Here is a 72,089-nt window from a genome sequence, read left to right as displayed (position 1 = left end):
TGATTGTACTCTGGCTATGTCAAATCCATTATCAAACTATAAAACACCGAGGCTTACTACTTTCATCTTAATTCAATCCATAATCCATTCTACGATTATCAATTCAATAATACTTCTCTCAATCATAATTCTTCATAAGCAAATAATAAAGAGAACAAAGAGGTAGCACCAAGCTTACCCCGACTTACAACTCTCAGTCTGGCTCTCGTCTTACGATTGTCAATCTGGCCCTCAGCTTACAACTTTCAATCTGGCTCTCATCTTACGACACTCAGTCTGGCCCTTGGATTACGACTCTCAATCTATTTATCCTATGAAAAGATGATCCGTCGACGAGCGGATTCCAAAGGTTATGACCCTTTGAATTCTTAACCATTTATTCTATTAACAACCTACTGTTACCAACTAAACTGCCTAACCATCAATTGAATTCTCAAGGTTGTCAATAACCAACTAGTAACTTACCACAAAGTTTATTTACCTATTCCATAGTTATCATCTTTCATAGATCTTACAACTCTTCATTTTAATTTTGATAGATGATGTCAATAAAAAGTATTGACCTTCTTTGTTGTATTTACAAGATATTTTACTTGCTACCATATATGTTTATTAGTATCATATATGCGCCAATGAACAAGATATTCTAACCTATTTTGACATTGCTTTGAATCTAAATCTTCTTCTATCTCAAATTCTTAATTATTATGTACTTTTATAAGAGGAGGTGGCATTTGTCTTCTTTTTGGGATATTCATTATGTCATATAGCTCAAGTAGAGATACATAGAATATAGGATGTATCTTCATAGATTCTAATAGATTGTCACAGACATATACATTTACTCCAATAGTTACTTATATGATTAGGTAGAAGTAAGTAAATATAGATTAATTTCATAAATTCTTATAAAAAAGCATCCTAAAAGCTTCATAGATGTAATTTTGACTTTAGATGTATTTATAGGTTAGAAACTTGGCTAATAAGCTAACCATATATAATTAGCTAATGGAACAAGCTTACTATGTAGTGCATACATAGATAACTTAACTTGCAAGTTAAGACATGTCGCTAAGAAAGTCAACACATGTTGAAGATCCTATAGGACATCGCCACGTAGCTCTTAGTTAGAGAGTATATATGGAGGCAAGAGTGAAGCCTTCTTCACTCTTGTCAATGCCTTTTTAGTCCTTAGTCTTGTTTCAAGACTTTCTAGTTTTTTTTATTTTTTGCAATAGCCATTCTAGTTTAATATTACATCACCTTTTGAGTGATTTTTTAGTTCTCTTCAATGAAACAAGAGTGCATTGAGGACTTTCTTTTTTTGAGATTCATGTCCTTGATAGTTTGAGAAGAGTGCTAACATATTATTTTTGTCTTGTTTAGAAGTGAGTGGATTATTCCACTTCTATTGTTGTGTTTTGAAGGTTGCGGATTATCCACCTTTAAACAAAAAATCTTATTTTCTAATATTAATCTTTTCCTTGGAAGAGAGTAGATTATCTTTTTTTTTGAAATTTTTTTATTAGAGGTTGCAGTTTACTCTCTTTTAATTTAACTTTTGAATTTATTTGAGTTGTTTATAGAAGAAAAGATTATCAATGCTACTCTCAGTGGAAGTGAAAATAAATTTGCAACTATTGCAGATCTTTATGAGCTTGTGAACACTCTAAGAGTAAAAATCTCACGTATTTCTCATATGAATCATGGAAGTACTCTGCCTACACCTATGGAAGAAGTTCAGAGTCTGCTGTAAAAAGTTATTCAATTGAAGGAAGCAAGTAGATTGACCTCACAACCAAATCTAGAGAGTTTTGCTTCTACAAGTATGATGGAGATAAGGATGAGTATACCTGAGAAGTTTAATGGAACAAGATTAAAATTTCAAGGATTTTTGCAACAAGTCAAGCTCTATCTAAGGTTGCACCTTTTCTATTACCATGATGGATTTACTCAAGTCGGATTTATAAGCGCATTGCTATTAGAAAGTGCTCTTTCTTAGTTTGTACCTTTAATGGAAAAAGATTTGTAACTCTATTATGATTTGAATTCATTCTTAGAATTATTTATGGCCACATTCGGAGAAAGTGATCGAGAAAGAGTAGCAAAGATCAATCTTTTATCTTTATGGTGTTGTGATGTAAATACATTCATATATAGAAACCTTGCTTGATTTACTTTTTTTTGAACTTTTATTAAGTTTTGTTTTGTTTTTTTGTTTGTTTTGTTTGTTTTATTTTTTTTTCTTTTTTTTATTTTCTTTTTTCTTTTTTCTTCTTACCGATTTAGTTTTTTTATAGTTTGAAAAAAAATTCTACTTTCTTCTTTTTTCTTTCTAAAATTTTGGCTAAATTTTATTTTTATCTTTTACCTTAACTTTATCTTTGGATGAGCCTTGAAAACTTCTTTTATTCTTTTTACTTTCTTTCTAATCTTTGGATTTAATAGATTCAAAGTTATATTTATAGATGTGTGAAATTTTTTTGACTTTGAGGTTGTATTTAGGTTTTTTTATTAAAGATAAATGGGAGTTTGGATAGCATTAGTTGGGTGCCATTAATGGTGCTGACTTAGAGGATTAGATTTAGTATTTGTTTAACTTTAAACTATTAGTTTTTGACTTGTAGTTTGAAGACCTTGGCTATGACTTCTTTGACAAGCTTGGTAGCAAAAGGACAAGTTTTTTTTGTAAGTAGAGAGGAGGTATTCAAAAAGAAGAGCTTCTTGGCATGAGTTTAGGTGGAAAAAATGCTTGAATTGGAGGTCGAATGAGAGATCTTTGCTTGTTTTAAACTTAGGCTACTAATTTGATATCTATTGTCACCTCTTTGTGTATTTTAGGATTTTAAAGATACTAGAAAGAAATCGAGGAGTCGAGTTAAAATCTAGACTTCAAGTTGGACATTTATGTGTAAAAATTGATAGAAGTGAGTTTAGAATGAATGAATTATGGCTAGTTAAAACCAGCAAACTAATACTAGGATTTTGAAGAAATTAGAGAAATAGAGGAATTTGGCTTTTAGCTAGTACTTGAGCTTTAAGATGAATTTGAAGCCCATTTTTTGTGTAAATGTTATTTATGATATGAAGAACCTACGTCTAAAATCTCATATCAATTGAGACTCTAATTTGAGAGAAATTATAAAATTTGTTCTCATGTGTCTAGGATTTTGACTTTCAAAAGTACTTGATAAGATTTTGGTGATACTAGTCCATTGGCAATGAATTTGCAGTTGAAAAATTGTGTAATGATGATCAAAGGTATAAGTTTTGTACTTTCAAATTTTGAACTTATTTGAATGGCTAGATCTTGGGCTATGAATTTTCAAGTTTTTGGTTTGATTTTGACTTTCAAAAGTATTTGATAAGATTTTGTTGATATCTAAGAATTAGTAATATATTTGTGGCTAAAAATTTATATAAAGATATTCAAAGATGTAAGTTCTATACTCCCAAATTTTGAGATTTTTTTGAATGGCCGGATCTTAGATTATGAATTTCCAAGTTTTTGGTTTGGTTTTGACATTCAAAGGTACTTAAAAAGGGTTTGGTGATATCAGATGATTGATAAAAAATTTGCAGCTGAAAATTTGTGTAATAATGTTCAAAGGAGTAAATATTGTACTCCCAAATTTTGAGCTTATTTGAATGATTAGATCTTGGAATATGAATTTTTAAGTTTCCACTTTGGTTTTGACTTTCAAAAGAACTTGTCAAGGATTTGGTGATAACAAATGATTAGTAACAAATTTGTGACTGAAAATTTGTGTCATAATGTTCAAAAGTGTAAGTTCCATACTTCTAAATTTTAAGCCTATTTGGATGGCTAGAACTTGAGATATGAATTTTTAAAACTTCAAGTTTGTTGGTTAATTATAAAAATAGTTTTCTAAATACTCAAAGGAAATTTAAGAAGGTTTTGTGCATATTGGATCCAATTTAAATGCAAAGAGGGACCTTGCATCTACTCAAAGTGGACTCTTGCTATGACAATGGCAAAGATCACAATCAGCCACCATATGTACTGTTGAATTTCAAAACCTTGCTTGCAATGTGGACTGGAACGACAAAGCATTTATCAATCAATTTTAATATGAATTGAAGGAGAGCGTGAAAGACTTATTTTTAACAATGCCAAAAGTAGAATCTTTAAAATAATTTATTACCAAAGCCATTGTATGTGACAATTGATTTTTTGAAAGGCGTCAAGAACAAAGATTTGATTGGAGAGGAACAAGTCAAATAATAGCGGCAACTCTCAAGTTTGAACTTATCAAATAAAGGCCAGAACAAGTGCAAATTGATATACTACATTTTAAACCTCTAATAAAGCAAAAAAAGACTTGATGTTGCCAAGAGGGTTTGTATTTATATTGTGGAGAAGCTAATCATACTACTTAACATTATCTAAAGAAGAATCGTAATTACAAAATATGGAGCACAATTACCAAAGAAGATAATATGTCAAAAAATAAGTTTTTTCAACTATAATAGGGATTATGCAGTTGGAATCATGTACAATATCTAATAAAAGTCTTATTCTTTGTTCAAATCCTTCACCTTGTTTTACAATAGATGTGTATTTAGGATTAAAAATTACAAAGTCTTTTCTTTATTAGATTCAAGAGCCTCAACCTGTTTTAGAAATGAAGATTTTGTCAAAAATCAATAAATACCTTTAGTCAAGAAAGCTAAATCTGTACATGTAGAAGTCATAGATGGTCGTTCATTGTCTTTTAGAAATGTTACTTATGAGACTGATCCTTTAAATATAGCAATTATAGATTATAACAATGTAGTAGTATTTAATGTAATAAGATCTCCCTCCAATGTAGTTATTTTAGGATTATTGTGGCTAGAAAAATATAACCGTCAAATAGATTAGATTTCTTGTAACCTTAACTTTTTTGATAGTGTAATCTAAGATCGAGTTAGTGAAATAGAAGTACAAAATTTTAGTACTTCCAAACTTTTATTGCTAGGTGCAAGAGCTTTCATACATGCTGCAAAAGAATGATCATCTTTTGCTATATATACTATGCCTATTTCTAATGGTAAAAAAAATATCAAGTGGTATTCTTAGCCAATATCAAGAATTCTAAAATGGTTTTTTTTTTTTTTAAAAGCACATATTCTTTCAAAGCATTGACCTTATGATTGTACAATTGATCTGTAAGAAGGAGCTTAAGTACTATTTAGACTAATCTGTAGCTTATTGCAAAATGAATTGGCTGCATTAAAGGAGCACATTGATGAAAACTTGGCAAAGAACTTCATATGTTATTTTAAATCTCTAGTTAGGACTCCTATCTTATTTATAAAGAAGAAAGATGGATCTCTATAAATGTGTGTAAATTATCGAGGATTTAAAAAGATCACCATCAAAAATAGGTATTCTTTGCCTTTAATTTCAAGACTTTTTGACCAACTCAATCAAGCAAAGATCTATACCAAAATAGATTTACAAAGAGCATACAACTTATTTTGTGTCAAAAAAAGAGATGAGTGGAAGACTACTTTTTGAACTAGGTTTAGACATTTTAAATATAATGTCATGTCTTTTGGACTCAAGAATACATCCACCGCTTTTCAATATTTTATGAATGATATTTTTTGTGACTTTCTAGATGAATTCGTTATTTGCTATTTAGACAACATTCTAATCTATTCTAAGAATATAGAAGAACATGAACTTCATGTTTGTCGTGTGCTACAAAAACTTAAAAATACATGATTATATGCTAAGTTGAAAAAGTGTGTATTCCACATTACTCAAGTTGACTTTTTAGCATACATTATTTTTAATAAAGGCCTTATGATGGATCCTAAGAAGGTCCAAACAATCATAGATTGGAAGGTTCCAAGAACAAGACGAGATGTTCAATGCTTTTTGGGCTTTGCTAATTACTACCAAATCTTTATGAAGAACTTTTTTCAAGTTGTAGCTCCACTTACACGTTTGATTTGTAAAGACAAACTTAAGTAGAATAAAGAAGTAAAAGCATCATTTGATGCTTTAAAGAAAGAGTTTATTTTTCCACCAATCTTATATTGCGTTTACTTCTCTAAGGTATTTTTTATGGAAATAGACACATCAGACTTTCCTATGGATGTCATATTGTTACAAATGAGAATAGATGATAAATTCCACCCAATAGCTTTCTACTCCAAAAAAATTTGAGTAGCCGAGATTAATTATGAAATCTATGATTAAGAATTCCTTGCAATTATAGATTCATTTCAAGAATGGCATCATTATCTAAAAAGCACCTGAAGTCTAGTCACCATGTATATGAATCATAAGAATCTTGAGTACTTCATGTCAGCACATATTTTGAATAGTTGTCAAGCTTGTTGGAGCATGTTTTTATCCAAATTAAATTTCAAGATCACTTATCGATCCACAAAATAAGAAGGTTAATCAAATACCCTTTTTAAACATTTTCATCTTGCACTAAAAGAAAGAGATGCATCTTTTGATCAATAAAGAATAATTCTCTTGAAACCCGAGCATTTTCATCTTCAAGCAATAAAATCAACATTGAAAATTGATTCAACCTTTATCAAGCAAATTCAATCAAGTATGTTCTCTGATCCTCTTATTCATGATATCAAGAATACTTCTTCTAAGTCCTATGACACTTCAAAGTTTGAATTCAAGAACAACCTATTATATTTCAAAGATTGCCTATATATTCATTAAGGCGAGGCATGATTATGTTGTCATGTTATAGTTTGACTATCATATAAAAATAATATATTTTTTTTGAGCTAAAGCTTATGGATAAATTCTATATTACTTGTGAATTTGAAAAAAAACTAAACAGTTGAATCAAGAGTTATGAATTTCTAAAGTTTGGAAAGAAAAAATCTTTTATGAGAATATTATATTTTGAATAGATTTTATTATAACTTGAACATTTTATACAAAATAAAGGAGTTTTTTGGGAGCCAAGATTTTATATATATGATGAAAATGTATATTTGAAGCTATGGTTAAATTTTTATATAAAGATGAATTTTTGAGAGCAGATTATGGATTTTCTTTGAAGTTATTGAAAATCTAATCTACTAGCAAATGGTTAGTTATGATTTGATATAGCCAAGAATGTCAAGGAATTTCTAGAGGATTTAGAAATTCTTATGTACAAACCTTTTTAAATACAAAAAGTTTTATTAATACAATATCTTTTTGTTATTGTCGTATTTATTTGTCATCTACTTAAAAGGTTAAATAACTTATTGGAGCTTTGTCAATAAGTTAAAATTAAATTCTCTACAGCTAGGTATCCAATGTATTCCTAGATAGAAAATGACGCAATATGACATTGTGTCCTTCAAGCTTGTCATGATTTTCTAGCAGTTGGACATTTTGGATACAATAAGACTTTGGAACTAATATCAAGAGATTTTTGGTGGCTTCAAATATGGAAGGCAGTCAAAGACTTTGTACAATCATGCGATACTTGTTCAAGATGCAAAAATCCTTGCTATGAACCTTATGGACTTCTTCAATCGCTACCAATTCTAAAACAACCATGGTCTTCTGTTTTTATAGATTTTATCATATATCTTCTGGTCTCAAATGCATACATCTCTATATTTGTAATTATAGGTCACTTCATCAAAATGGCACATTTTGTACCATGTACAAAATATATTTCAAGTGAAAGAACAGGTAAGCTTTTTATTGACAATATCTATCGCTATCATGGATTGCAAAAAGATATTATATTGGATAGGGGGACTCAATTTGTATCAAGATTTTGGAGAATCCTATTCAAGATTCTTGAGGTGGATATAAAGCTCTTTTCAACTTTTCATCTTCAAATTGATGGAAAAATAGAACGAGTGGATCAAATTTTGGAGTAGTATTTGAGGTGTACTATCAACTATCATCAAGATGATTGGGCAATTCTTTTACCATTGGCAAAGTTTACATATAATAATTTGGTACATTCTTCATCTTAACAAATATCTTTCTTTGCCAATTATGGTTATCATCTATATATTGATACTTTTGACTTTTTAAAAGTTGATAATCCTACAGCAAAAGATTTAGGAAATCACTTGTCAGTGTTGTATGCAATAATGAAGATACAATTAAAGGAAGCTCAAGAACGACAAAAAAACAACGCGGATGCTTATTGCGAGGAAAAACCACAATATAATATAGGTAACAAGATATGGTTACTTCATCATAATATTAAGACTACTCATTCGTGTGATAAGTTAGATTATTGTTGGCTGAGATCTTTTTCTATTTGTGAACAAATCAATTATGTTTTTTTATTGATTACATCTACCAAAGTCTATGAAGTTCCTCCCTATATTTCACATGTCTCTTCTTGAGCCATATAAGATAGTAAATATCTTGGAAAGAAGATAAATGCCACTTCTTCGTATAGAAATGAATAATAACCAAGAATTTGAGGTAGAAGAAGTCTTAGACTTAAGGCGGTGCCAAAATAGGTTGAAATATCTTGTTTATTGGCATGGATATGATATTAGTGAATACACGTGGGAGCCATCAAAGAATCTTATAAATATAGCAAAGAAAGTTGAAGTCTTTCATCAACGGCATCCATCAAAATCAAGATGAAGAATAATAAATCTTTGCTATAAAAGAAATAAGATCAAAGGAAGATAACATTCTATCTTCTATCTTTCTTCATAGCTTCTATGTATTTTTGATATTAAGGAGATGGAATACCAACAACTAGCAGATTCAATTCAAGAGCTTTTATTTGCAGATTTATTAGACGAGACATTACAATTGTCACAACCTTCAAGATGACAAAAATCGAAATGAAGATCTTCAAGAGCAACATGTCCTTCCTTGAATAAATGGCAAGCTACAACGTGTTTGGTATCATGACCTTGGAAGAGACTCCTAATATTTAGTGATTTTATTAGAGATAGGAATAACTCTTGACGGTGTTCCAAATGTTTTATTTGAAAGAAATTATGAAGGCCTCAACAGCAATCAAATAATGGGGTGGTCTTTTCACTCTATTATAGATGGCTGAAAGGACCTATCAACCATCTTCAAAGAGAATAAAGTTTGGAGTATGTATCAAATATAATTTGCCGCATCTTGGACTTTTTCAATATATAAAGATTGCTCCTCGTGGAACTTGTCCCTAGAAGGAGAAGTAATGTCACAAATATAAACATTTATTCCAATAGTTACTTATATGATTAGATAGAAGTACGTAAATATATATTAATTTCATAAAGTCTTCTAGACAAGCTTCCTAAAAACTTCATAAATAAAATTTTGACTTTAGATGCATTTGTAGGTTAGAAACTTGGCCAATAAGCTAACCATATATAGGTAGCTTATGGAACAAGTTATCTTCGTGTAATAATTTGTAGAACAAGCTTACTATATGGCACATATATAGATAACTTGCCTTGTAAGTTAAGACATGTCGCTAGAAAAGTCAACACATGTTGGAGATCCTATAGGACATCGCCATGTAGCTCTTAGTTAGAAAGTATATATGGAGGCAAGAGTTAAGCCTTCTTCACTCTTGTTAATGCCTTTTTAGTCCTTAGTCTTGTTTCAAGACTTTCTAGTTTTTTTATTTTTGGCAATAGCCATTCTAGTATAATATTATATCACCTTTTGAGTGATTTTTTAGTTCTCTTCAATGACACAAGAGTGTATTGAGGACTTTCTTTTTTTTAGATTCATGTCCTTGACATAGATATAATCAATAAGTAATAAGATTTATTTTTTTATCAATAAAAAAAGACCAAAGCCTATAATAGTCTAACTTGTCACAGAAACAATTAGTCTTAATATTGCGATAAAATAGCTATATATTCTCATCCATATTAAATTATAGTTGTTCTTTGCAATAAGCATCAGCATTGATCATTTGATATTCTTAAGCTTCTTTTAATTGCACCTTTATTATTACATATAACTCTTACAAATGATTTGGCAAATCTTATATTGCAGGATTATTAATTTTTAAAAATTCAAAAGTATCAAGTTATGGATGATAATCATAATTAGCAAAGAAAGATGTTTTTTGAGTAGAATTATGTATTATATTATTGTACTTAAAATCTATCAATAGTAAAAGAATTATCCAATCATCTTAATGCTAATTGATGGAACACCGCAAATATTATTCAAAAACTTGAATCATCCATTCTGTTTGCCCATTGGTTTGAAGATAGAAAGTAAAAAAAAGCTTTTTATCTACTTATAAAATTATAAAAAAAGTTTTTTAAAATCTAGATATAAATTGAATCCTTTCATTCCATATAATATCTTTGAGCAATTCATAATAGCAATAGATATTGTCAAAAAAAAATTTAGCCATTTTTTCATCTCTAATAGATTAAATATATGATATAAAATATGCCATCTTGATAAAAAGATCTACTATCACAAATATAGAATCATACAAACTTGAGACTGGAAGATTTGTGATAAAATCCATAGAAACATAAGACTATCATTGTTTTAAAATAAACATTAGTTGAAGAAGTTTATAAGATCAATGGCAAGGAATTTTGGATCTTCAACAAATATCACATGATTGTACAAAGTCTTTGACTGACTTCCATATTTGAGACTACTCAAAATCGCTTGATATTAGCTCTAAAGTCTTATTGTATCCAAAATGTCTAACTCCTAAAAAGTCATGTTAAGTTTAATGAATATGTAATTATACCTTACCTTTTAGAATATACAATTGTTCCTAAAAATAAAGTAAGTTGTTCTTGAACTCAAACTTAAAAATATTATGAGACTTAAAAGATGTATTTTTACTATCATGAATAAAAGGATCAAAAGACATACTTGATTAAATTTGCTTGACAAGGTTGAATCAATAGCTAATGTTGATTTTATCACTTAAAGGTAAAAATTCTTTTTCTTCAAGAAAATTATTCTTTATTAATCAAAAGTTGCATCTCTTTCTTTTGGTATAAGATAGGAATGTCTAAAAAGGATGTTTGATAAATCTTATTTTTGGAGTCAATAAGTGATCTTGAAATCAAATCTTGATAAAAACATGCTCCAACGAGCTTGGTGTTAATTAAAAATACATATAGATATGAAGTACTTGAAGTTCTTGTGATATGTATATATAGTGACTAGATGTGAAGAACCTTTTAGATAATGATGCCATTTTAAAAATGAATCTATGATTATAAAAAGTTTTTTATTGTGGAACTTATAATTAATCTTTGTTGTTGAAAATTTATTAGAATAAAAAGCTATTAGATGGAGTTTTTCATCTACTCCTATTTATGATAATATTACATCCAGGACAAAGTCTGATGTATTTATTTCCATAAAAAATTTCTTAAAAAAGTCAACATAATATAAGATTAGTATAGAAGTAAATTCCTTTTTTAAAGCATCAAATAATGCTTTGGCTTCTTTATTCTACTCAAGTTTGTTTTTATAAGTCAAACATATAAGTGTAGCTATAGCTTGAAAAAAATCCGTGATGAAGATTTGGTGAAAATTGACAAAGTCCAAAAAACATTATACATCTTTTACTATTCTTGAAATCTTTCAATCTATGATAGTTTGGACTTTTTTTGGATCCATTATTAGCATTTTGTTGAAAATGATGTATCCTAGGAAGTTAACTTTAGTAATATAGAATATACACTTTTTTAATTTAGCATATAGTCTTGTATATCTTAATTTTTGTAACACATAATAAACATAAACTTCATACTCTTTTGTATTTTTAGAGTAGATTAAGATGTTCTTTAAATAATAAATGACAAAATTATCAAAAAAGTCATAAAAAAACAACATTCATTAGATGTTAAAAAGAAATTGGTATATTTGTGAGTCCAAATGGTGTGATATTATATTTAAAATGTCCATATTTATTTCAAAATATAATTATCTATTCATCTCCTTCTTTAATACATATCAAATTATAAACTCTTTGTAGATCTATTTTTGTGTAGATCTGTGTTTTGTTGAGTTGATCAAAAAGTCATAAAATCTAAAATAGGAGATATCTATTCTTAATAAGGATCTTATTAAGTCCTCAATAGTCTATACGCATTTACAAAGATCCATGTTTTTTCTTCACAAATAAGATAAGAGCTCTTATTGGAGATTTTGAATGATATATGAAGTTTTTAGCCAAATTTTCATCAATGTATTGTTTTAGTACAACTAACTTATTTTGTGATAAGTTGTAGATTGGTTTAAATGGTGGCTGAGCTTCTTCTTACAAATCAATTAAACAATCATAAAGTTGATGCTTTGAAAGAATATATATACATTTTTTTTTTCAAAAACGTCTTGAAAATCTTAATATTGACTATGAATATTACTTATCTTTTTACTATTAAAGATGAGTGTGACATATATAGCAAAAGATGACCCTTCTTTTGTGACATATATGAAAGCTTTTATTCTTACTAATAAGAATTTGGATATACTAGACTTATGTATTTTTACTTAACTAATAGAATTTTGGATTAAACTACCAAAAAAATTAAGGTTATGAAAAATTCAATTTATTTAAGATTATATTTTTTATCTATGGTAATTCTAAAATAATTAGATTACATAGAGATCTTATCATATTAAATATTACTATACTATTATTATCTTTTTTTACTACATCTAAAATAACAATCTTATAGATAATATCTCCAAAAGACAAAAATGACCATCTATGACTTCTACAGATAGGGATTTAATTTCCTTGACTAAACATATATATATATATATATATATATATATATATATATATATAATAAATTATTTATTTATAAAACAAGCTAAGGTTCTTAAATCTAATAATATAAAGACTTTGTGATTTTTATATCCTAAACATACATCTATTATAAAACAAGGTAAGAGATTTGAGGAAAAAATAAGACCTTTACTTGGTATTGTATATGATTTCAACCACATGATTTTTATTGTTATTAGAGAAACTTATTTTTTGATAAATTAGCTTCTTTAGTAATTGCATTTTTTATTTTGTGATTGCATTGCTTCTTTGAATAATATTGAGCAGTGTGCTTAGCTTCTTCATTATAAAAGCATAACTCTTTTTGATGATATTGAATTTTTTCTTACTATATAAGAAATTTAAAATGAACTATATTAATTTTTATTGATTCCAATCTTAGTGAATAAGTTTTTAAAAACTTTAGAAGCTGCCATCAATACTTGAGTTATTTTTCTCGACCCAAGTCTTTGTTCTTAATACTTTTAAATAATCAATTATCACATATAATGGCTTGAGCAATAAATTATTTCAAAGATTATGCTTTTGGCTTTGTTAATAATAAATCTTTGGTGTTATCTTTCAATCCATATAGAAATTAATTGATAAGGGCTTTATCATTCTAATCCACATCGCAAGCGAGGTTTTAAAATTCATCAGTATATATGGTGGCTAGTTTAATTTTTATTATAAAAATAAGAGCTTGATCTTTGTTATTTCTATTTGATCACTTTTTTCAAATATAGCAATATATACTTTTAGAAATGAAATTAAATCATAAAAGAATTATAAATTATTTTTTATTAAAAGTACAAACTAAAAGAGAGCTCTTCTAAATCGAAGTGGGTATATGAACCTAATTTGAATAAATCTATCAACATATTAGAAGAGATGTAATCTTAAATAGAGCTTAACTTCTTGCAAAAATCCTTAAAACTTTATTTTTATTCCATCAAACTTCTTAAGCATATTAATCCTTGTCTCTATCATACTTACAAAAGTAAAAATTTTAAAATTTGGTTATGGAGTTGATCTACTTGCTTCCTTCAACTCCATAATTTCTTGATATAGACTCTGAAATTCTTCCATACATATAAGAATAGTACTTCCATGATTTATATTGGAAATATATGAAATTTTGACTCTTAGAATGCATCATCAATAGTTGCAAATTTATTTTCATTTTTATCGATAATAGCATCTATAAGTTTTTCTTCTATACATAATTCAAATAAATTTAAAAAATTAAATTAAAAGAGAGATAAATCTGTAACATCTACTATTAAATAAAAATTTCTACAAAAAAGAATAATCCACTTTTTTTAAGAAAAAAATGAGTGTTACAAAAGAATATTATTTATTTAAAGTTGGATAGTTTATAATCTTCAAAATAAAATAATAGAACTAGAATGATTTACTTCTAAAATAAGATAAGAATAGTAATCTAATGCTTTTCTTAAACTATCAAGGGCATGAATTTTGAACAAAGAAAACTTCAATATACTTTTGTGTCATTAAAAAGACTAAAAAATCACTTAAAGATAACATAGCATTGAACTAAAATGGCTATTGCCAAAGACAAGAAAAATAGAAAGTTTTGAAATAAGATTAAAGACAAGAAAGGCATTGACAAGAGTAAAAAAAGCTTCATTCTTATCTCCATATATACTCTTAATTAAAAGCTATGTTGTCGTATTACATGAAATCTTGCTTGAGAATGTACTAGGCACTTGGCTATAGAAGGTAGAAGGAAAATTGCAACAATAAGATTCTAACAACTCTAATAGAATCTTAAATAAACTAAAATTAAACTTTAGTAATATCAATCAAGCTTAAATCAAATCCAATAGAAATTTGAAAGATATTACAAAAGAAACATGAAGAAATTCTAAAATATTTCTAAAATAAATATCATAAAAAATCATAAAAAGACTTTAAAGAAATCCTACAAAAATCTAAACGAAATCCATGAGAAATCCTAAAAAATCATTAGAAAAAACTTAAATAAATCTTAAATAAATCTTAAATAAATCTTAAATAAATCTTAACCGAATCCTACTTTTTAATCTCCAAAAGAACCCCGGAGCTGCCATAGGTGTATAATTTTGTGTCTCAAGATTTTATTTTGATCTAAATTGACAACTGATCTTCTTTGGATATCAATATTTCATAATTTGAGGTAATTTTTACTTGAATCTATTGGTAATTCCCTTCTAAACATGTTTATATCAATTACTTATTTCATTTATTTTGATTTGAGATATTTATATTTCTACAAAGTTACAAAATTAAACAGAAAGAGACACAAAAGCCAAAATTCAACAATCAAAATAAGAACAGAATAAAACAAAACATGAAGATATAAAACCCAGTTGTATTAAGAGAAAGGATCTTAAGCCATAGCTAATTAGATGCTTCAAAAGGCCTTGGCGAATCCTGTTTATACTTTGTTCTACCACCCTGGATTTTCTAGAATGTTCTAAGATAATGGATTCTACTTAAATATTTCCTTAAATTCTTTTAAGAAGGTTCTATAGTAGACCCTATTTAATCTACTAATCTAATCTCAATTCTAAAAACTTCTATGATTTTTCAAATATGGTTCTAACTACCTATCTTTATGTGCCAATAATACAAATATCTTATCTATATCATGTTATAATTAATCCTCTTTTATTAATAGAAAATATCCTCATTTTACTCCCAATGGTATCTCTAAATTATCTTTTGGCAATGGATGAAGTTTTGTGTAAGTTCCCACTTTGCATCATGGATAGAATACCCTTTTTAAAGAATTTTGTATTAAAGTTGAGGACGTCCACTGCCACAAGAAGGTAGCAATGCTCCAAAATTTTGTCCACTTTATATTCTTGTTCGTAATCAACTACAATTGATAGTGGTGGTGATTGGTGTTGATTTGAAAAGTGCTTAGGCTTTATATGAAATTCCATCAATTGTAAAATATGGAAGATTGGATGGACCCAAATATATCGCAAAAACTTGAGGCAGAATACGACATCAAAAATCACTATAGAAATACGGAAAGGTCCAAGCCATTAAAGTACTAGTTTATGGTTTGAATTGATGTACCAAGTGGTAAGTTGGTATTAGAAAGTAAGACTTGAACACTCTTCCAAAAGGTCTTGTATTACCGATGGTTATCTGCATACTACTTCTATTGATTCTATGCCGTAAAGAGGTAGTATAGTGCCTCTTGTAAGGCCATCGTAAGCCATCATATAAATTCCTTTGTTGTCAGATTGTTGGTGTTCATAGAACCATAGAGAGTTGTTGGCATAATTAGATGCTGACTAGTATTAAGAAAAAATAGTGAATGACCAATATTTACTTGAATACTATGATTATAAACAAACTCCAAAGGCATCAAGAACTCATCTTAATCATTATGATAAATCACCACAAATGTCCACATCATATCTTCTAGGGTCTGATTTGTACGCTTTATTTGTCTATTTATTAAGAGATGGAAGGTTGTAGATATGGCAAGTTGTGTACTTAATAGCTTAAACAAGGCTTGCCAAAAACTTTTTATGAGGCGTGGATCATGATCTAAAATAATGACATGAGATAATCCATAGTAACAAAAGATAATATCAAAGAAGAGTCGTGCAAGTGCTAGGACATTAATATCTAAGTATACCTTAGCCAAATGAAGTTGCTTCGAGAGTCAATCTACAAAGATAGCAACTGTGGTATGATTATGAAGTGCCTGCGGCAAACATGTAATGAGATCTATAGTCACATCCTTCCAACATGCCGTAGATAGCAAAATTAGCTGCAATAGTTCAAGAAATGCTGTGTTGCGTGCTTTATTACGTTGACATGATTCGCAAGAATATATAAAAGCTTAAGTATTACAATCCAAACTTACTCAAATCTCTGTCCTTGAGATCCGTTCTATAGTCTTTTCTCACCCCAAATGTCCAAATATTGGGATGTTATGTCCCTCTTTAAGTATGTACATTTATAATATAGCATTGTCAGGTATATAAATTTGATTTTAAAAATAGATTTAGCCATCTCTAAGACTATAATCTTAATGTTATATATCACCGTCTTTTAATCAATCATCTTAAAATAAGCATCTCTATACATAGCTTCCTTCCATTCTTCCTCTTTGGTTAGGTTTGAAATGACAATACTAATAGTAGCAACTTCTACCTTAACTCCCGATTTGTCTTCCAAGTCTAGTCTCCATGATAAGCTATCTGATACAATATATTGTCGCCTTTGGTTATACTTAAGTTTGATATAAAAAAGCTGCAATTGTTCTTTCCAACAATAATGTCGTGATTTCATATTTTTCATATACAAATTATATAGGAAGGATCAATGATTAGTCAGAATAACCATTAGCTCCCCTAACAAACAATATTGTTATAGCTTTGTGGCAAGTGTACTCACTAATTATTCTCAATCACATATAAAATAATTATGCTCTACCTTTTTGAGCTTGCATGATTAATATACAACAAATTGAAGGCCCTTACCAAAATCTTATTGAAGGACTGTTCTAATAGCAAAGTCAAAAGCATCAATGTCAAACATACAAGAAAGGTTGAGATCATATGGTTGCAATATTGGAGTAGTAATGAGTGTCTCCTTCAACAAATCAAAGGTGCTTTGCTATTTTAATTTCCCCTCAAATAGAGCATCCTTCACCAATAGGTTTGTTAATGAGGCGACAATGTGTGCAAATCGCCAAAAAAAATGGCAATAATATCCAACAAGGCCTAAAAATGAGCATACTTCAAAAGCATCCTTAGAGGTTAGCTAATCTTTTAGTACTTTCACCTTATCTTGTTCCATACGCGTATCTTTGAAGGACACCACATGCCTCAAAAAGGTGACTTTTGACTTTCAAAGTTCACATTTTGATTGCTTGTAATAGAAGTAACTATCTTATAGTTGACGTAGCACTTCTTATACGTGTTGCTTATATTCTTCAAAGATTTTACTATATAAAAGGATATTTTAAATGAAGATAATTACATACTTGTCCAAAAGGTCCTAAAACAATCTGTTCATGTGACTCATGAAAGAAGCCACAGCATTAGTAAGGCCAAAAGGTAAAACCAATCATTTGAAATATCCATAGCGCATACAAAATGTTGTCTTTTTTATATCCTTTCTTGCAATAAGTGTCTGCCCATAGACACTTCAAAGATCTAATTTACTAAAGATGGTCGTACCTTAAAATTAGTTAAGAAGATCAACTATACATAAAAGTAGATATGCATTGTTAATATTTTACTTATTAAAACCTCGATAGTCAATGCAAAGACAAAGTCTACCATCTTTCTTGGGTGTAAAGAATATAAGTGCTTTCCATAGTGATGAGTTTTCTTGAATGATGATTTTTTCCAAGAGTTCAACCAATGTCTTTCGCAATTCTTTAAGTTCTTTTGGTGTTAGGCAATAAATAGGTTGAATTGTTGGTTTGGCTCCAAGCAATAGTTCTATTAAAAAAGGGGCACATCAATCAAAAGATATGCTACTAGATAGGTTAATTGAGAAGACATCTTGATATTTTCATATGAATTGATTTGCTCATTTTACTCCTTTGGTTGTCTTTTCTACTATTAATGCAAAATTTAAAACCATCATATATATATATATATATATATATATATGTATGTATGTATGAATTGCTTATGCTATATTTGCTTCTTCATAAAGATTGCTCTTATGAGTAAGTCTTTGGTTGTACATTGTCTTTCTACTTCACTTAATGCAGAGGTGCAAAGAATCATCTTACATCTACTATCTTTAATCCTTGCTATGTAATCAACTTGCTTATTTTCCACCTCTATCCATGGCATTCTAAGGATAACATCATATCTTAGCTTTGTCACTTTAATTCTCCCTCTTAAGACATAAGTATCAATTAATTTGAAGGTTTCTTCTTCACATATCTCACTCAATACGTTCTCTTGGTCATCTACAACGTATATTGTTCCTCCCTTGATTGTCTTAGTTTTAATTCCAAGTTGGTTAGCAATTTTACTTGAGATGCAATTTTTTGTAGAGCCACAATCTACAAGCATTCAACATGATTGTCTTCTTAGTACTCCCATTAGATGCATTAGTCAACTTTTTTTATAATTGTCTGAAGCAATGCCATTTGTCTTTGAGAAAAAGTAGTTATTTTCAATACTAGCCCTTGATACTTTTACTAGGGAGCCTTGTTTTCCTACTCTATCTCATTATTGACTTGGTGGGTTTTGAAATTATAAACTCACTTTATTTTGCTAGTGCTTGAATTTGACGTTTTGCACAACTTCCAATCTAATGGCCTTATTCCTGACAATAAAAATATAATCCCTTTTGTACCAATATTTGTGGTCTTTGTGGTATCAATGATCCTTGTAAAGCATCAATCTCCATTGCCGTTGATTATTGTGCCATAACTATTAGATAGCAGCATAAGACTTTGTGCTATAAGTAATGCTCTATGATTATTGAAATCTATAGCATTGACTTTCTTTGCAATTCAAATTACATCTTTGAATGTTTGTGGATCTATTAGTTCTAGCTCTCACAAGATTTCAAATTTCAAACCTTGTAGAAATCAATCCATCATCTTTGCTTCCAAAACATTGTCAATTTGGAGACATAGGGATTTGAATCACAAGACATAATCTTCCACCAACCTAGATTGTGTAAGATTTATCAGCTGATTGCATGCTATCTTCTCTACATTAATGGGCAAAAATTGATTCCTAAACTCGATATCAAATTCCTTCCAATCACAAAATCCACTATAAGTTCCATAGCTTTGAAGTCAATGTTATCACTAAATGGCTATCGCATTTGTCAAATAACTAGATGAATAAATAATTTTTTAGTAGTATTTACCTTAGATAGTTAGAAATATTGTCGCATGTTAAAGATCCATTGATATACATCTTCTTGTCTTGAAGTTCTATAGTATGTAGTAAGCTTTCTCAATTTCAACCTAATAGATGTTGACTCTCCATACACAAGGCCTAATAAGACTTCTACTTGCCCTTGGAAGGTAAATATCTAATTTAAGAGGTGTTGTATTTGAGCTTCTATGAGAGATTGCTCCACCATATCTCTCATGCTTTAATTTCATTGTTGGACTCTACTATTATATCTTCTCATCTTCCAGTTCACTTTTTAAGAATAGTTTGTGGTAGCCTCAATATGATACCCACTTAGACCACAACAATTGACCTTGAATTAAATGATGACTTTTGACACACTACCAAAGAATAGTCTAATACTTATTTTGATATCAATGAAATAAAACTAATCTATTTCAAGTGTTCAAAATCCTTCTAATTCACATCAACATAAAACTTCATTATAAGATAAGATAAACTATATCAAAAGAAAAAAAACTAAACAACAAAAAACAATATAAACACAAAATTCAATACTAAGAAACCAAAGTAACAAAATAAAATAAAACAAAAAGATACAAAATCCAATTGTATTAAGAAAAAATATTTGATGCTATACTTAACCAGATGACTCAAAAGGCCCAAGTTAGTCTTATTCATACTTTATAAATCACCTTGAACTCTCTAAAATGTTCATATATGATAGATTCCAATTAAATAACCACCTTAAATTCTTATTAGAGGTTTCTACAATGGGCCCCATCTACACAACCTCCCTCAATTTTCTCTTGAAGGTTCTATAATAAATCCTATTTAGATAATAATCTTAAATTATTTTAAATATATACCAAGGTGGATCCTATCTAATCCACTAACCTAACCCTAATTATAGAAATTTCCAAAACTTCTCAAATATAGTTCAAAGTACCTATCCCTATATATTAACAATACAAATATCTTATCTACATACTGACCACACTTTGTATGCACACACTACTCTCTAGCACATGATCAATTATATGATCAATTATATGTGCAAGATTTGTATGTACTATATTCCATAACTCTCACGTCTTCCCTTCGTCATGTCAGCTGCATAACTGAGTTCGAAGCTACTTCACATGATAAAAAGAGCAAAAAAAGAGACATCGATTACTTCCATAATTTTTCACATTTTCACTATTCGTCGAGTAACCCCACTGTTAACAAGTCCACCATATTCATGACCAGAAATGCCCATTTGTTCGATTCCTCTACATGCCATTGATAGTCAGAACTATTTCATGGCTTCGGTAGTGGCTTCTAATTCTGCGAAGACATGACACATGAAAAGATTAAAGTCCAACACAAATGCAACGTGGTATTTGCATGTCTGTTCTAATTCTGCGAAGACATGACACATGAAAAGGTTAAAGTCCAACACAAATGCAACGTGGTATTTGCATGTCTGAACTTGCATAACAAACCCTGTAGCAAAGATAGCATCACACAAAGCATCTACTTATAAAATGGAATGAACGAGTTCATCAACAAATCTCAGAGACCATGCAAACACAACTGCATGATTAAAAGATTCACAAATTGATTTAAAAGCAGGCTTAGGACAAGACACTAAAAGTTTGAAAAGAATCCATGCCCAATAGTACAATAGATCACTAATGACCATTTTATTACTTGCGAAGTCTGAGGAGCTTTGGCCAGAAAGTGCTGCTTACAAGTTCCAAATTGTCTAAAACATGCCTTGGTGCAGATTCACATAGAGGTTCCTAGCTTCATCAGCAAACCAAATCAATTGGCCAATCTTTTGATAAGATTTTATGATGAGCGTGTCGGTCACACTAGTGCCATTTGATGTTTATTCACCAAGGATCCTTGGTCGTTGCAAAACCTTCGGCTGGAGCTGTGCGGGCCTGCGCAGGAGTACCCTTACCTTGAAAAGAACCTGGACTCTTTCTAGTGCTAGAAGCAACACAATCCACTCCCATGAGAGCTGCAAATTTCTCTTTAACCAGGACCAAGGGGTGCTTGTCAATTAGACAATATTCCTTACGCTGACCACGTATATGAATTTCCTGAAAAGCCCTTCTCAGAAACACAGTGTCACGAGAACCTTTTCTGGAAACGTAGAAGTGCTCAGGATGACGGATTAGCATACCATGTAACTGAGACAACAACAAAGGCATCTTCATCAGTGAACTTAGACAATTGCCTCGGTATTTACTGCTCTGCCACCTATAATTTTGCAGCAGACCTGTACCTAAAGTATGATATACAAGTCTCAGAGTTTACAACTTAATACTTGTCCTTGTCTTTGCATAGGGCATTGACATCATGTTTTGGCCAAGAGAACAAGGATTCACACGGAAATAAGACGACATACCTTTTTCGAAAATTTGAACTCGTTGCGGAAGTGTGTAAGCTGGTCCACTAATAGCCGCTTCTCTAAGGTGAGAGACAAAAGCTCTTGAACAAGAAGTACTGCGCGTTTCTCGAACAGAAAAGATCGAGGATGAAGATGGTTTGCATCCTGATACGGTGAGGGACAATCAACTTCGTCAAACTTTGAGAGTCGGGATCCTTTCGAACTGCTGGATTCCAAAATTTGAACAGAATCTGCAACATACTCTCAAAGTTCGACTGATGATAAGCTTTGTAGGTGTAAAAAAATTGTAGGGAACAGATATCAGAAAAATGGATTGAAGTTAATGCTCAAAATTGCGTAAGCAACACATCCAAATCGGCGGTACTTAAGGCAGGAAGCAAGACACTCACCACGTCCGGATTCTTTAGCTTTTAACTCAACTTCTGTAAAAGCCAGACGAGCGCTCCATCTAACGAGCTCCAGTTTAGGACCTTCAGAATCAAGAGTACATTTACTTCCTACAACGCGAAAATAGTTTGGATACTCATTCACAAAACTTTTCCTGAAATCATCAGGAAGACCTAAATCTCGCCCAAGGTGAGCAATTTTTGATAATAAGAGCGTCCTATCACTTGACATCATTAGAAGCTTCTGCAGCTTTATGACAACCTCGCTGCTCATTCCTTTTCGTACTTCCAATTCCTCTACAAAGGCAGCTTCTGCTTCTGGTGTAAACTGAAACCAAGGTAGATTTCCAAATCCCGCAGTCTCGTGAACTACAAAAACACCCGGGTAACGTTTTAAGAATGCGACAAGACGCCCATTTCCCTTGAACCCTAAATCTTCCTTGTTCTTGCCCAGGTCCAATATAGTCATGGATCGGCTCGGCTCAGCTCCTAGGAGGTCCTTGATACACAAAACAATCTTAAGAAGCTTATCTTTCTCGATAATGTCATCAAAGCAACGATCTTTCAAATGCTTAATACTTGAGCCAGTTCGACAGGTACGATCTAATGGCTGCTTCCTAACTTTGTTAGAAGCCTCTCCTGGGCGTCCTGCTCCAATTCCTTTGTCTAGGTCTCGTGCCCAGCAATTTGTATTCAATGATCTCCAACAGCGCCGCAAGCCTACTCTAAAAGATTCAACAACGCAGTCACCCCTGTAAGCGTCGGAATTACTATAATTCATACCGAATTGAGGAACCCACAACCTCAGAGTAGAAAATTGTCGTAAGAATTTCCTACGTGCACCATGTTCCAATTGCTCGTGAACAAAGACCTGAGCGTTCATAAAATGATGAACATTTACCTTGCCCTCTGTTGAAACACGCTCTCTTCGTGATCTGTGCAAGAAGAGGAAGAAAGCTTGAATGAACAAGTTGAACGGGGATTGCAGCAAAAGTGCAGACCTTGTGGGAGACAGGGCATCTGAAATCCCCTGTCCAATTGGCCGTGTCACATTTGGAGCACGCCTACAAAGCCAACCCAATGCCATAGGCGCTGCAGTTCACCCGTCCCTGGTATCACTCTGGCACCAAGTCCAGTCCGAGAACACGTTGGGCATATCTCACGCTCCGGCGTCACACACCATCAAAGCTCAAGAGGCAAGTGTGAGCAACTGAATGCAGCCAACCCAATTCATGAGAAGGAGGTCGGCATAGAGAGGAGATTTGAAGGATATGGACATCGTCCATGTGGACGTAGGGGATCTGGAAATATCCTGAAATGGACGTGGTGTGGAGTTAGTGAGTTGGAGTTAGTGAGATAGTTGCCACTAACTCCAACTCACTAATTCTGTCTCTCATATTCTCTCTCTGGATTCCTAAAAAGCTCTCTCACCAGCGATCCCTCAATATCTCATTTAGTATGTGTGTGTGTGAGAGTTGTGTGCCCGTCCCTCACACTCCCTCGCTCGTTTACTCACGCGGTGTCCGTGTGTGTGAGTGGCACTCCCTCACACTCCCCTCTTACCCGCTCTGTGTGTGCGTGCTGCTTCCTCACACGTCCTCGCTCACTTACTCACGCGGTGTCCGTGTGTGTGAGTGGCACTCCCTCACACTCCCCTCTTACCCGCTCTGTGTGTGCGTGCTGCTTCCTCACACGTCCTCGCTCACTTACTCACGCGGTGTCCGTGTGTGTGAGTGGCACTCCCTCACACTCCCCTCTTACCCACTCTGTGTGCGTGCTGCTTCCTCACACGTCCTCGCTCACTTACTCACGCGGTGTCTGTGTATGTGAGTGGCAGTCCCTCACACTCCCCTCTTACCCGCTCTGTGTGTGCGTGCTGCTTCCTCACACGTCCTCGCTCACTTACTGATGTGGTGTCCGTGTGTGTGAGTGGCACTCCCTCACACTCCCCTCTTACCCGCTCTGTGTGTGCGTGCTGCTTCCTACACGTCCTCGCTCACATACCCACGCGGTGTCTGTGTGTGTGTGTGGCACTCCCTCACACTCCCCTCTTACCCGCTCTTTGTGTGCTTGGTACTTCCTCACACGCCCTCGCTCACTTACTCACGCTGTCTGTGTGTGTGTGGCACTCCTTCACACTATCGCACTCGCTCTGTCTGTCTGTCTGTGTCACTTCCTCACACAAACACTCATTCTAGTCAAGCCTGGCTGCTAGACTACCATTGCCCCTCTTTGTGCTTTGGGTGGAACCTTGCTTGGGATCATCGGAACATCGCGCACAGCCCGCAGTGGGTGGCAAAGCATGGGGCTCATCAGCGGCATCATCGGGTTCTCGGTGCGCCTTTTCAGTGGCGTGATGCAGCTTCTCGGCGCAATCATTCACTTACTCTTGTAAACCTCTTTTCTTTCCTTTTTATCGATTCATGGTTACTATTAGGGTTTACTGTGATAGGATATCCTTTTTTCGATTCATGGCTACTATTAGGGTTTACTGTGATAGGGTTTCCTTTTTTCGATTCATGGCTACTATTAGGGTTTACTGTGATAGGGTTTCCTTTTTTCGATTCATGGCTACTATTAGGGTTTACTGTGATAGGGTCCAGGTTTGCAAGTTGACAGTTTGTGTGTGTGTGCGGATGTTCAGTATCAGCGATGGCGTTGATGGGACTACTTCTTCTCAATCTGTCGGCGAGGACGGAAACGACTCAAGTCAGCAGAGTACTTCGTCTGTCACTAGTTTCGAGACGCCCACAACAGAACTAAATGAGACCACAGCCAACTTTGGAGCCGGTGAGATCACCGTTCAGCCCTCCGACGGTTCTGGCAATTCGGAGATCCCACTTGTCCCTTTTGATGAGGAGGCGTCGGTAGAAGGGGGGGAGGTTGTCAGTGGAAGTGTTGAGGCGGATGCCATTGTGCAGCGAGGTGCTGATGAACATCCGGATGCTCTTCCGCAGCCAGACCTACAAGCAGTTGCTGCTGTTCTCCCGCAGCCAGCCCTGGCACCGGATGCTGTCGTTTTTGCAGATGTGGATGACGCACTTAGTAAAGTGAATCCTTCCCTGGCAGAATACCTCCGGAACATGGACTATTTTCCGGAACTGAAAAATGATGCAGTTAATGAGTAGCGACCATGACTATGTGGTGGTTGCACCAGTGGCCATGGTTGCAGTTTCACCAGGTGCTGTTGATCGTCTGCAGCCAGCCCTGGCACCAGTTGCTGTTGCTGATGCACTCGCGTTTAACCTATTTTGTACGGGGACTCCCACTCAGGCTGGATACTCCTGGTCATGAAGTCTTTTCCGAAGCTGGAAAATGATGTAGTTTTCCAGCGGCGACCATGACCAGACGGCTGCAATAGTAGCCATGATATCAATTGAAATGTCAGATCAGGTGGATTCCCAGTTGGCCATTGTGTTTGTAATGGATTTGGATGAAGCATACATCAACAGGCAAGGAATATACCTAGATTTCTTCTGAGCTTTGTTGTGGGTTATGGTGACAATTGAATAGTCGAACATTGTGACTGTAATGTTTCATATTGTGTGTGTAACTTATTGCCTGTGAACGAAGAGTTGGGTGTTTCTGAAATGATGAACATTTGCTTCGCACTCTGTTGCAACAAACTTCCCTCCTGATCCGTTCAAGAAAAGCAGAACATCCTGCATGACTTGAGTTAAATGAGGAAAAGCACCAGTGCAGACATTGTGGCAGACAAGGTATCTGCTACATTCTGTCTAACTGACCCTGTTACATTTAGAGCGCACTCAAAACCTTCCAATGGACATGTTATGGATGAAGAGCAGTAAAAAGTGGGTAACAAATAAGGTAACGCTTGAAGCGGAGAACGAAGTAGACACACCATTACAACTTCCCCTGCACATGTTGCGTCTGGAGCACGCCTACGAAGGACCGAATGGCATGGGCGCGGCAATTCTCTCGTCTCACAATTACCTTCGTCATCGACCTCTGCAATAAAGTACACATACAGCGATGATTGGGAACTGGCCATAACAAAGCCAGCACAGTTAACAATGGGTTCAAAACCAAGGCGATGCCTCCAGAAACAAAATGAAAATCTTATGAATGAGATGGTCGACGGCGTGTCGCCGTATGAACACTTCCCGCCCCAAGCATGTCGCTCTACTTCAAACAGATCAAAACAGAGGGTGGGGCTTCAACGAGATCGTGTTTCGGCATTTCATGGAAGAAGTGAAGCCCAGGTCTGTGATAGAGATAGCAAGTCTCCTCGGTACTTCATCGCTCCATCGCCAAGGAATTAAGGCTCCATACCAACATTGTTGGCATCGATGATTTCCGTGGGTGGCGCGGCTTCCGGGGAGGTGAGTTCGCCGACATCAAGAAGCGGCATGGAAACTTGTTGCTCTTGAATCAATTCTTCCAGACTGTATTCATTGAATGTCGGTAAAAGATTTTTATTTTTGTTGGTACTGTTGAAATGTCAGATTGAAAATTCACTAAAAACAAAATTCAAAATTGTAAAATTTTTCCTAATTTCATCCTATCGCCTCCTTAAATTTGATCATTTTTATAAGGTTAAAATCGAATTGGTAAAGTTAAAATTAAAAACTATATAATTCATTCAAACATATGTACTTATAATTGAGATGTTATCGGATGTAGGGCCAATGTTATTGCAATTATTATTACAAAAGATATGCTTTAAGTGCATAGGAAGTTTTACAGCAACATTTATTTGAAAAAGGGATCGAAAAAGTGCACATATATATTTTTTACATGAAAATAGAAGAATTAATATTTGTCATTTATTTTAGATATATATATTTTTAAAATAGAATCAAGCTACAAATAATTAGCAAACATATATAAATATAAATATATATTGGGGAATGATATAGAGATTTAAATATTTACTAAAATGACCCGATCCATCTTAACTATCGTTGCATCCTTACAACCCCTATCTTTATTCCTAGGTCTCTTCATTCCCAATTTTTGCTAACGGGGGCCACAGTTGGGAACAAGGGAAGAAAATGGGAATGTGGTTTAAAGGGTACAATGATGGTTTAAACTTGTGGGTCGATTTAGTAACAATTCGGGTCGCTTTATCTTTTCTCTCTCTCTCTCTCTCGATATATATATATATATATACACAACAATTTCCCACAAACACAAACTTCGGGCAAGGGCAATAAACATTCACAACATGCAAACCCCATACTGTCTGTCTTTCTGAGATTTATAACTTTTAATGTGTGAAGGGAGCAAAGGACAGTCCAGAGATGAAGGGGAAGAATATGGGGGGCCAAAAAAGAACAGGAGCATAAGAGATTAGGGGTGCGTAATTCATGAAGCAAACACAAAGAAGCCTGCCCGCACTAGAAAAGGGCAGGCCCCCCTTAATTTATGAGCCTCCTCCTCCCCCCCCCCTCCCCCAACTTCGACAGGGTGGGCATTTCTTATGCCGGAGAGGAGAACATGTTACTCATCAGAACAGGCGTCGTCGCCAGCAACCCCAAGATTCCGGGGAGAACTGTCCACCAGGGGCAGCGGAAAGAAGGCCACGTGGGCGCCGTGGAGGGCCCCGGTCACCAAGGGGGCCTAGAGGCGCGACACCTGCCCCGCCAAGTGGAGCTCTCTTTGCTGGGCCAAGCTTTCCTGGCTGCCGTCGTTGATCCTCCCCCTTTCCTTCCCTCCCCCCTCCAACTGGATGCTTTGCTTTGCCGCTGCATGTACATACATGTACACACACACACATATATATATATATATATATATCCTACCTTAGGTATCCCTCCCACTTTTCACTCCACTTATCGCTTTCTTCTTCTTCTTCTTGTTCCTGCTTTTCCTTGACTTTCTTTGCTTCTTCTCCTCCTTCCTTAGATTTTCATTCTTCCTCTCGTATCCCTAGGGTGCGTGTTTTTATTTTCTGTCTAAGTTGTGCATATTTTTACGCTGCCAGTGAGCGGCGTATCTGTGATCCAATTTGAGGGGTTTTCTGAGAGGATTTGCATGGAGAGTATGTTCTTGTTAGTTTTATCTATAGTTGGTGTGGTATCTGTTTGATGCAACGAGGTCGAGGGAGTCGTGATCCTAGACATGGAGGTTTAGGAAATTAGTTTGTTGCGGAAGAACCAAACTTGACATGACTTGGGGCTGCAGGTAAGGGAAAATGGGTGGTGCTCAACTAGCTTATGTTATCGTCTACGTCCAGGATGTGAACAAGGCTGCTGACTTCTACAGCAAGGCCTTTGGTCTTCAAATTCGACCCCAGAACAAGACTAACTCGTAAGTAGAATCTGGCCTGAACCTTTGACAGGGTAATTTGAATATTGATTCAAGGCGGAGTTTATTTAACTCCTTATTGATTTAATTTTTTCTTTAGAGGACAGTGTATGGCAACCTTCAAGATGTCTTAGTCCCCGTTTCATGTGAAGTCAGTACTCTCAGGTTTTAACGCTCTATTCTGAGTTTGCACCATCTTAAAAATCGTTGATAATGCTGTCTACTGTCATTTGCACCCAGATGGGTTGAAATGGAAACTGGAACCACGACATTAGCATTCACTCCTGCGAAGCAACGCGAGGCTCAACTGATCGGAGGTGTGTCTTCTTCGGATGAAGGTCATCACAATGTGGAGATTTGCCTAGATTTCCCGGACGTGGAAAGAGCATACAAGGTGCACTTAAAAGCTGTATTTTGTGACTTACACACATCCGTGTTTACAATATTTTGTCATAACATTATAAGATGACCGCATTCAAACGGCTACAGAAAACAAATTCCGAAGTAACTGATAAATTGTCTTATCTAAGGTTATTCATTTTTATTTTAGGAAAGTAAGTTTGAACCAAGCATACTGTTGATGGAGAGTTCTATAACTGGGTTTCTTCTGACGAATAACTGTGAAAATGCAGCATGCGATAGATCAAGGAGCATCACCTGTGGCTGGGCCCGAGGACAAGGTCTGGCAGCAGAAAGTATGCTACGTGAAGGATATTAATGGGAACGTCGTCCGTTTAGGTTCCTTTGTTGCCAAGTAGAGTTCAGATTACGACAAGCGTTGAGCAATCCTTAAACAAGAGAACTCCATCAGCAGAGCAACTTCCTTCGTGTGAACTTGAGCATATTAATGTACAGAAGATGGAACTTCTGGTGAACCTACCGGGGTACCTTGTTATGTCTGTACAAATCAGTTTGGACATAAACAGTTTGAACGTGAAGAGTTTCCTTCTGATTTATATGTGCATGTCTATCCTTGCAAAAGATGTATCAGATTGAGCTGTTAATATGGCCTTGTAAATTTGTTTCATTGAAATGTTAGGTTTTTATGTGATTTGTGTTCCTCTGCCACCGGAGAGTTGTGGTTACAAGTTAACCACATTCGTGCTCACTACGTTGCATACAGTTGTAATGCTTAGATTCAGCTTGCATGAATTGATTAAGCATTGAAAACCACACCTGGGGAACCAAATATCACCCTTTGACAAGATCAAAATAATTACACAACATTTTCAGACAACTATAACCATTCCATCAATGTCACACCCATACAAACCGAAATCTAAACTAAATAAACTGTACCAAATTAATTTCTGCGTCGTAAACCTAAACATTTCTAGTAAGTTACGAGTAGAGAAGAACTATGTCAACAATAATTCGCTTCTCATGCGATTACTCTTCCAACCTTCTTGTTTCTGCAACAGAATGATCAGACTTAAACGTTCCAACTCTTATATACAAAAATTTATCAAAAATTCCAAGGGGATCGGACCTCATGTTTGTAAACATCTAACTACTTTCAATTTCCAAACCATTTCTGATATACCGCACTTGCACTATTCCCACAAAAAATAATCGCCTCAACAACCAAAAGCTACACGCGGTAAGACCCATTCCAACTACCAGCAAAACCCTCTTCTGCAATAAATATTGAATATTTTAGCAATATTTACTATCTATATCTATATTGTGATTAAATAACAAGTCAACTACGTTGGTGGTTTTCTAGGTTGCTTTTCAATACGTAAAGCGTGTTCAACAAAAATCTCACTGGTGAAATCTAAATAAACAGCACGCGTGCAGCACAAACCCCTTGTAGATCTGATGGCCTGGCATGGCACTGAGGACAGGTTGAGTTGGATAGATCCCTCCATGATACACATCCCTTCGCCAGACAACTACCTGAGATAATAAAAAGAAAAAAGAGAACCATTGAAAGTTAATCGATAGACAATACATTTAACAAATGTATAAATTAGGTTGTAAATATGCAGAAGCTGAGTCACTATGCAAAAAAGAAAGACAAAAAAGGATTCATGTTAACCAATCGACCTACACGATTTAAATAGTAAAACTTATCAACCGTATCAACTACAAAGTCCTCCAGGATATTATCAAGATGCGAATGAGCCTCACCTGTTTAAGTGGTCGATTGGCTGTCAGTATTATCAAGACCAACAATAGGGTGTTTGCCCAGCCAATCCCTGACTTCCTGCGATGTTACAACGGGGTACTGCATCCAAGCCAAGACCTCAGAAAGTAAGAGTGGGAAATAACGGCATTTACAACATCAAGTCAGTTATTCGGCAACACAAAACAAAAGAATAATTGAATGCAACGAAATAAAATAAAACAAAGAATAATTGAATGCCGTAGCCTTAAGACGTAATTGAAGGTTACCACTACGGAAGCGATATACTAACCTCCAACATGTCTGGAGGAGTGTCCAGCACGAGAGTATCCAATGCAGGATCAACACCATTTCGGTCTCCTTCAACACCTCTGAAAGGTTCGTCCTCCACGCTGCAACCAACATCGTACGAAAGGCTTCGGAAGTTGAAGTCCTCGTATTCCGCATCCTGCATGTTACATCCACAGACAAATGAATGGAAAATGGCATAAAAAGTCTCCGTTCAGCAGCCAGAGTTGCATGCAACGCATCAAAATGCATCATCAAATTAAATGTCACTACAAACCTCCGCTAAGGGGTCACCGTTGAGATGTTCGTCACAGAGTAGACTCATGACAGAGGGGTCCTCATTCTTTGTTGCTTCCACAGAATGATCAAGACCCCAAGACTCATGCTCCTCATTTAGGTTGACCGCTTGAAAGGACTGGTCTTCTCCTTCGGAGAACAGTTGCCCAGAAAGTCCTGCATTGATGTGTTTTGTTTGATTGCCATCATACATAGCAGCTCCCAATGTTCCCAGCGCTACGTCTCCAAGCTCGTACACTACATAACCAGTAGCTTCTAGGTTCATGTCCACACCAATGTCCTCACCAACACCCTCCTTGTCGTTACATTGATCCATGTGACTCTGAACCTGTGCATTTCAAGTTGCTTTTTAAGTTCTTAAAAGCATCATTATTAGACAGGAAATCAACAGCGAAAGGGAACGATAAAAGTAGAACCCAGAAACCTGCAAATGTGCTCTAGAGAGCAGTTACAATTACAATTTTTTAGTTTAATAACAATATAGAATAGAATAGTCAAAGCACAGTACTTACGAAAAACACCTTCTGCTTGGACTGAGTGGCAAGAAGCTGAGGATCAAAAATTTCGGATCTCGACTCGGTTGGCTCAGCATAGAGCTGCTTTGCAGTGCGTGACGGTGGGCACGATCTCGGGGTCAATGGGGGCCGTCCTCTTGTCACCACTGAAACAGATGGTGAATCGCCAGACAATCCAGGCGCCTGGAATCCTATGTCACTTTCTGACGGTTCACCCTCTACATCATCCACAGCTGAAGCCTCCGTTCTACGACTAGGACAGCTTCGAGGTGCTTTTTGAAAGAAAACTTTGCACACAACAAGCTCTCCATCCGTTTCTTCTTCGTTAGAACCCAAATGGTATTGGTGCATCACCCAGTTGGTCTTCATGTTCTTTGATTTCTTACCCGTAGCTCTGTACAAAACCATGATCTTCTTGTGTCCCAAAACCTTTCCACCCTGAAGAAGAATTAGACATGGTTCAAGACTTATTAGCTCGTAATAACCATGCACACAAATATAACCACAGTTGACACTTAAAACTCAGCATGCTCATTTCACATGTCTAGTATCAGTCAATACCATTCCTAATTTCTAGATCCAAATCCATACAGAAGAACTAGTGAATGACAAGAAGTAAACCTGAGACACAGGTCGAGTTTTGCCTGTTTTGTGCCAACGAACATCGGCACCACCGTCTGGAATATCGTCAGTCTGGATTTTTCGCCTCTTACGTGTACCAGTGGTGTATGCCATAGAAGGTCGATGAAAATAATGACAGCTGCTCCCGTCTTTCTTGACCCCTGATTACACGAGAAGGGTATATTTAGAAAGGCTTCACGACATCATCAAAACTCGACCTTAATGTTAATCCTTAATGCTAAAGATCAGGACTGGAATAAAAACCGTAAACAGAGTTGGCAATTGTCCTGCAATTGGAGGGAGGAAAACACATCACAGCACATCCACACCTGGCAAATTCTCAGGATGAGTCCGACAAATTCCATCTTCCTCCTCTAGCGTATGTATGAATTCGTCAAGCAAAGGATGAGGCTTTTTCGAGCCGCGACCAATTTTAGCTGCTAAATGGTCCAGCAACTCTTCGTCACTAGGGTCAAATCGCACTCCCGCTGGCAAACTATCCAACTTCGCCTGCTATGACAACTTGCACTATAAAACATCACACGAATACTCACAGCAAGATACTTTGCATGCATTAACTTAATTGTTGTCATTTGGCCACCTAAATTGAATTGCTCAGAAAATTTATTTCTTTGAAAAGAAAAAAGGAACTATGTACGCTATGCATGTCATAAATCTTACTCATTACAGAAACTGAAGAGAACACATTCCAAGGATTTTCAAAAAACAGTTTTTGATGCATGTGAGATGGCAAATGATTCATAGGATGCATACATGAGCGGCCGCATTGTAATCGCAGCACGACTTAGATTGACAGAGTGCCCTTTTGCCTGTCACCCTGTTCAACAAACAGATTCAGGACAAGTGAAGGCAGGTGTTAGAATACATGTAAATATAATCAAGGAAAAGGAACGATGTGTTCGGTAGACTACCTCAGTTTGCTTCGCCCGACCACAAATGAGTACCACAAAAATAGTCTGAAGACGATTATAGCGACGAATTAAAGTATCATGCCTAAAACTCTTCAATAATTTTAAAAAGATGATTCGAACTGCAGTGAACAGAAAAATGAGTATGACATGTAAGAAAAGATTAATATTCAACTCCGCCTCTCCCATTGTTAACAATATCCGACACTTCTTGTGTACTAAACCCTAATCACGAATAAGATTATAAATCATACCTGTCCATCCTTCAATGGATAATGTCCACTTCAACAAAAGGATCAAAATCCTTTTCCCGAATCCTGGAACTGTTCTACCAGTTGCTCTGTTGAGAAGTCTGCAATGCCCAAGCCAATCCTCTCCCTACGTGAATGATGAAGGGGTGGTGGTACTCGTTGATGTGAAGCTAAACGATTTATAAGATAGTATATTTTTGCTTTTTCTTTTCTATTTTAAAAAATCCAATTTGCTCCAAGAAGAGTGTGAGCTGAGCAGATGGTGAAAAGGAGGTGATAGCGAATCTGAAAGGAATCTTGGTCTAAACGGCGACTTTGAGAGGGGGCGAAGGAGTGTATATACAGTCAGGGGCTGTAAGAAGTGTTCTAACGCAAGAACATATGGTCAGTCGTGTGCAGAGCTTCGTCTCTACCGATCAGGTGACTACGTCGAAATACAACAATAAGAGCACAAAATACACAAAAAACACTGAACAAAGCTTACAACGAACAGCACCGACTAATATGCTCCAATTCGTGAAAGAAGCCTCGGAGAGAAGGGTGTTTCTCACATATACTCATAAAAACTCAGAATGGGGAGGCCTCCGAAAATATCGCTCAACTGTTCACAATTTTAGTGCCATTACACTCAACGGCTCCAAAAAGCAGCAGAAACTCAAGTCTGAGGCTCTGTAAAAGAAGGTTCACGAACACCATGAACCCGACACAAGTTTAAAACCTAGAGAAAACGCCACATAGCAAGGGGTAAACTTTCCAATTTGACACTTTCTGCTCACGCCTCCAAACCCCAAGCACACAATACATTCCACAACCCTTGGAAGCCTGCAAATGATCGCAACTGATTAAAAACATCCCAACGCCACCGGATACTCGACTTCCACTCCTCGCCCTTGCCCCCGATGCCTCACGCACCCACGGCCCCGAAACATTCTCCCTGTAGTTGACCGATAAACCCCAGAAACATCGCGAGGCCCAGAGCGAGGCACAGATTCACCGAGCTGTATTACCAAGTACCTTACAGGAAGGAGGAGGAGAAGAAGAAGAAGGTTGAGGTGGAGAAGACCCGAGGCGGTATACTGCGGGAGGCGATCCAGGAAGCAGGCTTCCAGCAATGGCGGAGAAAGGCGGAGCAGGGCAGGGCGGAGCAACGAGGCGCAGGGCGGAGCAACGAGGCGCATGGCGGCACTCCGCCCCATCGGTATCTTGACCACCCCTTGCCCTGCGACCCCCGGCGCTGCCACGCGGTTCCGATCCGTGCCTTACTGCTTGCTTCGGCACTGTCACCCTGTTCCCGCAAGAATCGCCTACTTCGATCGCCCCGCATCACAGTATCTATGTGGCTGCTCAATCTGCTGAGTTGGACTCGTAGATTCCGGATGTTAACGCCACCGTTCGAGGGACGGTGATACATACAGTTACCTAACCTATCACCAGAGCAAGTTGCTTGCTACGTAGACTCAACAACATTCATGGTCCTACCACTGTCATCCTGCCCTATGCCCACGCTTCCAACCCCACTGAATCTACAACCAACTTCATCCATAGCTCTCATCATTAAAACACATTTTAAATGACACTTACTTATATGTAATTTTTAAAAAATCATAGTTCTTTATATATATATACACTAAAAAAAACTAATTTAGCAAGTTACATGATTGTTAGAGTCATTTAGCAACTAAATCATTTATTGCTATTAAAGTATTTCATGACGTATAATATTAGTTATATATTTTTCTATATGTGCAATAAATAAAGACATCCACAATGCATGTGGTGTATAAAAAAATAATGTAAAGCTTACCATGGATAAACATTAGATCATAAAGGTGTACGCTAATTATACCCAAAGTTTATACTTGAGCTTTATTGACTATTATTATCAAAGCCAATTGAATTGGAAATTGATATTGAATAATCATGAAAGGACATCTATTCTCTTGTAACTTATTCATTATTTGTGGAATGTTTATTCACTCACTTATATGAGCTCCGTCAAGAATCTTAGAGTATCACAAATATACATACATACTCTAATAAATATCTATATGATTACATAGAAGTAGATAAAAATAAAAGTAGATAAAAATAAAATAATTTCATAATATCTTCTAAAATAGCTTCCTAAAAGCTTCATAGATGTTGCTTTAACTTTGTATGTATTTGTAGTTGATTAATAAGTTTAAAACTTCATCAACAAGTTAACTATGTCGTACACACATAGAAAACTTGCCTTGCAACTTAAGATATGTGTCTTCAAAAGTCAATACATTTTAGAGGTCATATACAACATTGCCACGTAGCTTCTGATTAAGAATAAATATAGAGGCAAAAATAAAGACTTCTTCACTCTTATTAATGCCATTCGAGTCCTTGGTCTTATTTCAAATCTTTATAGTTTTCTTATTTTTAGCAATAATCATTCTAATTCAATACCATTTTATCTTTGAAAGACTTTTTATTTCTTGTTAATAACATAAGAATGTATTAAATATTTCTTTCTTTGAGATTTATGTCCTTGATAGTTTGACAAGAGTACTACTTTACTATTATTATCTTATTTTAGAAGTAAGTGAATTATTTCATTTTTATTATTATATTTTGAAGGTTCCAAACTACCTACTTTTAAATAAATAATCTTATTTTTTAGTATTAATCTTTTTTTAAAGAAAGTGAATTATCTCTCTTTGTGGAAATTTTTATTTAATATTGGAGGATACAAATTATCCTCCTTTAATTTAAATTTTTGAATTTGTTTGATTTTTCTAAGAAAAAAGATTGTGGATGCAACTCTTAGCAAAAGTGAGAATAGATTTGCAACTATTGCTAATCTTCATGAACTTCTCAATACTCTAAGAATAAAAATCTCACGTACTTTCAATATGAATCATAGAAATACTATTCCTACACCTATGAAAGAAGTTCAAAGTCTGTAGCAAGAAATTGTGTAATTGAAGAAAGCAAGTATATCAACATCACAACCAAATCTAAAGAGTTTTACTTTTATAAATAAGGTAGGAAAAAAAATTTAGTATGCTTGAGAAGTTTAATGGAATAAGATTAAAATTTTGAAGATTTTTTCAATAAGTCAAGCTCTATATAAAGTTGTATCCCTTCTAATATCCTAATGAATTTACTCAAGTCAAATTCATAGGCGCACTTCTATCAAGAAGTACTTTATCTTAATTTGTACGATTAATAGAAAACAATTTGTGGCTCCTTTATGTTTCAAATTCATTTCTAGAAGTGTTTACGATCACATTTAGAAAAAATGATTGAAAAACACATAGCAGAAATCAAATTCTTATCTTTACGATAAGGATGATGGTCAACCACTATACATACTGCTGAATTCTAAAACTTAGCTTGCAATATGGACTAGAATGATAAAATCCTTATTAATCAACTTTGATATGCGTTAAAGGATAATGTCAAAAATTTATTATTGAAAATGCCAAAGGTAAAATCTTTGGAACAATTTATTGCTGAAGCCATTGCATACAACAGTTGATTATTTAAAAGACATCAAGAATAAAGACTTCGGTAAAGAAGAACAAATTAAATAATGATGGTAGCTTTCAACTTTTTAGAAACACATTCATGAATGCTAGAACCAATACAAATAGATATGGTACATTTTAAATTTCTTATGGAGCAGGAAAAGACTTGATGACGTCAAGAAGGCTTATGCTTATATTTTAGAGAAGCTAAACACATTGCTTAATATTATCTGAAGAAACAACGCAACTACAAAATGAGAAGCATCATTGCCAAAGAAGACAATGTGTAAAAATATTAGTTTCTCCAACTACAATAAAGATTATCCAAGTAGAATCTTATGTAACTCCTAGTAAAGGTCTTATTCTCTCTTTAGATCCTTCACCTTATTTTACAATAAAAGTTTATTTGGAACCAAAAAATCACAAAGTCTTAGCTTTGTTAGATTCAAAAGCCTTAGCCTCTTTTACAAATAAAGATTTTGTCAAAAATTAAAAGATATCTTTACCAAAAAAACTAAATCTGTACATATAAAAGTCATTGATAGTTGTTTGCTATCTTTTGGAGATGTTACATATGAGATTGTTCCTTTAGATGTAATAATTAAAGATCATAATAGTATAGTAATATTTAATATAATAAAATTTCTATCTAATCTGATTATTTTAGGATTATCTTAGTTAGAAAAGTATAATCTTCAAATAGATTGAATTTTTTGTAATCCTTTATTTTTGATAGTTTAATCCAAAAATCCATTAATTAAGTAGAAATACATAAGTCTAGTACATCCAAATTCTTATTGATAGGTGCAAGAGCTTTTGTGCACATTGCAAAAGAAAGGCCATCTTTTGCTTTATATGCCATGCTTATTTCTGATGGTGAGAAGATGTCAAGTGGTATTCTTAGCTAATACTAAGATTTTAAAGACGTTTTTAAAAAAAAATGGAGATATTCTTTTAAAACATTGTCGTTATGATTGTTCTATCAAACTTCAATAAAGAACTCAATTATCATTTAGATCAATCTATAGCCTATTACAAAATAAGTTGGTTGTATTCAAAGAATATATTAATAAAAACCTAGCTAAGAATTTCATATACTATTCTAAATCTCTAATTGAGGCTTGTATCTTATTTGTGAAGAAAAAAAGATGAATCTCTGCAAATGTATATGGACTATAGAAGATTCAACAACATCACCAACAAGAATAGGTATCCTTTACCTTTGATTTTAAGACTGTTTGATCAACTAAATCAAGCAAAGATTTATACAAAAGTACATTTATAAAGACCATATAATTTAATATGCATTAAAGAAGGAGATGAATGAAAAATTACGTTTCTAATCAAGTATGGATATTTTGAATATAATATCATGTTTTTTGGACTTATAAATATACCACTTGATTTCAATATATAATAAATGATGTCTTTTATGAGTTTTTTGATGATTTGTTATTTATTATTTGGACGACATCTTAATCTATTCTAAGTACATAAAAGAGCATAGGGTTTATGTTCATCATATATAACAAAAACTTAAAGATGCAGGATTATATACTAAGTTAGAAAAGTGTGTATCCTATACTATTCAAGTTGATTTTTTAGGATATATTATTTCTAATAAAGAGCTAATAATAGATCCAAAGAAGTTCTAGACTATCATGAACTGGAAGATTTTAAGAACACTGATAGATGTACAATGCTTTTTGAACTTTATCATTTATTATGATATTATCATCAAGAATATTTTTTAAGTTGCAATTTCACTTATATATTTGACTTGTAAAGACAAGCTTGAGTGGAATAAAAAAGCCAAAGTATTTTTTGATGCTTTAAAAAAGAATAATTACTTTTGTACCAATTTTATATCATATTGACTTCTTCAAGGCATTTTTTATGGAAAGAGATGCATCAAACTTTGCTTTGGGTGTAGTATTAATACACATAAAAGAAGATGAGAAATTCCATCCAATAGCTTTTTATTCCAAAAAAATTTCAACAACCAAGATTAATTATGAGATCCATCACAAAGAGCTCCTTACAATTATGAATTCATTTCAAGAATGACATCATTATTTAAAGGCGCATCAAGTTTAGTCACCATATATATAAATCACAAGAACCTCAAGTACTTCATATCAATACATGTTTTGAATCATTGTTAAGCTTGTTAGAGCACATTTTTATCAAGATTTGATTTTGAAATCATATATTAATCTAAAAAATAATATGGTTTGTCAGACGTCGTTTCTAAACGTTCATATCTTACACCAAAAGAAGAAGATGCATCTTTTGATCAATAAAAAATGATTTTTTTAAATCCAAAGCATTTTCTTCTTTTAATAATAAAATCAACATTGATTGTTAATACAACTTTTCTCAAGCAAATTCAATTAAGTATGATTTTTGATCCTCTTGTCCATGATATCAAGAATAATTCTTCTGAGTCATATAATACTTCTAAGTTTGAATTTAAAAACAACATACTTTATTTTGAAGAATAATTATACATTCTAGAAGGTAGAACATGATTATGTATTCTTAAAACTTGTCATGATTATTTAGTAGCCAGTGTCGTATTATGTGTTATCTTGTTTGGGAATGCACTAGGTACTTAACTGTGAAAGGTGAGGTTATGTTTCACAAAAATTCAAAAAATCTTAATAGGTTTCATTGATATGAAAAGAGTATAATCTAAATTCCAATTCAAAAGTACTAAAAAATATTCTTCTTAGTAGCCTCAATCATACATAAATCTCAATTACCTTATTACTTTTATATTTAAGCACTTTAGATTTTTCTTGTAAGCCCTAATCCTAATCAATGAGCTTTGACTAGCCGTAACTTTTAATCAAATCGTCCACTTGATGTAAAATTTTGCATGAAATTTTTAATGTAAGACTAGTATATGCTTAAAAAATTTTAGTCTAATCCAACATATAGATTGTAAGAAAACCTCCAAAAAACTACACTAATGTCACTCGGCCGTCAACTTGAAAGGTAAAGTAGATCTTCTAGCAATGATTTCTCTTTCTCCAACTATTAACTTTAATTCAAAATAAGTATGCAACTTGATCTTTAAGTCTTTCAATACCATGTCAATTTTTACCTTGATTCAATAAGTTGATCTTTAGATATCATAGAAATCCTATCCAATTTCAAATTGCCAACTTTCAATATGTTCTTGTACTAAAATCCAAATATCCTCTAATTTTATCATTGGATTATCACAAAATTTCACATATACTTAGAAAACCTAATTAATCAAGCACTATCAAAATTTGAACCATAGATGTGGCACCAATTTTATGAACCAATTGAGAGTGCTAGCCTTCATTTCATTGCATAAATCCCAAATAGCCAATATAAACCTTGATTCTAACAACAATTGCCAAATCTCTACAAATCCTACCAAAACTAGCCTTACGTCTCTAAAATAAGCTCTAACTTGTTTCTAAAATTCTAATCTTTGATCTTCAAATGAAATCCTATTTTACCCTAAGTTGTCATTTTAGTGGTTGGAGGTCTGATTTCGACCCTGTCTTACAAATGGTCGACCCTTGGGTATCAATCTAACCTATCATAAGGAATTTTTTAGCCCAATCTTGATCTCAACTTAATCCTAGTATCAACTATATTAATTATTTACCTCTAATTTTATCAATTTATGGTCTTTCTAAAGTATTAAAAGAGTCTCTATAATTTAGAAGATAAAATTATTAATTAACCTTTAACCTACTAACTGTTAAGAGAAAAAAATAACCTAAGAGACTTTTGTAAAAGCCATGTTTAAATACTTCAAAATAATATTGAACCAGTATAATTAGATATTAATTAAAAATTCAATTTTGATTATAGTTTCAATATATAATCATATTATATTACAACACCAAATATTTTGGATACAATAAGACTTTGGAATTAAAATTGAGAGATTTTTAGTAGCCTCAAACATAGAAGGTAATTAAAGATTTTATACAATCATGTGATATTTTTTTAAGATTCAAAATTCCATGCCATCAACCTTATGGATTTTTTTAGCCATTACTTATTCCTAAACAACCATGGTCTTTTATTTCTATAGATTTTATCATAAATCTTCTAATCTCAAATTCATATGATACTATATTTGTGGTAATAGATCATTTTACTAAGATGGCATATTTTTTACTATATACAAAATCTATCATAGGTAAGAAAATGGCAAAGCTTTTCTTTAAATCTATTACTATCACGAATTGATTAAGGATATTATATTGAATAGAATGACTCAATTTATATCAAGATTTTAGAGAATCTTTTTTAAGATTTTAAAGATGGATATAAAAATTACTTTAGTTTTTTATTTTCAAATAAATAGACAAACAAAATTGGTGAATCAAGTTTTGGAGTAATACTTCAAGTATATGTCACGGGCATATACATGTAAGCTAGTAATTATTTGTATAATTATATAGAAGTAAGTAGAAGTAGGTAAAATAAGTTAATTCTATAATATCTTCTGTAAAAGCTTCTTAAAAGCTTCATAGACACTGCTTTGACTTTATAGATGTCTATAATTCATTTTTTGGGATAGAATAGTGGTCAACAAGTTGGCTATGTGCTATGCATGTTGTTAGCTTGAAAACCAAGATAACTATGTGGCCCACATATAAAAAAAACTTGCTTTATAAGTCAAGGTATGTGTCCTACAAAGTCAATCCATATTGGAGGTTCCATAGAACATCGCCATGTAGCCTCTAGTTAAATAGTATATAGAAGGATAAGAGTGAAGTCCTCTTTATTTTTGTCAACTCCTTTCTTGCTTCTACTCTAGTTTCAAGAATCTTAAGTTTTCTTGTCTTTTGGCAATAAGCTATTCCGATTTCTTTTTAATATATGTATTTTGTTATTTCTATTTTATTATTTCTATTTTGTTATTCTTTCTTTGATACAAATTTTATTGGTTTATGCATCATCTTTTAGTTCATGTCTTTGACAGATTGACAATAATATACTTACAGTATCAGAGTTTTATCTTGTCTTGAGTAAGAGTGGATTATCCCTTTCTCATTATAAGACATAAGCATATTAGAAGTTGCAGATTACTCTCCTCTAAACTAATATATTTTTAATATTTTTTTTGTCCACAAGTCTTTTTTTCTACTTGTCTTCAGTGATATTAGATATTTTTTTGAGTATTATTATGATAGAGCTTATTGAAATGAAGAGTGCAATGACACAAATATAAGAGCAATTGAGGGAATTGATGCTTGTAATGCATCAACTTAGCTTACCACGACAAAGATCAACTAGAATGGCAAGAAGAGAGGATATAGAGATGATTAGAGCTATTTCAACATCTAAACCAAATCATGTCCATCTACCCATGGTAGAACATCTTTAAAGTATCAAAGAATCAAAAGTTATTTTGCCCAAGAAGTTTGATAGTACAAGATCCAAATTTTGAGGATTTATCAATCAAGTACAACTTATGATTGAACTTCAACTCTAAAGATATCCAACTCCAGGATCACAAATTAGATTCATTAATAAACTTCTTTCAGGTTTAACACTATTGAAGTTTTTATCTTTTCTTGAATGATAAGATCTAATATTGGATAAGTTGGGGGCATTTTTGGCAAAATTCAGTTCCATGTATGGAAAACATGATACAACTTGTCTTACAACCAATAAGATTCATATTTTACGATAAGGCAATTGATCTGTATGATTATATGCTTTAAAATTTTGACAACTTACATTTGATATCAAGTGGAATGATGTTGTACTTATTAGCCAATTTTTTATGGATTACAATATAAAGTAAAGAAATTGATATTCAACTAATCTGATCCTCAAAAATTGAATCAAGCAATTGACTTTGTTGTGAAATATAATAATCAACTTTTTGAATTTCAATCTAAAAGTCATAGAAATAGGCCTCAACATTACGACAATTCCATGGCAATACCAACATCTCCTCAACACATATATTCAGAAGTAGAGAATATGCAAATTGATCTGATATGTTTTAAACCTCTTATCAAGTAAGAAAAGACTCATCACCATCAAGAACGATTTTATTTACATTATGGAGAATTTAAACACAATAATCAATATTGTCTAAAGAAGCAATAAAATCACAAAATTAAGATCACATTTGTCAAACAAGACAATGTATTGAAAAATGAATTTATCCATCTTTAATAGAGACTGTGCAGCTAGAATCTTATACAATTTTTAATGAAGATCATATCCTCACCTTAGAATCCTCTCCTTGTTTTATAATAGATGTATGTTAAGGACCTAATAATTATAAAGCCTCCACCTTGATAAATTTATGAGCCTCAACGTATTTCTTAGACATAGAATTTGTTAAAAATCATAAAATATTGTTAGTACAAAAAACCAAACTTATTCATATCAAAGTCATAGTGTCACGGCCATAATCATGTAAGCTAATAATTACATATAGAAATAGGTAGAAGTAAGTAAAAGTAGATAAAAGTAAGTTAATTCTATAATATTTAATATAGAAGCTTCCTAGAAACTTTCTAGACGCTGCTTTGACTTCATAGGTGTCTTTAATTGACTTTTTGGATTAGAAACGTGGTCAACAAGTTGGCCATGTGCCACACATGTTGTTAGCTTGAAGATCAAGCTAACTATGTGGCCCACACGTAGAAAAACTTGCCTTGTAAGTCAAGGCATGTGTCCTACAAAGTCAACACATATTGGAGGTCCTATAGAACGTCGCCACGTAGTCCCTAGTTAGATAGTATATATAGAGACAAGAGTGAAGGCTTCTTCACTCTTGTCAACTCCTTTCTTGCTTCTAGTCTAGGTTCAAGAGTCTTTAGTTTCTTGTCTTGTGCCAATAGCCATTCCAGTTTCCTTTTAATATACCTACTTGTTTATATTTTGACTTATTATATCGAGATAGCCTTTTAGTGTATATTTTCCCTCATCGAGTCTTTGTCCTTGACAGATTGACCAGAGTACACTTACAATATCAGAGCTTTATTTTTTCTTGAGTAAGAGTGGATTACCCCTTTCTCTTGACAAGACATAAGCGTATTAGAAGTTTGCGGATTACCCACTTCTAAACTGATATTGTTCTTAGTATCTTCTTTGTTATCAAGTCTTTCTTTTCTTTTGTCTTGAGCAATATCAAACAAATTTTTCTTCTTAGTGTCATTATGGCAGAGCTTGTTGAAATGAAGAGTGCAATGGCACAAATGCAAGAGCAAATGAGGGAGTTAATGCTTGCGATGCATCAACTCAATTCACCAACACAGAAAAGAATAAGAATAACAGAAAGTGGAGATATAGAGATGATCGGAGCTGCTTCAACATCTACAACAAATCCCATTCCTTCTCCAATTGTACAACACCCTATAAGCACTAGAGAACCAAGAATTGCCTTACCTGAGAAATTTGATGGTACGAGATCAAAGTTTCGAGGGTTCATCAATCAAGTACAATTGGCAATTAAACTTCAACCGCAAAGCTATCCAACTCCAAGATCACAAGTCAGGTTTATTGGCACTCTACTTTTTGGTTCTGCATTATCGTGGTTTTCGTCTTTTCTTGAACAACGAAATCCAATATTGGACAATTTGGAAGCTTTTTTGGCGGAGTTTCGATCTATGTATGGTGAACACGATGCAACTCGTGTTGCAACAAATAAGATCCGAATTCTGCGACAAGAAAATCGCTCAGTAACAGTATATGCTTCACAATTTCGACAACTTGCAATTGACATCAAGTGGGATGATGCTGCACTCATCAGTCAATTTCTTTATGGATTGCAATACGAAGTAAAGAAATTGATGCTCAACTTATCTGATCCTCAAACTTTGAGTCAAGCAATCGATTTTGTAGTAAAATGTGATAATCCACTTTTCGAATTTCGATCAGAGAATCATTCATGGGAACCTCAACGTTATTACTCAATGGCAACATCGACATCTTTGCCAAACGTACATTCAGAAGTACAAGACATGCAAATTGACGTGGTACATTTTAAACCCCTAACTAAGCAAGAAAAGATTCGTCGTCGTCAAGAAGGATTATGTTTATATTGCGGAGAACCTAAGCACACTGCTCAACATAGTCCAAAGAAATGACGCAACTATAAAATGAGGGGTATGATGGTCAAAGAAGACAACATGTCAGAAAACGGATTCGTCCAGCTACAATAGGGACCGTGCAGTTGGAACCTTGTACAATTCCTAATGAAGGTCCTATCCTCTCCTCAGAACCCTCTCCTTGTTTTATAATAGACTTATATTTAGGACCTAAGAATTACAAAGCCTCTGCTTTATTAGATTCGGGAGCCTCAGCATGTTTTTTAGATGAACAATTTGTTAAAAGTCGTAAAATACCTTTTGTACAGAAACCTAAACCAGTACATGTAGAAGTCATAGATGGTCGTCCCTTGTCTTCTGGAGATGTCACTCATGAAACTCATCCTATAAAAGTAACAATAGACGGTCATGATAGCTACATAGCTTTTAACATAATTAAATCCCCGTCCAATCCAGTTATTTTAGGTCTATCCAAGCTAGAAAAATATAACCCTCGAATAGATTAGAATTCGCGTAAACTTGACTTTTCCCAAAGCGTTATTAATAGTTCTACCAACCAAGTAAAAAATTATAAGTCTAGTATAGTAAAACCCATACTGATAGGTGCAAAAGCATTTATACACGCAACAAAAGAAGGATCAACTTTTTCTATTTATGCTGCACCTATTACTGAAAACGTAAAGACTTCAATTGGCATTCCAAGTCAATATCAGGAGTATCAAGACGTTTTTGAGAAAAAGAATGCAGATATTCTTCCTGAGCATCGCCCATATGATTGTTCAATCGACCTCAAGGAAGGAACTCAGCCACCATTTGGACCAATTTACAGTTTATCGCAAGATGAGATGGCTGAACTCAAGACATATACTGACGAGAATTTAGCGAAGAATTTCATACGCCATTCAAAATCTCCAGCAGGAGCTCCAATTCTATTCGTAAAGAAAAAAAATGGATCTTTACGAATGTGTGTTGATTATCGAGGACTCAACAAGATCACAATCAAGAACAGGTATCCATTACCTTTGATATCAGGACTCCTTGACCAGTTGAATCAAGCTAAGATCTATACAAAAATAGATCTAAGAGGAGCATATAATCTAGTACGGATCAAAGAAGGAGATGAATGGAAGACTGCGTTTCGAACCAGGTATGGACATTTCGAATATAATGTCATGCCCTTTGGACTCATGAATGCACCAGCTGCTTTTCAACATCTCATGAATGATGTATTTCGTGAATTCTTAGACAATTTTGTCGTCTGCTATCTAGACGATATCTTGATCTATTCTAAGAACGTCGAAGAACATGAAATACATGTTCGTCAAGTATTACAAAAACTTAGAGATGCAGGATTGTACGCCAAGATGGAAAAGTGTGTATTTCACACTACTCAAGTTGATTTTTTAGGATACATCATTTCAAATGATGGTCTCATGATGGATTCTAAGAAAGTCCAAACAATCATGGATTGGAAGATTCCAAGGACAGTAAGAGATGTCCAATGTTTTTTGGGATTTGCCAATTACTATCGGATCTTCATCAAAGATTTCTCACGAGTTGCAGCTCCACTTACACGCTTGACTAGTAAAGATAAATTCCAATGGAATCAAGAAGCGGAAGCAGCATTTGAAGCCTTCAAGACATCCTTTGTCTCTGCACCAGTCTTATATCGTGTTGACTTTTCCAAAGCATTTTTTATAGAAACAGACACATCGGATTTTGCCTTGGATGCAGTTTTGTCACAAATGGGAACAGATGACAAACTTCATCCGATAGCTTTTCATTCAAGAAAATTCTCAGTAGCCGAGATCAATTATGAGATCCACGATAAAGAATTGCTTGCAATTGTAGATTCCTTCCAAGAATAGCATCATTAACTAGAAGGCACTTCTAGTCCAGTCACTGTGTATACAGATCACAAGAACCTCGAGTATTTCATGTCAACACGCGTGTTGAATCGTCGTCAAGCTCGTTGGAATATGTCTTTATCAAGGTTCGAGTTCATTATCACTTATCGACCAGGAAAACAACAAGGTTTGTCTGATGCCCTATCTAGACGTTCTTATTTTGCACCAAAAGAAGGAGATGCAGCTTTTGAGCAACAAAGAACGGTCCTCTTGAAACCGGAGCAATTTCATCTCCGAGCAATGAAATCAACATTGACTGTTGATTCAACTTTTCTCAAGCAAATCCAGTCCAGTATGTCCTCAGACCCTCTTGTTTATGATATCGAGAATAATTCTTCTAAGTCTCATCATTCTTCTAAGTTCGAGTTCAAGAATAATCTATTATATTTTGAAGGACGCCTATATGTTCCAGAAGGAGAAGCACGTTTGCGTGTTCTTCAAGCACGTCATGACTTTCCAGTAGCAGGGCACTTTGGATATAATAAGACTTTGGAACTCATATCAAGAGATTTTTGGTGGCCACAAATGTGGAAGTTATTCAAAGACTTTGTACAATCATGTGATATTTGTTCAAGATCAAAAATTCCTCGTCATCGACCTTACGGACTTCTTCAGCCATTACCTATACCAGAACAACCATGGTCTTCTGTTTCTATGGATTTCATCACAGATCTTCCAAGCTCAAGATCTTATGATTCTATATTTGTGATAGTAGATCGTTTCACCAAGATGGCATATTTTGTGCCATGTACAAAATCTATTATATGTGAAGAAACAGCTAAGCTTTTCATTGATAATATCTATCGCTATCATGGATTACCCAAAAGATATCATATCAGATAGGGGAACTCAATTTGTGTCAAGATTTTGGAGGATCCTTTTCAAGATTTTAAAAGTGGACATAAAGCTATCGTCGGCTTTCCATCCTCAAACTGATGGACAAACAGAGCGCGTAAACCAAGTCTTGGAGCAATATTTAAGGTGTACTATCAACTACCAACAAGATGATTGGACAACCCTTTTGCCATTGGCAGAGTTTGCTTATAATAATACGGTACATTCTTCCACGCAACAAACACCTTTCTTTGCTAATTATGGCTATCATCCACGACTTGATACTTTTGATCTTTCAAAAGTTGATAATCCTGCAGCAGAAGATATGGCAAATCGGTTGTCAGAGTTACATGCAATAATGAAGACGCAATTGAAGGAAGCTCAAGAACGACAAAAGATAAACGCAGATCTATATCGTAAGGAGCAACCACAACTTAACGTGGGTGATAAGGTATGGCTACTTCGTCGCAATATCAAGACTACTCGACCTTGTGACAAGTTGGACTATCGTAGGCTTGGCCCCTTTTTTGTTTCTGAACAGATCAACCCAGTTGCATATCGGTTACATCTACCGGAGTCAATGAAGATCCATCCTGTATTCCACGTGTCTCTTCTTGAACCATATAAGACAATGGATATACAAGGAAGAAGACAAATGCCACCGCCTCCTATAGAAGTAGATAATAATGAAGAATTTGAGGTGGAAGAGATATTAGACTCAAGGCAGCGCCGAATTAAGTTGAAATATCTTGTTCATTGGCGCGGATATGATATTAGTGAACGCACATGGGAGCCATTCAGGAATCTAGAAAATGCATCAGCTAAAGTTAAAGTTTTTCATCAACGACATCCATCAAAACCAAGATGAAAATCTCTCTTATAAAAGAGACAAGATTGAGGCAAGATAACATTCAATTTCCTATCCTTGTTTGTAACTTCTTTGCATTTGTGATGCTAATTAGATAGAGAGCCAACAACCAGCGGATTCAACTCAAGAACCTTTGTTTGCTGACCTGCCGGACGAAACATTACGATTGTCACAACCTTCAAGATGACGCAATCGAGATGAAGATCTTCAAGAACGACATGTTCTTCCTCGAACAGATGGTGAGATACAACGCGTTTGGTATCACGATTTGGGAAGGGACTCTCGATGTTTGGTGATTTTGCTAGAGGTAGGAACAACTCCTGATGGTGTTCCAAATATTCTATTCGAAGGAAGTTACGAAGGCCTCAACAATGATCAAATAACTGGGTGGTCTTCCCGCCCTGGTATGGGACACTACCGATGGTTGAGAGGCCCTATCAATCATCTTCGAAGAGAACAGAGATCAGAGTATGTGGCGAATACAATTCGTCACATCATAGATTTCCTCAACATATGATGACCGCTCCTCGTGGAACTCGTCTCTAGAAGGGGGGGTAATGTCACGGCCATAATCATGTAAGCAAATAATTACATATAAAAATAGGTAGAAGTAAGTAAAAGTAGATAAAAGTAAGTTAATTCTATAATATTTAATATAGAAGCTTCCTAAAAACTTCCTAGACGCTGCTTTGACTTCATAGGTGTCTTTAATTGACTTTTTGGATTAGAAACGTCGTCAACAAGTTGGCCATGTGCCACACATATTGTTAGCTTGAAGATCAAGCTAACTATGTGGCCCACACGTAGAAAAACTTGCCTTGTAAGTCAAGGCATGTGTCCTACAAAGTCAACACATATTGGAGGTCCTATAGAACGTCGCCACGTAGCCCCTAGTTAGATAGTATATATAGAGACAAGAATGAAGGCTTCTTCACTCTTGTCAACTCCTTTCTTGCTTCTAGTCCAGGTTCAAGAGTCTTTAGTTTCTTGTCTTATGGCAATAGCCATTCCAGTTTCCTTTTAATATACCTACTTGTTTATATTTTGACTTATTATATCGAGATAGCCTTTTGGTGTATATTTTCCCTCATCGAGTCTTTGTCCTTGACACATAGATGGTCATCTATTGTCTTCTAAAGATGTTATTCATCAAACACTTCTTATAGATGTAGTAATAAATGGTCATATTAGTTGCATTATCTTTAATATAATTAGATTTTATTTTAATCCAATCATTTTAGATTTATCATGGTTAAAAAAATATAATCCTTATATAGATTGGATTTCTCGTATTCTTGACTTTTTTAAAAGCATAATTAAGAGTAAAATTAATCCGATAGAAAATCATAAGTCCAGTACAATTAAACCTATATTTGTAGGTATAAGAGTTTTTTTGCATGCTACAAAAGAAAGATCACCTTATGTCATTTACGCCACACCTGTTTCTAATAATGTAAAGACTTCAAGTAGCATTCTCAACCAATATCAAGAATTTCAAGATGTATTTGAGAAGTAGAATGGGGATACTCTTTCAAAACATCACCCCTATAATTGCTCAAGTGACCTTCAAGAAAGACCACAATGGCTGTTGTTATGAAATACGATTATATAGTGAAATTATAATCGAAATTGAATTTTTTATTAATATCTAATTTTTTAGTTTGATTATAATTTGAAGTATCTAAACATGGCTTTTATGAAAGCCTCTTAGGTTATTTTTTTATCTTAATAATTTGTAGGTTGAAGGTTAGTTAGTAATTTTACCTTCTAGGTTGTAGAGACTCTTCTACTACCTTAGAAAGACCATAAATTGATGAAATTAAGTTAGAAGAGGTAAATAATTAGTATATTTGATACTAAGATAAGGTTGAGAGTAGAGTTGGACTAAAAAATCCTTAGGATATGATAGATTGATACCTAGGAGTTGACCGTTTGTGAGATAGGGTCGAAATCAGTTCTCTGGCCATTAAAACAATGGCCTAGGATAAAATAAGGTTTCATTTGAAGATCGGAGGTGAGGAATTGAGAGATAACTTGAAGTTCTTTCTAGAAACATAAGAATTATTTTGAAAAGATTTTGGAGACTTAGCAATTGTTGTTCAAAGTCAGGGTTTATATCAGTGATTTGGATTTTATATAATATAATTAGAGCTAGCAATTATTGCTAGTTTGTGCAATTGATATGACATCTATAGTTAAAAATTTGATATTGTTTGAATCATTGGGTGCACTAAATATATAAATATTTTTGTAATAATCTAATAACATGGTTTAGAGATATCTAGTTTTTAGCACAAGAGGATTTCAAAAGGTGGCAGTTTGAGATTAGGTAGAATTTCTATGATATTTAAAGATCTGTTGCTCGGATTAAGGTGAAAATTATCATGGTATTGAAGGACTTAAAGATCAAGCTACACACCAATTTTGAGACAAAGTTAACGGTTGGAGAAGGAGAAATCATTCATGGGATTTTTGCTTCACTTTTCAAGTTGGTGGCCGAGTGACATTGGAGCAATTTTTGGAGGTTTTCTCACAATCTATAAGTTGGATTGGACTAAATATACTTAAAAATTTAGAAGACTTGCATTGACAATTGCATGAAAAATTCCTCATCAAGTGGACACTCGAATTGGATGTTATAGCTTGTTAAAGCTCACTAATTAGGATTAGGATTTACATCACCTTTTGAGTGATTTTCTAGTTCTCTTCAGTAATAGAAGAGTGTATTGAAGACTTTATTTCTTCAAGATTCATGTCCTTGATAGTTTGACAAGAGTGCTAACATATTATTTTTGCCTTGTTTTATAAGTGAATGAATTACCCCACTTCTATTGTTGTATTTTGAAGGTTGTGGACTATCCACCTTTAAACAAAAAAAATCTTGTTTTCTAACACTGATCTTTTCTTTAAGGAGAGTGGATTATCCTTCTTGTGGGATTTATTTTTAGAGGTTGTGGATTACCCTCTTCTAATTTAACTTTTGAATTTATTTGGGTTGTATATGGAAGGAAAGATTATGGATGCTAGTCTCAATAGAAGTGAGAATAGATTTTCAACTATGGTAGATCTTCATGTGCTTTTCAATATTCTTAGAGTAGAAATCTCAGATATTCCCAACATGAATCATGAAATTACTATGCCTACACCTATAGAAGAAATTCAGAGTCTGCGCCATGAAGTTGTGCAGTTGAAAGAAGCAAGTAGATCAATGTTACAACCAAATCTAGGGAGTTTTGATTCTACAAGTATGACATGAATAAGGATTAGTATGCTTGAAAAGTTTGATGGAACAAGATCAAAATTTTGAGGATTTTTACAACAAGTCAAGCTCTATCTAAGGTTGCACCTTTTCTACTATCCTGATGGATTTACCCAAGTCAGATTCACAGACATTTTACTATCAAGAAGTGCTCTCTCTTGATTTGTACCTTAAATGGAAAAGATTCTTAACTCCTTTATGATTTAAATTCAATTCTAGAAGTGTTTATGGCCACATTCAAAGAAAGTGATCGATAACGAGGAGTAGAGACTAAGCTTTTATCTTTACAACAACGATCACAATCAGCCACTATATATGCTACCAAATTCCAAAATCTTATTTGCGATGTAGACTGGAATGACAAAGCACTTATCAACCAATTTTAATATAAATGGAAGGATAGCATCAAAGATTTGTTATTAACAATGCCAAAAGTAGAATCTTTGAAATAATTTATTACTCAAGCTATTGTATGCGACAATTATTTGTTTGAAAGGCGTCAATAACAAAGATTTGATTGGAGAGGAACAAGTCAAGTAATGGCTGCAGCTTCCAAGTTTTTTGAAACATATTTATTAAAGTCAGAACCAATGCAAATTGATATGAAACATTTTAAACCTCTCACAAAGTAGGAAAAGACTCAACGTCACTAAGAGACGTTGTATTTATATTGTAGAGAAGCTAAGAACACTGCTTAATATTGTCTAAAGAAGCAATGTAATTACAAAATAAGGAGCACAATTACCAAAGAAGATAATATGTCAAAAAATGAGTTTCTCCAGCTACAATAGGGACTGTGCGACTAAAAACATATGCAACACCTAGTAAACGTCCTATCCGCTCCTCAAACCCCTCACCTTGTTTTATGATAGAAGTATATTTAGGACCTAATAATCACAAAGTCTTTGCCTTGTTAGATTTTGGAGCCTGAGCATGTTTTATAGACGAAGATTTTGTAAAAAATCAAATCATATCTTTAGTAAAGAAAATTAAATCCGTACATGTAGAAGTCATAAATGGTCATTCATTGCCTTTTGGAAATATTACCCATGAAACTATTCCTTTAGATATAGCAATTAAAAATCATAATAGTATAGTATAATTTAATGTAATAAAATCTCTCTCTAATCCAATTATTTTAGAATTATCATAGCTAGAAAAATATAACCTTCAAATACATTGGATTTCTCGTAATTCATACTTTTTTGATAGTATAATCCAAGATCACATTAGCAAAGTAGAAGTACGTAAGTCCGGTATATCCAAACCTTTACTAGTATGTGCAAAAGCTTTCATACATGCTGCAAAACAAGGATCATCTATTGCTATATCTACTACACTCATTTCTAATGGTGAAACAACCTTGAGTGGTATTCCTAATCAATATCAAGAATTCTAATATGTTTTTGAAAAAAAAAATGTAGATATTCCCTCCGAGCATCGACCTTATGATTGTTCAATTGATCTGCAAGAAAGAGCTCAAATACCATTCGGACCCATCTATAGCTTATAGCAGAATGGATTGGCTGCATTAAAGAAGTACATTGATGAGAACTTGGCAAAGAACTTCATACGCCATTCTAAATCTCCAATCGGGGCTCCTATCTTATTTGTAAAGAAGAAAGATGGATCTTTGCTAATGTATGTGGATTATCGAAGACTCAACAAGATCACCATAAAAAATAAGTATCTTTTGCCTTTGATTTCAAGTCTTCTTTGGCAACTCAATCAAGCAAAGATCTAAATCAAAATAGATCTACAAGGAGCATACAACTTAGTTTGTATCAAAGAAGGAGATGAATAGAAGATTGCTTTTCGAACTAGATATGGACACTTTGAATATAATGTCATACTTTTTTAGACTCACAAATGCACCGACTGCTTTTCAACATTTTATAAATGATATTTTTTGTGAATTTTTAGATAATTTTGTTGTTTGCTATTTAGACAACATTCTAATCTACTCTAAGAATACAGAAGAATATGAGCTTCATGTTTGTAGCATGTTACAAAAACTTAGAGATTCAAGATTATATGCTAAGTTAGAAAAGTGTGTATTCCATACTACTCAAGTTGGCTTTTTAGAATACATCATTTCCAATGAAGGCCTTATGATGGATGCCAAGAAGATTCAAACTATCATAGATTGAAAGATTCCAAGCACAGTACGAGATGTGCAATGCTTTTCGAGCTTTATTAATTACTATTGAATCTTTATCAAGAATTTTTCTCAAGTTGTAGCTTCATTTACATGTTTGACATGTAAAGACAAACTTGAGTGGAATAAAGAAGCAAAAACATCATTTGATGCTTTAAAAAAAGAATTTATTTTTGCACCAATCTTATATTGCATTGACTTCTCTAAAGCATTTTTTATGAAAATAGATATGTTGTATTTTTCTTTAGGTATCATGTTATCACAAATAGGAACAAATGAGAAATTCCATCCAATAGCTTTCTATTTGAAGAAATTTTAAGTATCCAAGATTAATTATGAGATCCATGACAAAGAACTCCTCATAATTGTGGATTAGTTTCAAGAATGGCATCATTATTTAGAAGGCACCTTAAATCTAATTATTGTGTATACAGACCATAAGAACCTTATGTACTTTATGTTAGCACGTGCCTTGAATCATGATCAAGCCCGTTGTTGTAATACGTGAAGTCTTGCTTCAGAATGCTCCATGCACCTGGCTATGGAAAGAAGAATGGAAATTACAATAACAAAATCTTAATTCTAATAAAATACTAACAATGCTCTAATTAGACCATAATAATGCTAAACAAGCTTAATGAAATTCAAAAAAATCTCAAAGAAATTTCAAAGAAACAATAAGAAATCTTAAAGAAATATTAGAATAATCACAAATATCACTCAAATACATCTCAATTCAATCTTAATTTAATTCTATTTAAAATCCTATTGAACTTCGTTCAAACTTTAGGCCAAAACTAATTAAATCTTAAATCTTAATAAAATCCTAAATCCTAAATGAAATCCTAAACAAACCTTAAATACTAAATAAAATCCTAATCAAATGCTAAATCAAACCCTAAATCTTAAACCAAATTCTAACCAAATCCTAAATCCTAAATCAAACCCTAATCCTAAGCCCTAATCAAATCCTAAATAAACCCTAAATCCTAAACCCTAAATCCTAAATCCTAAACCAAACCCTAACCAAATCCTAAACCAATTCCTAACCAAATCCTAATAATTTCTATAATAGATTTAAACCTCAATAACTAATAAATAAACCATTGATCTTAACTCAAATTTTGCATACTTCTTAAAAACTAAGTTAAAAACAATCACAAAAAGTTTGAAAAGGATTGGAATTACCAAATAGACAACAACTTCAAAAATATGCTCAGGTATTGGTCGGCCTCCTTCTCCAACCTTGATGCCAATCATCCAGAGCCAATATCTCTTCTTTACATCGTTCAATTGATTTCAAAATTCTCATACACATAGAAAAATAAGTCTAATATCTTCTTACATAAGTTTCACTCCAATCCAACTGGTAGATTGCAAAAAATCTTAAAAACCTTTGCTGAATCTAAAATTCTACTTTCTAAGACCTTGACCCACTTAAACTTCAATATCCTTCAATTCAACTATTAGATCAAGCTCAAATTCACAACACATATTAAATATAACTATAACCATAAACCTACAAAATTTCACCCATAGATCCACTACAAAACTATTGAAATCATCCAAAATATAAACCCTATTTTTCTTTTATAAAACCCAAGTCATCTGAAACAAACCTTGACTTTGCAAAGCTCTTAAAAAGTCTTAACAACTCTAAATCACCCAAAATCAATGCTCTTAGAAACTCTATCCAATCTTCTATCAAACTCCACTCTTCGATCTGCCAAAGAATCCTAGAATCGTCGTTGAGACTCAGTTTTGTGCCTCAAGGTCTGATTTCGACCCTAGTTCATAACCGGCCCTCTTCGGGTATCAAAACCTAGTTTTTTTTAAGTAATTTTTACTAGAATTTATTTTTAACTTCATCCTAAAGATGTCTATATCATTTATTTTTCCAATCTACTTTATTTTGTCTTATTTTTGGCCCTACAAAGTAAGTAGAAGCTATTATTTCTAAAAGAGTAGTACTACTACTAAAAATTTTACTACCTTCCTATCTTTTATCCATATTTTTCTATCTTTTCTTTTAACTTGGCTCTTCTATAATAAGATCCATATTATCATCTTTCACCATATAATCATATTATAATACAACACCGTTGGAGCATGTCTTTATCTTGATTCATTTTTAAGATCACTTATTGACCCAAAAAACAACAAGGTCTATTTGACGCTCTTTCTAAACGTTCTTATTTTACACCAATAGAAAGAGAGGCATCTTTTAATCAACAAAGATCAATTTTTTTGAAGCCCCAGTATTTTCATCTTCAAATTATAAAATCAACATTGATTGTTGATTCATCATTTGTGAAGCAAATTCAATCAAGCATGTCCTTTGATCTCCTTATTCAGGATATCAAGGATATTTCTTCTAAGTTCCATGATACTCCCAAGTTTGAATTCAAGAATAATCTATTATATTTTGAAGGATCCCTATATGTTCCAGAAAGTGAAACTTAATTACGTATTTGTTAAGCTCATCATGACTTTCCAATAGTAAGACATTTTAGGTACAATAAAACTTTAGAACTAATATTGAGGGATTTTTGGTGGCTCTAAATGTGGAAGGTATTCTAAGTTTTTGTACAATCTTATGATGTTTGCTCAAGATCAAAAACTCCTCATCATCGATCTTACAGACTTCTTCAGCTGTTATCCATTCCAAAACAACCATGGTCTTCTGTTTCTATGGATTTCATCACGGATCTTCCAATCTTAGGTTCTAATGACTCTATATTTGTGATAGTAGATCGTTTTATGAAGATGACACATTTTGTACCATATTTAAAATCTATTATAGGTGAAGAAACATCAAAGCTTTTCATTGATAATATCTATTGCTATCATGGATTGCTAAAGGATATTATATTGGATAGGGAGACTCAATTTGTATCAAGATTTTGGAGAACTCTTTTGAAGATTCTAAAGGTAGGTATAAAGCTTTCTTCAACTTTTTATCTTCAAAATGATGGAGAAACGGAACAAGTAAATCAAGTTCTGGAACAATATTTGAGATGTACCATCAACTATCATCAAGATGATTGGACAACTCTTTTATTATTGGCAGAGTTTGCATATAATAATTCAGTACATTCTTTTACTTAACAAACACTTGTCTTTACCAATTATGGTTATCATCTACGTCTTGACACTTTTGACTTTTCAAAAGTTGATAATCTTATGATGAAAGATTTATCAAATTGCTTGTCAAAGCTACATACAACAATGAAGATACAATTAAAAGAAGCTCAAGAATATCAAAAGATTAACGCAGATACCTATTGTAAGGAACAACGACAATATAATATGGATGACAAGGTATGATTACTTCATCGTGATATCAAGATTACTTGTCCTTATGATAAATTAGATTATCATAGTCTGGGACCTTTTCATATTTGTGAACAAATCAATCATGTTGCCTATCAATTACATCTACCAAAATCTATGAAGATCTACCTTTTATTTCATGTATCTCTTCTAGAACCGTATAAGATAGTGAATATCTTGAAAAGAAGACAAATGCCACTTCTTCTTATAGAAATGGATAATAATCAAAAGTTAGAAGTGGAAGAAGTCTTAGACTCAAGATGGCGCCAAAATAGATTGGAATATCTTGTTTATTGGTATGAATATGATATTAGAGATGCACATGGAAGCCATCAAAGAATCTTACAAATGCAGCAAAGAAAGTTGAAGTCTTTCATCAACGACATCCATCAAAATCAAGATGTAGAATAGTTAACTTTTGTTATAAAAGAAACAAGATCAAAGAAAAATAAGATTCTACCTTTTATCTTTTATTGTAGCTTGTGTGTATTTGTAATGAGATGGAGCACCAACAATCCGCACATTCAACTTAAGAACTTTCATTTGCAGACTTTTCAAATGAGACATTGCGATTGTTACAACCTTTAAGATGACAAAATCGAGATGAAGATCCTCAATAACAACATGTCCTTCTTTGAATAGATAGCGAGATACAACGTGTTTGGTATCACAACCTTGGAAGTGAATCCCGATGTTTAGTGATTTTATTAGAGGTAGAAACAACTCTTGATAGTGTTTCAAATGTTTTATTTGAAGGAAGTCATAAATGCTTCAACAATAACCAAGTAACAGGGTGGTCTTCTTGCCTTAGTATAGGATACTATAGATGGTTGAAAGGACCTATCAACCATCTTCAAAGAGAGCAAAGATCGGAGTATGTAACAAATATAAATTGTCACATCTTAAACTTCATCAACATATAAAGACCGCTCTTCGTGGAACTCATCGCTAGAAGGAGAGGAGGAGAGGGTAATATTATAGATATATACATTTACTTCAATAGTTACTTATATGATTAAATAGAAATAAGTAAATATAGAGTAATTTCATAAAGTCTTCTATAGAAGCTTTCTAAAAGCTTCATAGATGCAATTTTGATTTTAGATGTGTTTTTAGATTAGAAACTTGGCCAAAAAGCTAACCATGTATTTGTAGCTTGTGAAACAAGTTATCTCCATGTAGTAGCTTATAGAACAAGTCAATTATGTGGCGCATATATAGATAATTTGCCTTATAAATAAGACATGTGGCTAGCAAAGTCAACACATGTTGGAGGTCCTATAAGACATCACCACATAGCTCTTAGTTAGATAGTATGTATAGAAGCAAGGATGAATCCTTCTTCATTCTTGTCAACGCCTTTCTAGTCTTAGTCTTATTTCAAGACTTTCTAGTCTTTTTATTTTTGCAATAGCCATTCTAGTTAATAATACATCATCTTTTGAATGCTTTTCTAGTTCTCTTCAGAAATAGAAGAGTATATTGAGGACTCTCTTTCTTCAAGATTCATGTCCTTGATACGTATTCTATTTTAAAGGTCCATTTTATGTTCCAAAAGAAGAAGCATAATTACATGTTTCGTCAAGGACATCAAAACTTTCCTATAGTAGGATATTTTAGACATAAAAAGACTTTAGACCTTTTATCCAAAGATTTTTGGTAGCCACAAATGTAAAAAGGTATGAAAGACTTTATTCAATTATGCAAAAATCATCCAAGATATTAAATAAATAAATAAATAAATAAATAAAAACTCGTCATGGATCTTATTGACTTCTTCAACTATTACTTATTTTAGAACAACCATGGTCTTTTATTTCTATGGATTTTATCACAGATCTTCCAATCTCAGATTCTGTTGACTCTATATTCATGACAATAGATCATTTTACCAAGATGGCACTTTTTGTACTAGATACAAAATCTATTACAAGTGAAGAAACAACTTAACTCTTTCTTGACAACATCTATTGCTATCATGGATTATCTAAGGATATTATATCCAATAGGCGAACTCAGTTTGTATCAATTTTTTAGTGAACTCTTTTGAAGATTCTAAAAGTAGATATAAAATTGTCTTCAGCATTCCATTCTCAAATTGAGGGACAAAGTGAGCGTGTTAATCAAGTTTTGAAACAGTATTTAAGATGTACCATCAATTACCAACAAGATGATTGGAGAATTTTTTTGCCATTGGCAGAGTTTACTTATAGTAATATAATACATTCTTCTACAAAATAAACACCTTTCTTTGGCAATTATGGTTATCATCTATAACTTGATACTTTTGACTTTTCAAAAGTTGATAATCCTATAGAGGAAGATTTAGCAAATCATTTGTCAGATCTACATACAACAATAAAGGTGCAGTTAAAAGAAGCTCAAGAACAACAAAAGATTAATACAGATGTCTATCGAAAGGAACAACTACCACTCCACATGGGTGAAAAGGTATGATTACTTCGTTGTAATATCAAGACCACTTGTCTTTGTAATAAGTTGGACTATCATAGGCTTGAACCATTTCCTATTTCTATACAAATCAATTTAGTTGCATATTGTTTATATCTATTGGAGTTAATAAAAAGCCATCTAGTATTTCATATATCTCTTTCTGAACCATACAAGACAATGGACATACCATGAAGAAGGCAAACTCTATCTCTTTATATAGAAGTGGATAATAATGAAGAGTTCAAAGTGGAAAAAGTCCTAGATTCAAGGTGGCGCTAAAATAAATTAAAATATCTTATGTATTGGCATGAATATGATATTAATGAACACAGTTGGAAGCCTATAAAGAATCTGGCAAATGTAGCAAAGGCAATGGAGGCTTTTTATCAATAACATCCATAAAAATCAAGATAAAAATCTTTCTTATAAAAGAAACAAGATCTAGGCAAGATAACATTCAACTTTCAATCCTTATTTGTATCTTCTTTGTAGTTATGATGCTAAGAAGATGGAGAACGAACAACCAATAGATTTGACTAAAGAGCCTTTATTTGCTGATTTATTGGATGATACATTACAATTTTCACAACCTTTAAGATAATGAAATTGATATGAAGATCTTCAAGAACGACATATTTTTCTTCAAATAGATGGCAAGATACAATGCGTTTGGTATCACGACCTTAAGAGGGACTCTTGATGTTTGATAATTTTATTAGAGGTAAGAACAACTCCTGACAATGTTTCAAATATTTTATTTGAAGGAAGTTATGAAGTCTTCAACAACAATAAAATAACAGGGTGGTCTTCTTGCCTTGATATGAAATACTATCGATGGTTGAAAGGCCCTATGAACTTTCTGCAAAGAGAACAAAGATTTGGATATGTAGCAAATACAATTTGCTACATCATAGCTTTTCTCAACATGTGATGACCACTAGTCATGGAACTCGTCTCTAGAAGGGGAGGTAATGTCATGGACAAATACATATAAGCTAGTAATTATTTATATAATTATATAGAAATAAGTAGAAATAGATAAAAGTAAGTTAATTCTATAATATCTTCTATAGAGACTTTGTAGAAGCTTTATAAATATTACTTTGACTTTATAAGTATCTATAATTGACTTTTTAGATTAAGAAAGTAGTCAACAAGTTGGCCATGTGCCACACATGTTGTTAGCTTGAAGATCAAGCTAACTATGTGGCCCACATATAGAAAAACTTGCTTTGAAAGTCAAGGCATATATCCTACAAAGTCAACACATATTAAAGGTCTCATAGAACATCACCATGTAGCCTCTAGTTAGATAGTATATATAGAGACAAGAGTGAAGCCCTCATCATTCTTATCAACTTTTTTTTTGTTTCTAGTCTAGTTTCAAGAATCTCAAGTTTTCTTGTCTTTTGGCAATAAGCTATTCTAGTTTCTTTTTAATATATGTACTTCATTATTTTTATATTGTTATTCTTTCTTTGACATTGATTTCATTGGTTTATGCATTATCTTTTAGTTCTTGTTCTTAATAGTATACCATCAACTATCATTAAGATGATTGGACAACTTTTTTATTGTTGGCAAAGTTTGCGTATAATAATTCTAAACATTTTTTTAGTCAAAAAATACCTTTTTTTTATTAATTATGGTTATCATCCATAACTTGATATTTTTAACTTTTCAAAAGTTGATAATATTAGAGTGAAAGATCTGACAAATTGCTTGTCAGAGCTATATATAACAATAAAGGTACAATTAAAGGGAGCTCAAGAATGACAAAAGTATAATGCATATGCGTATTATAAGGAACAACCACAATTTAATATGGATGATAAGATATGGTTAGTTTGTCATAATATCAAGATTACTTATCCTTGTGACAAGTTAGACTATTATAGGCTTGGTCCTTTTTTATTAATAAATAAATCAATCATATTGCATATTGATTATATCTCTTGATATTGTAATGTAATATGATTAATAGTTGAAAAAGATAAAGAAATTATTATATTATAGAAGATCTTACTTCAAATATTGTAGCAAGCTATCTTAGAAAGTAGAGAATAGTCCAAAAGAAAGTAAAACTAAAGGTGTGAATATTATCTTTTTGTAAAGTATGCTTCTATTTACTTTATAAGGTCATAAATAAGGTAAAATAATATAGATTAAAAAAGTAAATGATATGGGCATATGTAGAAAGAAATTAAGAGTTGATTCTAGTAAAAATTAACTCAAAAAGATAAAACTTAATACTCAAAGAAGATTGGTTATCAACTTGAATCAAAATCAAATCCCAAGGTACGAAACCTAGAACTTGTAGCAATTCCAAGGTTCTTTTGCAGATCAAAGAAGGGGCCTTGAGAAAAAAACTTATTAAGCTTTTTTTGAACATTAATTTTTGAATGATTTGAGTATGTGATAATTTTTTAAGAGCTTTGTAATATTACACTTGTTTTGGATGATTTTGAAATTTTTGAAATAAAAGAAGTATTATGTTTTGGAAAATATCACAAGTTTGATATTAGATCTGTAGTTTAAATTTTGATGACTTATAAGAATACTTATCTTAAGTGTATGCTATGATTTTGAATTTGAACAGATACTTGAATTGAAGGTTAATGAATTTCAAGTAAGTTGAGGTCTCAAAAGTCGGACCTTGAAAGGCAGTTAGGATTTCTAAGATCATTAGCAATCTATTAGTTGGATTAAAATAAAATTTATGTATAAAGGTAATAGACTTGATTCATTACACATATGAAAAATTTAAAAATAATTGAGAAATTCAAAAAGGAGATATTGGCACTTGAAGTTCAACATTTAGATTGGAATAGGAGGCCGACCAATACTTAAGTGAGTTTCAAGATTTTTCTTCAATTTGGTAAGAGCAATTATCTTCAAATTTTTCATACTATTTTTTTAGTTAAAAAATTAAGTAGTAAGTAAATTTTTAAGCAAACATCAATGATTTAATCATTACATATTAGGTTTCTAATTTACTTTAGGATTTGATTTAGAATTTAGGATTTTTTTAGGATTTGGTTTAGGATTTAGGATATACTTAGGATTTAGAATTTGGCGTAGGATTTTATTGAAGTCCATTAGGATTTCAAGTAGGATTAAATTGTGACTTGATTGGGATTTATTTAAGATATATTTTTGATTCTTCTAATATATCTTTAGGATTTTTTAAGGATTCTATTAAGATTTATTGTATATTTCTTTTGAATCCCTTTAAGATTTCTTATTGCTTCTTTTGTAATTTCTTTAAGATTTCTTTTAAATTTGATTAAAGTTTTTTTAGAATTATTAAAGATTTAATTAGAATAATTTAATATTTTATTATAATTATAAAAAGAAATTATAATTTTTATTCTATTTTTGATAGTCAAGTGCTTGGTGCATTCTTGAACAAGACTTCACATAATATGACACTGGATTCTATAAAGATCCACCTCATATTTCACATGTTTCTTCTTGAATCATATTAGATAGTGAATATCTTGGGAAGACAACAAATTCCACCTCCTCTTATAGAAGTGGATAGTAATCAAGAGTTTGAGGTGGAAGAAATCTTAGATTCAAGGCAATGCTAAAATATGTTGAAATATTTAGTTCATTAGCACTGATATGATATTAGTAAATGCATATGAAAGCTAATAAAAAATCTTGCAAATATAGAAAAGTAAGTTGAGACTTTTCATTGACAACATCCATTCAAATCAAGATGAAGAATAATAAATCTTTGCTATAAAAGAAATAAGTTTCAAAGATAATAATATTTTATCTCCTATCTTTTTTTATAGCTTCTATATATTTTTGATGCTAAAGAGATAAGAACCATCAACTAATAGATTTGATTTAAGAGCTTTTACTTACTGACTTATTGGATGAGACATTGTAATTGTTACAACTTTTAAAACAACATAATCAAGATAAAGATCCTTAAGAACAACATGTCTTTCATCAAATAGATGGTAAGATACAATGTGTTTGATATCTCGATCTTAGAAGAGACGCCTGATGTTTAGTGATTTTAATAGAAATATAAACAATTCTTGACGGTGTTTCAAATATTTTATTTGAAGGAAGTTATAAAGGCTTCAACAACAATCAAATAATAGGGTGGTCTTTTGCCTTGGTATGAGACACTATCAATGGCTAAGACAATTTATCAACAATCTTTAAAAAGAACAAAGATCAAAATCTGTAGCAAATATAATTTGCTACATTTTGGATTTTATCAACACATGATGATTGCTCTTTGTAGAACTCGTCTCTAAGAGAGGAAGTAATATTAAGAATATATATAACTTCTCTAGCAAATACCTATATAATTAGATAGAAGTAGATAAAAATAAATAAAAATAAGTTAATTTCATAATACCTTCTAAAAAAACTTTCTATAAGCTTTATTGATGTTGCTTAGACTTTACATGTATTTGTAGTTGATTGATAGTTTAAAAATTTGATCAACAGGTTAACCACATATTGATAGCTTACAAAATAAGCTCACTAAATGGTATATATATAGAAAACTTGCTTTACAAGTTAAGATACGTGTCTTCCAAAGTCAACATATTTTGGATGTCTCATAGGACATTGCCACGTAGTTCATAGTAAAGAGTATATATGGAGGCAAGTGTGAAGCCTTCATCACTCTTGTTAATGCCTTTCTATTCCTTAGTCTTCTTTCAAGACTTTCTAATCTCTTTTATTTTTGACAATAGTCATTCTAGTTTAATATTATATCATCTTTAAGTAACTTTCTAGTTCTTTTGAATAACACAAAAGTGTATTTAGGATTTTTTTTCTTTGAGATTTATGTCCCTAACATAAGATTACATTAAGATTTTTATTTTAATATTTCTTTAGGATTCTTTGTATTTCTTTTGTGACTTCTTTTAAAAATATTTTGATAGGTTAAAATTTGATTAGATTATTAAGAATTACTTGAAGTTTATTTAAGGTTCTTTTAAACTTAATAGATTTATTGTTGCATTATTACATACCTTCTATCGCTAGATGCCTAATGCATTTTAAAATAAAAATATGCATAATACAACAAAATATTTAAGACTTTTTTAATTAAATATATATATATATATATACTTTACATACCATATATTTAGATTTGGCTCGGTTTGCAATAGAGTCAAGAGGTATATTTGCAAAGAGACATTTTGTTAAGATTTTCTTGTCTAAGATTGATAAAAGTCTCTTAGATTTAGCCACATCAAGAATCATTGTCAACTATGATGGCAAGGCAATATTAACATAAGTATTTGCTGAAGTTGAAAAATGCAATAAGTTATTTTGTCATCATAATGCTATCGATATAGTAGTTTGGATGATAGATGTATTTAAATTCAAGAAGATGGCAACTACCACAAAAAGCTTAATCTAAAAAGACTATGCATTGTTGGAGGTGTGATAAATCTAATCACACAAAGAATAAACTCAATTTTCCTAAAAAGAAAGAAGCCTTGTACATGAAAAAATCTAAGCTAAAAATTAAAATTATTAAAGTAAGAAATATATCTAAAAAGAAAAAAATGAAGTGAATCCATTGTGGTAAGCTTAATAAAAATGAAGATAATTGCTTCATATTACATCTTTACAAATGACCTACTTTTGAAAAAGAAAAAGGCCTTAGAAGCTTCTAAGGCTTAAACTTAGTTAAAGAAGATATTTAATAGTGTGACTTCATTAGGCTAAATCATTACAATTCATATGACTTCTAGAAGTAAAAGAAGTTCTTTTTTTCCAAAAAATTATATGTTCAATGCATTAAGACAAATGGTGGTTGTAGTTGCCACATATGCCTAAGAAATAGCTAGAAATATGGCACCTACAACAAATGACGTATTAAAATCTTTGACTTGTCATCTAAACAATCATAGAGATCTTAATATTCATGTATAATTGCACTTATCTTTTGGCCTTGCGGATATTAATTTTTTAGCAAAGCCTTCTAATTCAACTTTAATATAAAATAAAGATACTAGTATTAAAAATAGAATATATATTTTGGCTCATAAAGTATGAAATATGCCTATATTTTCTAAAATTGATATATTGGCTTTAAAATCTAAACCAACAAGGATCTTTCAATTGGCTAGTAAAATATTGGAAGGCAAAGTGCCTATATCATTGTTAGAAGGGGCTCAAATAGTATTAAGCCTTCAACACAAGAGAATTTACCTAAATTACAAACAAAGCTTGCAATTGAAGCTATTGCTATATTTGATGAAAGTCACTTGAAGGCCACAAATATAAATCCTTCAAGTGAAGTACCAATGACTACAAAGATAGTATTTTTATTTAATGTTGTAGCTAAGAATACTCAAAAATATCAAAATTTGGGCCCAAGAGTTATACAATTAGTTAACAACAACAAAGTGTTGGTTCTCAGCCGTACTAGTGGCAATACTACTTGTGTCGCACCTTTGTATATAATATTGGATTTTGAGGCTTAGCTAATTAATATTAATAAGCGATTTATTCAAGAATTAGATTTCACTCCTATAAATTTGGAATCTTATTCTTTTAAGGTGAATGAGAAGAAAATAGTTACAAACCAAGTAGTAGTAAGTGCAATTAGTAGAATTATCTTTTAATATTTTTTTTGTATATTATTAAAGTACTTAAAGTGAAAGATATTAAAAAGTAAGAAGTCTTGTTGAATAATAGAAAGAATTAAGAAGAAGGAACTTAAGTGCTATAATTTAGATCTTCTTATTATTAATAAATAAAAGGCATATGGTATGATATGGATAAAAAAGAAGTTATATTGACGTGTGAATTAGTGATTGAAAGCAAAGAATACATGAGAGTGAAAAGTCTAAAAATATAAGTAAAGAATTGAGTCAATGTAATATTATTAAATAGCAACATTATTATTGTAAAGAGTTACAAGTATTACAATGAGAGTCTTTTTTTGGATGTTTTGAATTAATTTTATCTACAATTTGGTCGACAAAGCCTAAGATATCACTATTATAGGGATAATATGACTTGGTGTCATTGTAGTATTGTGTTGTTGTTTTAGTACTAAGAAAAGATGGAAGAGTCTTGTATGATATGATTTTAAGAGCAAGAATATATATCTTTTGTTTTAGCATGAAAAACAAGAATGTATTCTTTTATAAAAATGAAATTTACTTTAATTTTTTAATAATTAATACTTATTATTCATATATTAAAATATTTTAAAAAATCACAAGAATATCTTGCTATTATTGAATTTGATAATTTTCAAAGCTGAATACAAACTTTAAAATAAATTTATCAAGTGGTCATAAGAATAATTAGTATACTTCTACCTATAAATTTGTTGTTTTGACAAAATTATAGTTATATATTATTATTAGATTATTTTATTTAAAGTTATATTTTATTTATATCATTCTTTCTTTAATTTTAAGTTTGTTTGGTCTTTGTTTTATTTCATATATAAATTAAATTTCATTCTCTTTAAAAAGAGCAACCAGTTATGAGAGGAAAACTTAATTTATATGTACTTTGAATGAATTTGAGCCTGACTGCTGCAACATTGCCCAAAGATTTATCCAAATGTTGGCCATACCAATAATGTTGATGACTACTCTTCCAACTAAAAATTCCACAAAAAAAAGCTTCTTTGTTTGCAACATGTACTACTAAATTTTTACTCATTTCATGATCATAGGACATGTCTAAGTTTGTAAAGTCAATCAGAACACATTCATTTGAAGTAAATGTCATTTTTACAAATGAATGACATGTTAAATTTTTGATAACAGTGTGTCAAATTTTACTAATGCTCTGTACCATCAACAGGATCTTTGAATACGACCATTTTGGGGTGTTGTTATTAAATTTTTCTTTCACTGAATTTCATACGCTCAAAATTTCTGCTAACACGTCGATTAATCACATTTATTCACTAATGATACAGTCAATCACATTCATTCACAAATGATACATTCAATCACATTCATTCACGAATGATACATTCAATGCTGTTTACAAAATTATTCTGTCTCACAGATTTCAAGACATGAAATTTCATTATTAAAGATATATTTTGTTAAATTATTGAATATTTGCAAGGTTATGCATTAAAGTGTATGTTATTGATACTGCACAAATATTATGAAGTGGTAGTGAATCCATTACAATCAATCTGGTTGTCTAACACAGTCGTGATAATTTTAAATTTAATATTATTATTCTTAACTTGAAAACACAGGGATCGAACCATCTGAGGCGAGCTTGTGACCTCGTCCCACATTGGTGTACACTGATCAACGGTGACTGCAAGAGTAGCATAGTCCGTGAGATAATGAGAATTATCAGGCGTCCTCATGCTTGAATGAGTTGTGAACTGAGTCAAATGCCACGATTTATGTTTCAATTGATGCTCAACCAACTCTTGGCCCAAGTTGGATTGGATTCCACCAACTAAGTAAGTGCGCTCTAATGCAAGAGACAAGCACACGTTACGAATAATTTTCCTGGAGCTTGTGCGCAAGCTTTATCTCGTAAGAATCTCATATGTTAAGAAACTCACATCCGTTATAGAGGTGTCATGCATAATGTTTCTATATATTCAAAAATTTACGGTTGTTATACTTTCCAGCTCAAGCTGAATTGCCGACTGCTTGAATCGTAGCACCAACAACTTGTTTATTATGAAAACTTGACGACGCACAGTCCCGTGCGGGGCGGCGCGTCGACAGTTATTTTTTAAAATTCTTCGTGTGTTGGAGTGGAAGAGTCCTGCAACAGCACACAAACATACAAGACTAAATATACTGAAAAGACGATGCAGTGTTCAGTCTTGGAATCGTAGGGCCCTGCACAAAGCCACAAACACCTCACCTCGTATTCCAAGGCGTCCGGCCGTGTGGAGCACCCCTTCTGCAACCAGCACGGTACACAAGCTCAGAAGCTACACGATTGACGGTGCCAAACATCAACAACAAAAGAGTGGAAGAGCCCTGCACAAACAAAAGTACACAGTAATCACAAACAGCAGCACACACAAGCACACAGGAGAGAACACAGTAAGCACAACAAAGCAGCACAAACAGAAGCACACATAAACACACAAGACATTAAAAGAGGGGACCAAGGGACTTACGTCAAATCGCGTCATAGGAACGAGAATCGATGCAAGTCGGCGAGACAGGAAGAATCTGTGACATGCGTTCGTTATATAGTTACAGGGCGTGCTAACCCAGGGCAGCCCCATCCTCAGCAGTGGATGAACAATTTCTGCGCATTGTTTCTATTCATCTGCCCGTTCTAGGGGTTACACATCGAGAGCGGGCTGCAAGGGGGGGGGGGGTGCCAGTGTTGCCCCTCCCCCTCCCCAGATGATGCTTTCAGAGTTGTGTATGTGTCCCCCCCAACCCATCGCTGCTTCCCTGCTCCTCCCCCTCCCCCTTCCTCCTCCTCAGCATCCATGGCGTCTCTCACTGGTACTCCCTATTCTTCCCTCGCATACCGCCACCCCCCCTAATTCCCTTTCTCTCTCCCCCTTTCTTCCTTTTGCTTTCTTTACTTCTGACTTCTCACAATATATCCTTCGTCGTGTCGCATTGTTGTTGTCGAACTGTAGCCATGTATCGCATAGCATGCTAGCAACAAGGGTCGAAGCGGGGTTTATTGCACGCGTTCCCGTGTGGGGCGTTCTTGCCCTTTCTTGGGTGGAGAGACGATATCTGCTGCCTCATTGTTCGCGGACACGAAGGATAATTCGTGTCTGTCTATGTTTGCGGGCGGATTTATTCTGCCCTCGGACATATTTCAGTTCGAATCATTCTGGACTTTAGTTTCTTTGATGAATTGGGTTGCATTCTGCGATACGTTGGTCGCTATGGTTCCATAGCTTTCGATGTGAAGATTACAGAGGAGTTTCAAGTCGGGATTGGGTTCTTTCTAAGTAGCCTTCTTCATGAAGAGACTTGTCTGTCACATTGCTGTGAGCAGGCATTGAGTTCAGAGCAGCTCTCTCATAGTATCTTGTCTGTGCAGAATCTATAATGTCTGAACTAGCAGATGGCACCGCATGCTTCGAATTTGTCGATACAACAGATAATTCAGCATTCAGTCTTCCATTTGCTTCCATCTCATCCGCTTTCTCGGGCTTGCGACCAAAACAATCGCTCCCTTTTGCTAGAATTGCCAGAGGAGGGCAAGCTCGGTAAGTTTTACAAAATATGGAATTCTTGTGCATCATACTATCACCTCTTTGCGTGTGGGCTTCGCAGGACAATCATAATTAGTTATGAGAAAACCGGTCATTTGTTTGGTCTTATCAGACTGCTTTAGGGTTTAAGCTTCAAAGTTGTATGTCTTTCATAATTGCTGTTTACAGTTTGCGATGTATCCACGCAGCAAAATTGAATACAGTAACAATTGTTTAGAGCCTCAGACAGGGTACGTCCCAGGCGCTGAAGAAGGTGGAGCATTTCACCGTTCGGAGAATCGTCGGAGACGGGCGATGCATGTTTCGAGCTCTTGTACGTCAGCTTAATCTTTTTACTCGCTGCCATCCTCCAAAACTGTGTAGATCCCGTATGCCCATTAGGATGTTTACACCTCGTGCTTCGTGATTCTTGGTCACATATGTTGGTTTTGTCTGTTTTTTAGTACTTTTGATGTGTGTACTAATTGTGAAGTTCAAGGAACAACTTAATTATTACTTGTCTTGGTTTGGTTGTTGCAGGTACAGGGAATGGCTCTGAACAAGGGCATGAACCTGAACTCTACAGAGGAAGAACAAGAAGCAGGTTAGTGATGATTCACTCAATCACATTTCGCATAGCTCAAGAATTACGTCTTTTAGATGTGGATGTTGTCCTCCTTCTAAATATAGCCCAACTCTGAGATGCTTTTAATTGCCTGAAATTAGTTATGTAAATGCTTCATCAGGATCGTTGGTCTGGCATGCTGGAAAGTGGGTTCTTTTAAGTTCGTTGGTTTGGTCAGAAGGGTCATTTTGGTAGATCCGATGTTGGGGGTGGTGTGCAGATCAGCTTCGATTCGCAGTTATGGATGCAATATGTAGAAGCGATAAACGAAGGACCTTATATGAAGAAGCCCTGATAGCCATAACAGTTGAAGAATCGTTGAAGCGGTACAAGACATTCTCGACCTTATTTTTCTCATACAGCTGCGTATGGTGCTGTTTTATTATATTTTCTGGTGGTAATTGTCTCGATGGACATCGCAACTCTGCAAGTATCTGTCTATGTTCTGACTGAGTTGTAAGTGTGATCTTTTTTGGTATGCACCTCCTACCTGAATCGTTTATGAGAACATAATGAACATACATGGGTTTCGCTGGAAGGTCACTAATTGGAGGTACTCAAACAGTAGACTGAAGGTCGAAGCTACAGACCGAGTGTTTTCAAGTACTTTTATTCTGACCTCCACGTTTATTGTGAACAGATACTGCCAAAGGATCCCTAATTCAAGTTTCTGGGGTGGTGAATCAGAACTGCTTGTAAGTCTTAGTTCCTCCTTTATACCCGAGAACTCTTAAGATACAAGGTGCTGTAATGTCGGTCCTTCGACTCTCGCTTAACCTCTTTTGAGCTAGTCAGTGAATCTAAAATAATATTCTGTGAAACAATTTTTGGCTTTTTATCTACAGGTATTGTCAAGAATGTGTTCGCAACCTGTAATTGTGTACATTCCCGAGTCAGAGGTGAGGTTTCCATCTCACGCTACGTCATGAATATTGCAGTGGAATTTTCCATGCTGTCAACTTGCTGTTTTCTTCTCGTGCTGTATGTACAAGAGGAGCATGCTACTTTGCTAATCGGAATTTGAATTATGACAGGCAAAACAGGCTGCTAGGTGGGGCACAGGCTACATTCCGATAGCTGAATATGGTTCCGAATATACCAAGCCAGGAAAAGACAGGAAAGCACGTAAACCTGTAAGGCTACTGTACAATGGCAGCAACCACTATGATCTTCTTATTTGAGCACAAGCTGTACCGTTCTTACCTTTTTG

General features: G+C 33.3%; 5 protein-coding genes and 1 long non-coding RNA gene across 17 annotated transcripts in view; 3 read left to right on the top strand and 3 right to left on the bottom strand.

The window, feature by feature from the left end:
- Window positions 1–20,273: 20,273 nt before the first annotated feature.
- Window positions 20,274–24,133, bottom strand: LOC112295963 (protein WHAT'S THIS FACTOR 1 homolog, chloroplastic). Of its 8 annotated transcripts, none has more exons than XM_024548010.3 (5): window positions 23,298–24,133; window positions 22,400–23,121; window positions 22,008–22,240; window positions 21,343–21,789; window positions 20,274–20,935 (listed from the first exon to the last, which is right to left on the bottom strand). In XM_024548010.3, exons 1-4 carry the CDS (start codon window positions 23,414–23,416, stop codon window positions 21,487–21,489), a joined length of 1,377 nt encoding a protein of 458 aa, XP_024403778.1. In that variant the 5' UTR covers window positions 23,417–24,133; the 3' UTR covers window positions 20,274–20,935; window positions 21,343–21,486. The 8 variants fall into 8 exon arrangements, with proteins under 8 accessions (XP_024403778.1, XP_024403779.1, XP_024403777.1 ...); XM_024548011.3 differs by having other exon boundaries at window positions 23,398–23,828; XM_024548009.3 differs by having other exon boundaries at window positions 21,343–21,699; window positions 22,400–24,008.
- A 378-nt stretch (window positions 24,134–24,511) lies between these two features.
- LOC112295964 (uncharacterized) lies at window positions 24,512–25,876 on the top strand. The gene is made up of 2 exons (XM_024548017.3): window positions 24,512–24,787; window positions 25,041–25,876. Exons 1-2 carry the CDS (start codon window positions 24,699–24,701, stop codon window positions 25,522–25,524), a joined length of 573 nt encoding a protein of 190 aa, XP_024403785.1. The 5' UTR covers window positions 24,512–24,698; the 3' UTR covers window positions 25,525–25,876.
- Window positions 25,877–28,050: 2,174 nt separating this feature from the next.
- On the top strand, window positions 28,051–29,622 carry LOC112296056 (uncharacterized). Of its 3 annotated transcripts, none has more exons than XM_073529062.2 (4): window positions 28,051–28,166; window positions 28,544–28,669; window positions 28,907–29,060; window positions 29,299–29,622. In XM_073529062.2, exons 2-4 carry the CDS (start codon window positions 28,554–28,556, stop codon window positions 29,422–29,424), a joined length of 396 nt encoding a protein of 131 aa, XP_073385163.1. In that variant the 5' UTR covers window positions 28,051–28,166; window positions 28,544–28,553; the 3' UTR covers window positions 29,425–29,622. The 3 variants fall into 3 exon arrangements, with proteins under 3 accessions (XP_073385163.1, XP_024403935.1, XP_073385162.1); XM_024548167.3 differs by lacking the exon at window positions 28,051–28,166 and adding an exon at window positions 28,182–28,293; XM_073529061.2 differs by lacking the exon at window positions 28,051–28,166 and having other exon boundaries at window positions 28,543–28,669.
- A 467-nt stretch (window positions 29,623–30,089) lies between these two features.
- LOC112296055 (uncharacterized) lies at window positions 30,090–34,040 on the bottom strand. 2 transcript variants are annotated; one of them, XM_090244903.1, is made up of 9 exons: window positions 33,699–34,040; window positions 33,290–33,353; window positions 32,845–33,028; window positions 32,516–32,676; window positions 31,892–32,332; window positions 31,360–31,707; window positions 31,087–31,242; window positions 30,800–30,896; window positions 30,090–30,565 (listed from the first exon to the last, which is right to left on the bottom strand). In XM_090244903.1, the coding sequence occupies exons 1-8, from the start codon at window positions 33,704–33,706 to the stop codon at window positions 30,804–30,806; spliced, it is 1,455 nt and encodes a 484-aa protein (XP_090101029.1). In that variant the 5' UTR covers window positions 33,707–34,040; the 3' UTR covers window positions 30,090–30,565; window positions 30,800–30,803. The 2 variants fall into 2 exon arrangements, with proteins under 2 accessions (XP_090101029.1, XP_090101030.1); XM_090244904.1 differs by having other exon boundaries at window positions 32,845–33,025.
- Window positions 34,041–68,693: 34,653 nt separating this feature from the next.
- Window positions 68,694–69,330, bottom strand: LOC149987325 (uncharacterized). 2 transcript variants are annotated; one of them, XR_016498762.1, is made up of 3 exons: window positions 69,205–69,330; window positions 68,943–69,061; window positions 68,694–68,840 (listed from the first exon to the last, which is right to left on the bottom strand). It is a non-coding gene; the product is annotated as an uncharacterized LOC149987325 (long non-coding RNA). The 2 variants fall into 2 exon arrangements; XR_016498763.1 differs by having other exon boundaries at window positions 68,943–68,981.
- Window positions 69,331–69,406: 76 nt separating this feature from the next.
- LOC112296170 (OVARIAN TUMOR DOMAIN-containing deubiquitinating enzyme 3) overlaps window positions 69,407–72,089 on the top strand; it is a 2,949-nt gene continuing 266 nt past the window's right edge. Inside the window, exons 1-8 of the mRNA XM_024548463.3 lie at window positions 69,407–69,544; window positions 70,101–70,269; window positions 70,501–70,588; window positions 70,795–70,858; window positions 71,100–71,205; window positions 71,520–71,574; window positions 71,725–71,778; window positions 71,914–72,089. The exon at window positions 71,914–72,089 is cut by the window's right edge and continues 266 nt beyond it. Coding sequence (XP_024404231.1) covers window positions 69,529–69,544; window positions 70,101–70,269; window positions 70,501–70,588; window positions 70,795–70,858; window positions 71,100–71,205; window positions 71,520–71,574; window positions 71,725–71,778; window positions 71,914–72,060 — 699 coding nt within the window. The 5' untranslated portion in view covers window positions 69,407–69,528 and the 3' untranslated portion in view covers window positions 72,061–72,089. The remainder of the gene's footprint in view (window positions 69,545–70,100; window positions 70,270–70,500; window positions 70,589–70,794; window positions 70,859–71,099; window positions 71,206–71,519; window positions 71,575–71,724; window positions 71,779–71,913) is intronic.

This window comes from Physcomitrium patens, chromosome 19 (genome assembly GCF_059467195.1).
Source record: "Physcomitrium patens ecotype Gransden chromosome 19, ASM5946719v1, whole genome shotgun sequence".
NCBI lineage: Eukaryota > Viridiplantae > Streptophyta > Bryopsida > Funariales > Funariaceae > Physcomitrium > Physcomitrium patens.
Note: the sequence above shows the minus strand (reverse complement) of the source record. Positions and strands in the feature narration are given on the sequence as shown.

Coding starts and splice junctions, on each gene's coding strand:
- LOC112295963 (XM_090244844.1), bottom strand. CDS start 23,483: ATGGCATTGGGTTGGCTTTGTAGGCGTGCTCCAAATGTGACACGGCCA. Junction 22,241..22,399: donor AGCTAAAGAATCCGGACGTG/GTGAGTGTCTTG, acceptor AGTATGTTGCAG/ATTCTGTTCAAATTTTGGAA. Junction 21,790..22,007: donor AGTTCAAATTTTCGAAAAAG/GTATGTCGTCTT, acceptor TTGTTGTCTCAG/TTACATGGTATGCTAATCCG.
- LOC112295964 (XM_024548017.3), top strand. CDS start 24,699: ATGGGGCTCATCAGCGGCATCATCGGGTTCTCGGTGCGCCTTTTCAGT. Junction 24,788..25,040: donor GCAATCATTCACTTACTCTT/GTAAACCTCTTT, acceptor GCGGATGTTCAG/TATCAGCGATGGCGTTGATG.
- LOC112296056 (XM_073529062.2), top strand. CDS start 28,554: ATGGGTGGTGCTCAACTAGCTTATGTTATCGTCTACGTCCAGGATGTG. Junction 28,670..28,906: donor CCCCAGAACAAGACTAACTC/GTAAGTAGAATC, acceptor ATTTGCACCCAG/ATGGGTTGAAATGGAAACTG. Junction 29,061..29,298: donor ACGTGGAAAGAGCATACAAG/GTGCACTTAAAA, acceptor GTGAAAATGCAG/CATGCGATAGATCAAGGAGC.
- LOC112296055 (XM_090244903.1), bottom strand. Junction 33,029..33,289: donor ATTACAATGCGGCCGCTCAT/GTATGCATCCTA, acceptor AAGTTGTCATAG/CAGGCGAAGTTGGATAGTTT. Junction 30,897..31,086: donor CTCCTCCAGACATGTTGGAG/GTTAGTATATCG, acceptor GCTTGGATGCAG/TACCCCGTTGTAACATCGCA.